The 72,089-nt window shown below is 35.9% G+C and overlaps 1 protein-coding gene across 6 annotated transcripts; it reads left to right on the top strand.

The window, feature by feature from the left end:
• The first annotated feature begins 21,397 nt into the window (after positions 1 to 21,397).
• On the top strand, positions 21,398 to 52,718 carry mldr (mitochondrial ribonuclease P catalytic subunit). Of its 6 annotated transcripts, none has more exons than XM_069823442.1 (7): positions 21,398 to 21,459; positions 25,086 to 25,261; positions 33,228 to 34,281; positions 36,905 to 37,157; positions 42,732 to 42,868; positions 45,882 to 46,077; positions 52,309 to 52,718. In XM_069823442.1, the coding sequence occupies exons 3-7, from the start codon at positions 33,257 to 33,259 to the stop codon at positions 52,510 to 52,512; spliced, it is 1,815 nt and encodes a 604-aa protein (XP_069679543.1). In that variant the 5' UTR covers positions 21,398 to 21,459; positions 25,086 to 25,261; positions 33,228 to 33,256; the 3' UTR covers positions 52,513 to 52,718. The 6 variants fall into 6 exon arrangements, with proteins under 6 accessions (XP_069679543.1, XP_069679548.1, XP_069679542.1 ...); XM_069823447.1 differs by having other exon boundaries at positions 21,429 to 21,565; positions 33,315 to 34,281; XM_069823441.1 differs by having other exon boundaries at positions 21,429 to 21,565.
• The last annotated feature ends 19,371 nt before the right edge of the window (positions 52,719 to 72,089 follow it).

Below are 72,089 nucleotides of genomic sequence, written 5' to 3'. Positions count from 1 at the left end.
CATCTAACTAAGCTAAATCCTCGCTTAAGTCAGTAATGATGAAAATATTCATTGTCTCTGCTCTAATTTGTGTATATAAAGTTTGTGCAAAGTCATAAATTATTGCGAAACGTGATATTAATTTTCGACGTGAATTACATTAGGTGCTGTGTTCATGTTTAAAATGGTGAATTGTTGTGTTCCCCTTTGTAAATCTAGACAAGGAAGTTCACATTCAAAAGGAATAAAATATCATGAAATTCCCTCAGCAAAAGCGCTTAGAGAAAAGTGGCTGGCGTCTATATCCATACAAGGTGCCTGTAAAGGTTGCAGGTGGGTTCCAACCGATTACTCACGTGTGTGTAGTCTCCATTTTAGTTCAGAAGACTATAGAGAGAACTGCAAGAAAAAAATTTTAAAGCCTGGTGTTATACCAAGCATTTTCCGAGCTTACCCTAGTTATCTGCAATCTCGGAAGATTACACCTCGTAAGGAAAGAACCACTTCAGTAAAAAAGGAAAGTGAAGTAGAACTTTGCGGGAATTCTGGTAAGTACTTAATTAAGAACAAATTTTTAATATCTGCTTGAATTTTTTATCTTAGTATTGTTGCTAGAAGAAAGTTTTTTTCTTTTTCAGATGGATCAAATAAATTCCACACAGAAATTTGTGATGAAATTGAATACAAGTGTGAGATAGGAGTTAAAGTTAATCTCAAAGATGATAAGAGTTCTGCATGCTCAAGAAGGGAAATTAATAGGCTCCGATCTAAAATTTATAGACTAGAGAAAAATATGGCAGCTATGAAAATTGAATTGAAAAAAATGCAGGAAAAATTAATTAATCATCCGGAATTATATCAACTAACGGTTATAAAAGAATTGGCTGAAGAAAAAAATTAAAAAGCTGTATATTTACTTGACCAAATAAATAATTTTGGCAAGAAAAGGCCTGAATGGTCAGAATTAATTATCCGTTACTGTCTAGCATGGAGACTAGTGTCACCCAAGGGTTATGACCATGCGCGAGTGTCCAAATTAATATCAGCCCCTTCCCGAAGCACATTGGACAGATACATAGGGAATGTTGATTGTGATGTTGGGATTTCTCCATTGGTAAAGAGCAGACTCCAAATAGAATGTGAAAACCTGGAACCCATGGAAAAGATTGTTTCAATTATCGCCGACGAAATGGCAATAAAGGAACGCCTTCTTTACGATAGAACGTGCGACAAGTTGTTCGGAATAGTTAATACAGAGGATATATATAATAAATGCGTAGGAAAATATCCAACATTGGCAAACAAATTACTTTGTTTTGTTGTGAATGGCCTCTCAAAAAGATTCACATTACCAGCAGCTTATCATCTTGTTAAAGGTTTACAGGGTCAAGAGTTGTATCAATTGTTTAATCAAGTAATCAAAGCAGTAGAAGACTGTGGATTCTATGTACTGAGAATTGTGACAGACAACCATAAAACAAACGTCTCAATGTTTCGACAGTTTGGAAATGGAGATCTGAAATTTAGTGTTTCACACCCTTGTGATCCTCAACGTCTACTGTTTCTAAGTTTTGATTACTGTCATTTGATTAAGAACATTAGGTCTCAATTCCTAGACAGGGATATGGCTGACGGTGATGGACTAATAAGTTCCAAATATTTGAAGGAAATATATCGTCTGCAAGCGAAGTTGACAGTGAAGCTCGTTCGATACTTAACCAAAAAACACATTGAACCTACAAACTTCGAACAAATGAATGTATTAACGGCTGTACAAGTTTCCTCTCCTGCAGTCACTGCCACAGTTGAATTCATGAAGAATAACAATGCCCGTATCAATACCAATGTAGATTTCTCAGAAACTGGCCCATCTGTACATTTTATGAAGTGTATATATAAATTTTTCACTGTGCATGACGTAAGTGACAGAACACAGCTTATGAGGCAATGCAATATATGTAGGTCTAGCTCCAAAGGAACTGGGAAGTTTGCTATACTGTCTCCGTGATTCCGTTGCCAGATTTTCGTTAGCTGACGACATTTTCACGTGAGGTCCAATGAAAAGCTCCGTTCTCCTTCTCCCCTCCACCCCGCCATACTCAACGTGTCATCGCTGCACAAGCTACCCCTCTAACCCGCACTTTCCTCTCGCCCAGCCAACTATTTCCTATATATTATTTTTTTAATGTACCGAAGTACATATGATATTTCCATGCAGATATTCTGCGTCATCATACGATGAAAGAGTGATGGAACGGAGAAAAATTCTCTCCGGCGCCGGGATTTGAACCCGGGTTTTCAGCTCTACGTGCTGATGCTTTATCCACTAAGCCACACCGGATACAACTCCGACGCCGGTTAGAATCGTCTCAGATTAAGCTCCAACTCTTGGGTTCCCTCTAGTGGCCGCCCTCTGCACTACGTCATAGATGTCTATGAACGCAGGACCGAAGTCCACACATGTGCTGAGGTGCACTCGATATGAGTGACTAGTTGGCCGGGATCCGACGGAATAAGCGCCGTCTTAAATCACGAAGTGATTTACGCATATCATATATATTATTTTTTTCATGTACCGAAGTACATATGATATTTCCATGCAGATATTCTGCGTCATCATACGATGAAAGAGTAATGGAACGGAGAAAAATTCTCTCCGGCGCCGGAGTTGTATCCGGTGTGGCTTAGTGGATAAAGCATCAGCACGTAGAGCTGAAAACCCGGGTTCAAATCCCGGCGCCGGAGAGAATTTTTCTCCGTTCCATTACTCTTTCATCGTTTGATGACGCAGAATATCTGCATGGAAATATCATATGTACTTCGGTACATGAAAAAAATAATATATATGATATGCGTAAATCACTTCGTGATTTAAGACGGCGCTTATTCCGTCGGATCCCGGCCAACTAGTCACTCATATCGAGTGCACCTCAGCACATGTGTGGACTTCGGTCCTGCGTTCATAGACATCTATGACGTAGTGCAGAGGGCGGCCACTAGAGGGAACCCAAGAGTTGGAGCTTAATCTGAGACGATTCTAACCGGCGTCGGAGTTGTATCCGGTGTGGCTTAGTGGATAAAGCAACAACACGTAGAGCTGAAAACCCGGGTTCAAATCCCGGCGCCGGAGAGAATTTTTCTCCGTTCCATTACTCTTTCATCAACTATTTCCTGTTTAGTCGGTTCATAACCTGGCTTATAGTATAATGTTGCGTATGATGGTGTTGTATGACCTGCCATCTAGCGGAGATTTTTCAGCAGACTGTATACGCAAGATGGACGCCATAGAGCAGGCAGTATATTACAATCCAGACGGCGGTGTTTAAAGGCAAGTGTGTTCTCTCGCGAAAAAAAAAATCGGTCCAAGAGTTGAAGCAACCTCAATCTACAAACACAACTGTTAAGGTACGGTCACACGTCGCTACTTTTGCAGCCCTACTTTTGTACTGCAGTTGCAAAAGTTGCGTGTCGTGTTCACATGTAAGCCAAAAGTAGCGCGCTGCACGCTACTTTTCGTGCTGCGCAACCCGAGTGCTGCAAAAGTTGCAACTGGAGGTTGTGAGTCTGTTCACACGCAAGGCGCTACTTTTGCAGCCGCAGTCATGCTGCAGGTTTCCATCTCCGTATTGACTTCTCAATATACATTTCGTGGTTATGTTCGCATTAAGAAACTCATGCGAAAGCTTCCTTATCTATTATTTGCTTTTCTGTCGTATCTAGTATTCAGAAATTGACATTATTTTTACTATAAAGCTTTTAAAAACGCCTATATACGTAAATGATAACCAACAATATATTCACGTATTCAATGTTGGCAACCTTCCTGTTTGGAACTACGCTACGGAAAATTTAAAAAATGAATTATATCGTCACCAATTATACTCAGACTGTGTTGTGCATTTAATAACTGTTACAAATAATTTATTTTCATCACATTTAACATTAAAATATATCCAAGCAATAAAAGTATCATTGGCACATTTGGGTGGTAACACTGGTTGCAACCACAGCAAAAGTTTAAACAAAACCGATATCAAAAATGCTGCGGCTGCAACCCTGAGAACCCTGTTCACACGTCGCTACTTTTAAGTTGCGCGCAGCATGGAAAAGTAGCGGCCAGCAGGTTCGGCAGCCGCTACTTTTCGGGTTGCACCGTTGTTCACACGTCGCAGTACAAGAGTTGCGCAGTTTTTTGTACTGCATCGCTGCAAAAGTAGCGACGTGTGATCGTACCTTTAGGAAGTGAAAACATAGCGGTAATACAGCCCTAGAACCCAAAACAGACGGCACGTGGTAGCAGGTATGCTACCACCATCTTGGAAAGAACAATCGCACTCGCAATCGAAGACAGCCCTCGACCATAGGACGTCAAAAACACACACGGTCACGACACCGGAAGCAACGTTATCAGACTCCACAGAGAATAACATAACAGAACAGGAAGAACCAACAAGACCTCCGAAGAAAATGGTCAGAACACAGAAATCACAAAGACTACAAACAAGCATGGCAACCGGAAACGACACACCAAAAGCAGCCAACTGCCCCAAATGTGACAAAAGTGTCGAAAACGACAACGGCGCCGTGGGATGCGAAGGAAATTGCAAATCATGGCTCCACAATGACTGCACGTCACTTTCAACAACTGAATACAACGCTATAAATTAAAAAGGAAGCACTCTGTTATGGATGTGTAATAAATGTCACATGCTGCTAGAAAACTATGGAATTAACACAGTCCCACCAGAAATGCAAGAAGCAATAAAAGAAAATAAGAAGTCATGCAGTGAACTCAAAACACAGATCGAGGAGATGAGTGCCGCCCTGATGCAGAAAATGGCACTTCTACTTGAGGCCCAGCTACAACAAACCGATTTGCTTATAAGAAAAGACAATTCAGAGAGAAAAGAACCAATGAAAAATGAGACAACCCCACCAGAAGGAACTACAGTATAATGAATACATCAACGAACGCACCGGCGTACAACAAAAACACAAACAACACACCACCCAATCATACAGACTCAAATCGACCACAAAGTACGACGGAGACAGGTCTAGGAAACAGAAGGAAACGAAAACAACGGAAAAACTTTACATGCATCCGCAATAAGAGGTACAGCCACACAGAGTAACAATTATCTGCAAGCAGCATCAAGGAGAGAATGGATTTTCGTTGGGAATGTTGACCCGCAAGCCAACGAGGGAAACGTAAGAGAACACTGCAGGTCACTAGGAATAAAGGACCCGATCTGTGAAACAATAACGACCCGTTTCGCGAAAGCCTCCAAAATTGAAATAGCCCCGAATGAACTTGAACTTGTGAAGAATCCGGAAGCTTGGCCAACCGATATTGTGATCAAACCCTTTCGTTTTCGAAACCAAAGACCAAGATAAAGACGCGAAAGACTCCCCCAATACGAGGAACGGAGGGACTTCAGAGATTACAGCCCTTACATGGAACGTGGAGGGTATTAAGGGAGCATTAACCCTCGCCCCAACAGACATGCTTTCAATATACGACTTCGCAATTCTCACGGAAACATTCTTATTGGAAACATGGAACCACCCTCTTTTTTACAGTGCACATGTTCTAGCAACAAAAGGTGAGGCTGGCAGACCCATAGGGGGGATTACAATACTTGTCAAACCCAGGCTACAGGAATTGAAGATAAAGCATAAGTCGGACAACGTAATAGCAGTAAAAACCAAGTATATATATATATACATAATTGCAGCCTATTTCCAATCACATTTTCAAGCCATAGACATTATCGACGAACCTTAAACACGCCAGATGCCACATTACCGACAATCATTGCCGGCGACCTGAATTGCCGCGTCGACAAATCAGACAACAAAGCACTGACAGTACTTAACTATCTCTGCGAAGAAGGATTTTCGCTAGGAAATTACCCAACAAAGCCAACATACATAGCCACAAACAGAAAGAGCTCCATATACTTAATCTTCACAAGAGGAGCGCTCGGAAACAACACAGCCCCAATCTGGACATCGAGCATAACTCCCAAAAGGAAGCATCTCCCTATTCGAGCATACATAACGTTACCAAATTATACACCTAAAGAAGAAAAAACAGAGAAGATATCCCGAAACATCGACACCGAGAAATTCCTAGAACAACAAACAAACATCGAGAAAATAATGGAAGCAATACAGAAAGAAGAAATAAACGAAGCACTGAAACAACTAGAATCTACAATCCAAGGCGCAACCCGGGAAAACAGACCTCACACCAAGATAGCAGAAAAATGGTTCGACACCGAGTGCTACCGGGAGAGAAGAGAAGTGATCACTGCCCTACACCGTATCAAAACAAATAAAAACAACAGCACTGAAGACCTGAAGAGATACGCTGAAGCAAGGCGAAATTACAAAGCACTGCTAAGGAAAAAGAAAACAACATTCTGGGAGGAAGAAGGAAAACAAATGGTTTAGGACGCAATTCAAAACCCCTACATAGCACTCCGGAAGAAGAAAAATCACGCCACATATTACATACCTATGGAAGAATGGGAAAACCACTTCAGAAACATATTAAACAGAAAAGGAAAAGAAGAAGCGTTCGCAGAGATAAAGGAAACCCCCGATCCATGGATCCCCTTCTCAACCCAAGAAGTAGAAGAGTGCTTAAACGCACTCAAAAACAAGAAAGCTGCTGGCCCCGACCAAGCCCCTACAGTCTCGGCTGCGCGAAACGAGGAAACCGGGGCAAATTGAACGCTGCGCTTGCCGCCATATTGTTGGAGAGCAGACAAATAATGGCAGTGCGTAAATCACGCAATTTAACGCTGTGATGATCTAAAATTGACATATTATGGCCATTTTCGACGTTTAACGTAAAATTAGGACGAAATAAACATATTCAAAGTTTCATTGATATGTGTTAGAACATTAAAGAAAAGAAAATACGTATGCAGCAATTTATAGAAAACATACTGATACATCCATAAATAGGCCTACACAATACACATTATAGATTGTATAATTTTACGATAATCAGCAAATTGTTAGATTTCAGAGAATCTAAAATTATATTAACATATTAACTCTTAGATCACAAGACATAAATATATGCACCTTGATTACACAAGTTCTTGTTATAATCAAATTCCTAAGTGAAATAAATATGCTATAATCAGTATAGACTTGTTGTTAAGTTTTAGAGAATCAAAAATAAATTATATTACCGGTAAAATATAATATGCGAAGGTAGCCAAATTACATTGAATTCATTCTTCAATTAATAAAGGGAATGCTATCAATTATAAAAAGTAATCTTTCCTAATACATTGCAAACAATAGGTAACATGAAGACCTAAAAAGTAAACAATCACTTTATGCAAGATAAAAAAAACCACATACTTTTTATGTGTGGATTTTTTACATATTGTATTTTTATTTTAAATAAATAAAACAGATATATTATCATTGCTTGCGGAGTGATGGTACATAATTTTTATGCACATATGCAATATCAACAAGATGCCATTCCTTGCTTTTGTTAATAAAATATATCCGGCAAAATGTAAAAGAGTTATTTATAGGTGAACTCTGAATCATAAATTCACAAAGCGAGGCTTAGCTATTATAGCTATTTATGTATTTATTATCTGTATATTTATTTATCCATATATGGATCTTGAATGAAAGTTTATTATCTTGCAGATAAATTCATTTACATAATAAAAACAAAAAGTTATCTTTCCACTAATGTTTTAACATCTGATGTGTAAGTCTAAATAATTCACTCAGTGGGATTTCTCTACAGTCTGATATACCTCTACTAACAATTAAGTATTCTTTATTGTCGTAAACTACTGATTGATTTTTAATGATATTGATATTGTAACAACAGAAATAATATTATATCGTACCTTTTGCAAATAGCTTGGAAAATTAAACAGGGATGGTATTATCGCCGCGCTCTCATGGTTAACATTCGGCAGGTCTTTGAGCGGCCTCATGCGTTCGGCAGGTCTTTGAAATTTAATTGTATTATTGTTTTCAATTTCTTGTGTCGCCGCTCCAATCACTAGCCTTAATTTCAATAATGTAACCAATAAGCTGCTTCAATTATTATTAAATGACACTTACTTGTCTAATCCACGTAGACTAAACCCGAGGTTGCAATGTCTTGTGCTGAGGACGAACATTAAGGTATGTGATTAAAAATTATTATTAAAGAGTTATTATTAAGAGTTAAGAAAGCCAACGTACTCGTATATGAAATAATAATAATAATAATAATAATAATAATAATAATAATAATAATAGCCATTTAACAATATAACAAACTAGTGCTTATTCTTATCGAGAAAGTAGACGTGACAACGTGACGCTTAGAGTGAAACCTACAGAGCAACAATCGGTCGGCAAAATTATTTTTTTAAACCACACCGCACGTTATTGTATGATGCCGACATGTTAAGCATGAGTCCGCGGCGATAATATATCATCTTTCAAAATTATATTGCCATTACTTTCACACTATTCACTAAAAACACCCGAGACAAAACAAAGGACAAGTATGACAATCGTGTTTACCGCTCTATTTCTACCAGTAGCATGGCGGCGTAAACATGCGCAGACTGGTTTCAATTTTGGACAGCACACCAGCGCTCTGTGTGAGTCTTGTATACTATTATAACGTCTTTGGCCCCGACCACCTATTCAACGAACACCTTAAACAATCTTGTCATTTATTAAATGCTACATGGACACAGTTGTTCAACAAATGCATAGAAATAGGTGATATCCCATAAAAAAATGGAAAGAATCCACAATAAAAGTAATTTACAAAGGCAAAGGAGAACCAACCAACACCAGTAACCATAGAGGCATCGCGCTGGAATGTAAACCCTTCAAGGCCTTCTCAAAGCTAGTCTACAACAGGATACGGGACGAAATAGAAAAAAATATATCGGACGAGCAATTTGGCATCAGAGCTGGGAGATTCACATTGATCCCAGTGGACCTCCTGTTGAGGGAAATAAATGACGCACTAAAGCAAAGAAAAGGAAAGTTGTTTGTCGCTTTCCTGGTCTTCACGAAAACCTTCGACATCCTCGACAGAAGCTGGCTAAAAGAGAAACTTCGACTCACCCTCGGGAACAACAGTGTCTGGTACAGATTCCTAAACAACATATTGAGATACAACAACGTCACGATATCGGACAATTTAAATCACTCCCACCCAGTGAGGCAAACGAACGGAGTCCTCCAGGGAGACCCCATGAGTCCCCTGCTATTCAACTTAGCAGCAGGAGACCTCATTAAAGAAGCGAAAGAAAACGAAGACATATCAATCTTCGCGTATGCAGATGACATCGCAGTTGCAGCACATGACATCAAGACACTGCAACAAACCCTTGACAAAATGGCAATATGGTGCGAAAGACATGGATTTCAAATTAACCCTAACAAATCAGAGCTCATGGTATTCAAAAAGGGTAGCAGAATTTCAAACGACCTGGACATCAAGATTAACAACGAAAGTATAAGAACACCTCGGGAAGTGAAGTACCTAGGAGTCATACTCCAACCGACGGGGAAAAGTTTCACAAGACACGTCACAGAAAGAGCAGCGCTGGCAACAAGAGGAATAAACGAAATATTGCACATCAGACTGCTCTCACTAGAAACGGCAATAAAGCTTTTTCACGCAAAAATAGTGCCCATGCTGTGTTACGGAATCGAAATCATATTGCCCAGCCTTAATGTAGCAAACCTGGCCACGCTGGAAAAAGTGAAGGCAAGATTTCTAAAGAAGGCACTAGGAGTGGCAACGACAACACCATCCCGACTCACGTATGAATTAACAAGAGGACCATTCCTCATTGAAGAACTGAGGACCAACTTCTTCCTGCCATCCACTGCTGAGACTGAGAAACTAACGAATCTGCTATACGCAAAGAAGTCAGAAATCTGGAGAGACTTTTACTGCAGCGAAGCCATGACAAACCGAGAATGGACAGGACCAAACAGGAAGGAATGGCACATAATAACGAGACTAGCGGTACACGGCTTCCGCCATACCTTGTGCAGAACAAAAAAATTCCACGACCCAGACGATTCGTGCATATGCGAACTATGCGGTAATAAATGTGAACGATATCATATCGAAAGCTGAAAAAGAAGAACTAAATCTATCTCGCAGTACGCGGGCGCAGAATAAGATAGCCAGAGATCAAACGAGAGACTTCCTCCATGCACATATTGTTGGTGACTGGTAAATCCGGCCCTGTAACGAATTTCACCCACTCCACTTCTAACAGTCCGCACGCTGTCAACAAACACGTGACAAACAGAGGTAGAGGGTAGAGAAGGGACTGCCCTGCTACTGCTACTATTGATAAAGAAAACATATTACTCACCGGTGAATCATAATGGTGTTGCTTCAATTATATTAGCCTCAGAAACAGTTTTAGCTGTATTTGATAACAGACATCCCATTAACTGAACACATTAACCTATTCAAATATTTTATTTACTATTACATATTACTTGCTTATTTTCTGTTACCAAAAAGGGCGCTGTTTAAAAAAAAAAAACAGCACTATATGGACGGTTGCATACACTTAGATAAATCACACGAGAAATGCCGAAATTCAAACATTAACCAAAATGACATATTGCAAGAAAGGGACGAATTCACATTGCATATTTCTGACAACAAAATCAGAAGGAAAATAAGATTGAAAAGACTTCTAAGACCCTGGTAAATTACTACGTACATTAGTTCGCAGAAATTAACTATTTCATCAAACATTTGTGACGAATGGTAATTAAAACATTATTGGAAACTTGGACTGCAGTATCCTAAATGTAATATATCAAATAGCAAATATACATTAAAGCCATCTGAGGGTATTCTGAAAATGACTATAACTATGGCTAAATAGTAAATAGTAGTTCGCTATTATGTAGTTTAATTAGTAACGGGAAAACGTGATGCCAATCCAGTCGCAGTCCTTTCGACAGCTGTAAATGAATTAACATACTCCTTTAATAAATTGCGAGTTAATCACACTCTTCAGTAATTTCAAAATTATTTCGATAAGCTAACTGCAAATTAAGAGGAAGTGTCAGCCAGCACTTAGCTGTAAAAATAGAATAAAATAATACTTTTAAGACTTCGCGTTGTGAAAGTAGCTAGCAATATATTTTCACAAGAAAGAAGTGTAGGGTCCGCAGTTACGACGTGTGCTTCTCAACTAGGCAGTCCGTGGTTCCATTCCTGACGTGGGGTGAAATTTATCTCTATGCCACAGGACTCGGTAGGTCTTGCACTTGTCCTGTAACGTCTCCATGATGGTCCTGTATTGTGAGAGATATGTCATCCCCTACATCTCGTTGGCTTGTTGAGTCGGTTAAGGCGGAGATAAAACAAGACAAAGAAAGAAGTTGTGTACGAAGACCTGCCGAAGGATAGCGAGCCACCCTCGAATCATTAAGAAATGGACAAAGGGCTAAAGTAACGAAGAAGTTCATTACGCGTCATCATCAGGCTTGGCATTGAAATCAGATTCCCGCTTTCAAACTAGGCAGAGGGAGTCGGATGTTAACACCGAATGAGTAAGTCCAAGACGACATTTATTATAACTAAAAACTTGAAACAATAATAAAGAAGAACACACTAACTAAACTAAATTGTTATAACAAAAACTAAAGAGCTAGTAATATATTACAGAACGCGAAAGCGAAAGATCCCCAGACCAAATGTTTTCAACACGTACAACACACAAGCAGGCAAGCCTGAGGATCTGACCACCTGACAACCATAAACTGACTGAGAAACTCTCGCTACTGAAGAGTGTGATGGGTGGGGAGCAATTTTCACCCCTAACTTCTCCAAGTTCTAGGGTCGGATTTACCAGTCACTAACAGTACGTGCGCATTTCATTGTTCATCATTATGGCGAACGTGCGCAAGGTACTACCAACGAATTCTAACTCGTTGGGTACTACATATGTGAAACCACGGCCGACTTGATGTGCTCGCTTCGCTTCTCATTTACCAGCCTTGACAATTCATTTTGATCCCTGTGTTAAAGCTGTAATCGAGAAAATGTAAAATTCCCGCCAGATGGCACTGACTCCCAAGGTCCACTGAGGAATGTGTGTATGGTTTCTTGTACGATTATAATTAACATCTTAGCGTCTGAATGAGATGAAGATGATAATGCCGGTGAAGTGAGTCCAAGGTCCAAAATCGAAAGTTACCCAGCATTTGCTCATATTGGGTTGAGGGAAAACCCCGGAAAAAACATCAACCAGGTAACTTGCCCCGACCGGGAATCGAACCCGGGCCACCTGGTTTCGCGGCTAGATGCCCTAATCGTTACTCCACAGGTGTGGACAAAAATTCAAATATCTTGGAGCAACAGTGACAAATATAAATGACACTAGGGAGAAACTTAAACGCAGAATAAATATGGGAATGCCTCTTATTCGGCTGAGAAGCTTTTGCCATCTAGTCTGCTGTCAAAAAATCGGAAAGTTAGAATCTATAAAAACAGTTATATTACCGGTTGTTCTGTATGGTTATGAAACTTAGACTCTCATTTTGAGAGAGGAACAGACATTACGGGTGTTTCAGAATAAGGTTCTTAGAAAAATATTTGGGGCTAAGAGCGATGGAATTAGAGGAGAATGGAGGAAGTTACATAACGCAGAACTGCACGCATTGTATTCTTCACCTGACATAATTAGGAACATTAAATCCAGACGTTTGAGATGGACAGGGCATGTGCCATGTAGTATGTATGGGCGAATTCAGATATCATATAGAGTGTTAGTTGGGAGGCCAGAGGAAATAAGACGTTTGGGGAGGCCGAGACGTAGATGGGAGGATAATATTAAAATGGATTTGAGGGCAGTGGGATATGATGATAGAGACTGGATTAATCTTGCACAGGATAGGGACCAATGGCGGGCTTATGTGAGGGCGGCAATGAACCTCCGTGTTCCTTAAAAGCCATAAGTAAGTAAGGGAAAGATGCGAAAATGGCTTAAAGTGATTTCACGCCGAGTCTGTTCCTAAAGTAACTCCCTATCTTCAGTCGTTTGTAGTTTACATTTCAGTGAAGAAGATTATTCTAATAATGGGAAATTTAGACTATTAAAACCAAATGCTGTGCCAACAATATTCCCTCATTATCCTAGGTATAAGTGACAGATATCAAAAGACCACGACGAACAGTTACTAAAACTGATCTCCCTCCACCCAAGAAACGCAAATCTTTAGTAATATTGGTTTTTCACTATTCGAACAAGATGTTCCGAGTGGCTCAGCATCAGTTAATGACATTCCCTTCTTGCCAGTTGAAAATGACCACAAAACGACGCAAACAGACGTTGTCAACTTTGTGGAGCTAAAAAGAAATAATTAACAGATTGCATGTGAAAATTAAATAACTTAATCAGGTGTTACAAGAGAAGCAAGATGAGAAAACGAAAACAACCGAAAAACTCCAACTAATTGAAAGAGATTCGTTACATAAAGAACAAGAAAATGTATGGAAAGAGGCCGATGAAGGCAGTATTCATGCAAAATTGATTCTAGATCAGCTGCTTAATCATCCAAAGAGAATACCAAACGAGAATATATTAGAAAATTTGTGTTCAGAAATTGAGCCGTTACTGTGTAGATGCCCTCTCTTGCAATGCCAATTTGTGATGAAGACGGCCAAAGCGGACTTGCTAATATCATTACTGTGAAATTTGTTAGGCCGCTTCTAGATAACATTGCAGCAGCTTTAACTGAAAAGCTTGTTCCTTCGAAGAATGTGGCTTATAATCCACTGAGTCGCAAAATCTTGAAACTATGATTCTTGAATCTGCAATATCAAGTGGAATGTATCAGTGCAGTGAGTGAAATTATAAAACTTAGTACAAGTTATGGTAAATAATTACCCAAGTGATTACTTTGAAACATCGCAGTTTAGCCTAGAGGTCCTACTCAACGAATGAACTACAAAATTACGCCTCTGTCATCATGTTACTTAAACTGAACAGGTTACTATGTTGTACCTTCCCTGCTTTTAAACTCACGCTTTTACCATAATTAACAGAACTAAACATAATAATACTTATTATTTTCTTATTTATTATTTATAAGTGTTATTATTACTCTTTAATCATTTATTTTAATTCATATTGAGTATTTCTTCTGTGGACACCACACCTTGGCAGATAGCGCTTCGTGGTGGAATTGAGAAATTATCCAATTTCAAGAAAATATTACCACAGTCTAATAGATACAGTCACGCAACTCATACGTATAAAATATGCCAACATTTGACAGCTGGCGCGACAGTAGCCCTCTAGCGGCAGGCAAGTTAAAAGTGTGCACACGACATATGATAACACATCAGAAAACGGGTTTTTGCGTAATTTATTTTATATTTTTATGCTATACAATAAGTGTATATGGTTCTTACTAATTCTACTTTAGAATCCTGGAAGAATTTCACATGCAGTTAATCTACAACTTTCACAAGTTGGAAATAAACGTAATTCTTTCTGCTCCTTACAACTGACTCATGGCCCTGATCACGTATCATGGTTTGAAATAATATAATTGTTTGTACGTGGACGGTTAATTCAATTCATTCCTAAATATATTTATAAACCATTGGAACTCTATATTTCCTGCGAGAAGAGTCAAAATTGTAGGGCATATCTCGTAGGATACTTCGCGTGGTGAACTCCTCTCCCTATTTCCTGAGAAATTAACTATTTTCCATACCGCAAATTGGGGTAAACTCGGCCGCTGAAGTAAACTTAAAAATAAAAAAGGGGAAGATTTAAACCTTAATTTGACAGACATTGATTTATGAAGTTCATTATTTTTCTTTTTTTTTTTTTTAGTTATTATTTTGAGTCGCTAATAGTGCTGATATTATGGTTAAATTTTTATGGAAAGTTTACCGCATTTTATATTACATTTCCAGTTTTCACACATAAGCTTAATTTTAACTTATCCTACCTATATAATACGTAATTTACATGCACTTACTGTTATTATGACGTAGGTGAGAAATGAATACACAACTTTGTTGAAAACATTGTAACATCAATTAACTCAGAAAATGTAGGCCTAATTTTATTTTCAGAGAAAAAGTGGTGTAAGTCAAAAATGGGTAATGAGGGTTAAAGTAAACATTCTGTAAAATACAGCGCAAAGTAGCAGTTAATATTGAATTTATTTAAACTATTAGTAGTCAGTGAATAGCACGAATGATATATTAATTGCTACTTGCTCTGTATTTTACAGAATTTTTACTTTAAACCTCATTACCTAATTTTGTCTTATACCACTTCTGCTCTGAACGGCTCAAATAATCACTGGTAATGTAAAATCAACACCAATAACAGTCATGCAAATTATTACAGAAAAGATTGCTTTTTATATTAAATTTAAAAAGACTCTTTTATTTCTTGGAAACTTAATACGTCTGCCACATGAATGTACACCAACACATCAGAAATTTATTGACACAGTCTGGATTTATTCAAGAAGTGAATATTTTGCAAAAGGATTACTATACTCCATGAATTCTTGCAAAATTAACACCATGATACCTACTTGAATGCAATATAACGTTCAACTTTTGAAAAATATAAAGAAAAAAACACGAATACCGTACGAAAATTATTGAATTACTTGCATTAAAAACTGTAGATACATTATCCAAAATCGGAATGGTTACACATTTACACATGATCTCTGCAAAACAGTAATATACTGTAACAGGTATTTACTTTGTTTTTATTTAAACTCTCCTTCCTGACATACAAATAGGTAACTGATAACTAATAAATGTTTTATAGAACACAATACGTAGGCTACCTACGGCGTGGATTATAGGTTATGACTGAGTTATGATTTTCTCTTGGTCTTTAGGGAATCTGAAGAACGACAAATTCGGAGATTTAAACTTGTTGTTACTGCAATTTTCGTCATTGCACACATTGCCTTTATTCCGACGCATGATTAAAACGTTATTATAACATCTCGCATATCTTTAAAGCACGTGCTGGCTGTATCAACCCTATGACCAGTGCCTTGCCTGCCGCTTGAGCGCTAGTGTCGTGAATGTTGGCAAAAAAAGTGTTGAAGTTGCGCGACTGTATATATTAGACTGTGATATTACTATTGTCAAGGCCGTATACAAAAAAGGGAAGAGAACATCAAGTCGGCCGTGGTGAAACAAATATAGACTTACTAAATAACCGCTAGACCGCTCACTGGCGCTAGTGTTATGTTCCCAAATTGAACAGTCGACGAGCGGCCATTTGTTTGGTAGAGCTGAATAAGTATGGTTCTTTCGTGTGCTGCTTTTAATTGTAGTAATGCACACGGATGTAACGATAAAGGAAGGAATCTTATATTACACTGGTTAGATAATCCTTAATTTTTACGACGATTTTGTCTCCATATTATGATACAGAAGACAAACTATTGTACTTGCCACGTGACTCTTTATACTGTACTTCAAGTTTCCTCTGAGTAAAGATTCCCTTAACCGAAAGTGGATAGGTGCAATCCGCAGAGAGAATTTCTACCCTACATTGAATCATTCAGTGTGTTCAACTCATTTCGAAGATAGTGATTACCTTTCAAACTACGTTATTATACACTGTTATTGTCCTTCCCTCCACTCTATATCATTCATTTTCTTCAGACAGCTGTTGTTCCAGTGCAAGCATGATTAATAAAATTATTCACCGAACTTAAACATACAGAAACTGCATAAATTATAAAAATATATGTTTTTATATAACTGATTGAAAGTAATTCTTGTCTTAGTTACGGATTAATGAAACAATTTCTTATGCTATTGCTGCTGCTACTGCTATTATTACTACTACTATTCCTGCTGCTGCTGCTGCTACTACTACTTTTTTGACTTCATGCTGCAGTTTAACCTAGAGATTGAATTTGGTAGTGATAGATTTATTGATATTAGTTGACAAAAGTACAAAACTTAATAATTTAACAAAAAGATCAATATACAAAAGTAGTTACACCTAATAAATATACAATTTCCTATACTAATTTATTTATCGCAAATCTCAATAATTTATTGGTTCATACTTGCACTTACGTCTGGTTACAGATTGAATTAAAAAGTTGACATATTAATTCTTTTATTAACCGTGGTTATGAATGCTCACATTCAGAGTCCCTATGAAAATGATGCAAGTCTGAACACAGTACCTATGTTTGACAGCCAGGGTTGTCGGGTATCCCAGTTTAGGCGGAATTCTCCCAATTTCCTGGTCGAGTCCCGATTAAAGGGAGTCGGAATTGACAAAAATCCCGATTTTACAGATATTAGCCTTGAACATATTTAATAAAATTAGTCTGTATTTCCCATTATCCGATATTTTATTTATATATTGACTCAAATGGTATCATTGTAAACATAGAGATAATCCGCGGATATTTAGGAAGTCTATGAGGTAGCCCAGCTGATTGCCGTAAGGCAACTAAACTCGCAAAATAATACTTCTTCTAGTTCTACCGCATTGTTGATTATTCCGTTACGGTCCCTAGTCGCTGTTCTCGCAATTAGTAAACATTGTGTATTTTAAGTGCGTTCACTGGTAAGAAAGATAGCGTTTTGATATCGTACTTTACACTAATAACAGAAACATACAATTGCTGCGTTTTTTAATTTAGTGAACTATGTTTAAACATGGATTCATCGTCAGTTAGTGAAACTGTTGCACTACCGGTTCCAAAATTAATTTATTAGCAAATTGTTAAAACATAGGCTATTCGCGGTCAGTAAAAGAAAAAATTATTGTAGTGTTCACTGTACTGTGTGTCCTTCGTATTTTAGTGTTTCTCACGGAGGTGAATAGGCCTATTATATTAAAAAGCACGTGAACACTATGCAGAAAACTGCTATAAAACTTATGATAGGCTAAATTGTTGACAAGTCTAACGTCTTAGGTTAGCTTCTGATATCCCGACTTCCCTCGCAGAAAACCTAGCAACCCTGCTGACAGTAGAAACACGGTATTAAAGGTATCGAAAAGGAAGTATTGTTCCTTTAAACAAAAACATTTCGCTTTCGGATACGCAATACAACACGTATTCAAATAGCGGTTTCGAAATCCCGCGCGTTTTCTACCTAATAAATGGCGGCTTTCTGCTGTTTCAATTTGGGAACATATTTCTCAGTTCTCCGCTACGGCGTGGTAGGGGCTCGGAAACAAACTTACTAAATGCTTAATTTGTTTCACATAGTACAGTTTCCCTAGAAAAGGATGAGACGATTGAATATTCCTAAGTTTCAGATGTAAGACACTGCGCATGATCAGAGACCAGAGCACGGATACACAAGATAACGAATATTGAGTTACTTAAATTCAGGCTATTTGGTTTCTTACTTGCATCGTTCCGAAATTCACTTCAAAAACTGCAAAAATAGGATAATATTACGTAAATAAAAGATAAATATATACATAAATCGTGTAGTTAAATCGACAATAGACCTTCATGACTAGATCGACACTCCGCACAGAAAGGAAAGCTTTCGTGTCGTTTCCATAGCTCAGACTCTAAGATTTCTGCGTCTCTTGTAGAAGAGTGCGAGTTCGATTCCTAGTCTACATAACGATTTTTTTTTTTTGTTTAAATAACTTTGAAATAGAGTTTTACAAGTTTTAAGTGTTAATGATCACAGACAATACAAAATTACAAGTTATAATATTGTAAACGTTAATCTAATGAATGCATTTATACATACACACATACAATGTAAATGCATATATATTAAAAACTAACAATTAAAATGAAATTAAAAAATATTCCTAAGCCACACAGACAAACTTTTACAAAGGTTTAGAGTCCTTAGGCTATGTCATTTGTTGAGTAGTTATTACAATATTTTATTAGTAGCTTTCCCATATGTGTAAGAAATGCACTCGCACAGAACAATTTTTGTTAAAAGCGTGGCTTTGGATTATTTCATTCTCACCCCTTCAGTTGATTTTAACTATTTTATCTACGTGTTTCCAATAGTGTTTAATTTAATGTTCATTCAATTTTATTCATGTTATGATTGAATGAAAAAGCACTGTTGCAGTTATTGACTAATTACATATATTAATACTAATTATTAAATGCATCTGTTAAATAACCAATTGCGGTATCTTTTGCAAAATCTTGAATGTTTAAGTTGTCAATAATATTTCTGTACTATATTCTATAAAACATTAAAAGAATTTGCAAAAGACTTGGGGTCCTCTAGTTTATAATCACTGGTTTTAATGAAAAAATATTTTCTTTCTTAGAATATCTACAAGTTTAACTTCAATAATATTCTGAATAGCTTTAATTGCATTATCTGAATGTTGTACTTTTCTATTCGAATGTATTGTATTTCCCTCTTTCATAATTTTTGATAAATTACACCGTACTTCTTGTAGTATTTAAGAACATGAGGATCATTACATTGCAACTCATTACATATAGATTCTTCTTTTTAATACATGAGATTTTTAAGTCCCTGCGTTATCTACATGTTATTACTTTTGAATTTTTTCACAATATTGAGTGGAGAACATCCACTAAAGTGATTCTGAAATTAAAGTGAAAAACACAATAGATTTACTCTTAAAATCAGTAGTACCAGTATCATATACGTTTTTCCAAGATTCATTTTGTAGACATAAATTTGAATAGTCACTAGATACAGCATTTACGACCCTTTTTTAGTTTTTAAATTAATATTTTGAAATTGTTCAGTGACATTGGAAACACTTAGGATTAATTTATCATGTTCAGACAAGCCATTGATTATAGGTTCTGTCGAATAGGAATCCAGTCTAATTCTGTGTACAAAACTTTTATCAATGGCTGTGCTACTTCAGCTTGTATGCTGGTGGGAAAATGGCTCCAGTTTCAAGGAGAGATAATCTATGTTTATGTCACTACAGATCACAAATTCCATATGAGATTTCCAAAGTCTTTTCTTTACAAATTCAATGTTGGCTATAAATATTAATAAATAATATAAGGAATATGAATGATTGTAGTTAGTAGTCTGATTTACATTATAAAAAGCAAGAAGTTACATTCCGCGGCAACATTCGAACTTTCGATGTTTGGTTTTGTCGTCCAGCGCATAAGCACGGACCTATTCAATGCTTATGTTAATAACACAGAATTTAGCTGTAGCAATGTGGTGTCATAACTTGGGATTTGTTTACTTAACGTAATTAGATTTAATTTGATTAGTTTCGCAACAATAATTGGACTTCCTGTTATATCCTGTTATTTAAATATTTAATTTAGGGTTGATTTATTAACTCTTAATGTGCAAGATGCCCCTTATTTCAATAATTCTATATCACGCTAAATAGTCATTGTCTACACTAATGTATTATCGTCATGCCTCATTTCTCCATATTTTTCGACAAATTATACAGTCGAGGAACTCTGAACAAATTAATTACACCTCAATAAAGAAAAGAGTTTTACCTGGGATCGAACACGAAACATTTCGGCTATACGGTGGAACCAACACGCTGCTATATGAGCTACCGAGACAAGACAGTGACAGCAGCAGTCTAGAATGTAGGGCCTAGATCCGATAGCAGGCATTTGTCATTCGGTACAGAGAAGCAATGATATTTTGTTACCCGAGCTATGTTGTGAAATCGTGGCCTTAAATGGCTGCCTTCTTCGTGATCCTTAAACTGATCCTTGTCCTTGTTGTGGTCCTTGTAACAATTCTTGTTCTATTTGTGATGGTACTTATCGTTATACGTCGATATCGAGTGAACCGCGCTGTAGAACTTTAACTTCCGACGACCAAGAATCGTCTCATTCTTTTTAAGGGTAACTGTACCTTGCGCACGTTCGCCATAATAATACATCGGTCGTTGCAGAGTCTTCTTTAGTAACTAAAGAAGGCTCTGGTCGTTGTGATTATACCTCAAAAAGCTTAATTATTCATCATAATTGACAAACTATTTGTGAAAGGAGAAAAGTGCATATACAGAACAGAATTAAGAATGTTGTTCACGTTACGAAGCTATGAACTTAAAATAGGATTTTCGATTATTCAGGTTTTCTTTTGAAATTAGCCTAGTAATGATTAAATTTAAATTCTGAAGCAACCTTTATTATTGTTGTTGTTGTTATTATTATTATTATTATTATTATTATTATTATTATTATTATTATTATTATTATTATTATGCCTATTGCCAATTTCTGAATGTAGTCGGAACGGACCAACATGGTCCAAATCCTTGAAGCTGATGATGATGATGTTAATTATAATTATTATTATTGATTGATGGATTGATTGGAAAGAAATTATGGTACAAGAAGGGAAATATTAGGTATGAGGTATATATTTTCAAAAAGTGTACATATTGGCTACACTGATTCATCACAATGGCGGTGCTAGTGTTATGGGTGTTGTGAGAGGTTAAGTTATTTACAATCGTAGAGTTTCAAGTTTGTACTACTTAAAGATTGACTGTGCTTATTATTGTGTCATATGCAATTATGAAAATGCACCGAAATATATATTGTACGTAGCGAGATCGACGATTCTATAATTAAGTCCAAAATGAATTTTTGCTGTTTTTTTTTTTATACTTTTCCATAACATAGATTACTATAATGCCGTGTGCTCTTAGATGTCTTCTGTCTTTATGAAGAATTACATCTGAATGAAATTATGATTATTAGTTAACATATAATATTTGTTCTGTATGCAGATTTTGTAAAACTGGTCAACACTCAGTCATTCAATAACAATTTCCCAAGGCTGTCCTTAAAAAGTACTTCAGAAAGTAACGCTGAAAATAAGTTATTAACATGGTACAGTATATTCAGAATTGATGTGGTACCGCTTACAATTTATCACAAAATATAGATACCGGTATGAAGTAACTTAGGCGTACTTAGCTAAGATTTTATAATTTTGCTTTTCTTGTCATGTTTAGAAAGCTTAGGAGCAGTAGCTGTTCGTTCTTAAAGAGTAATTGATGCTTATCAATTTTAAGTATAGGCCGTAGGTCTAATTTTGTAACAATGACTGAGCGACATTGAGTATAGGCTACTCATAAACATAAAGTAGTATAGTAGGCCTAGTCCTAAATAAATTTATCTTAATGATGCTTAAATGAAATCGATTGCACATTTAATTTTGGCGGAATTGAGCTAGTTATTAGGTGTAATTTAGGTTTGTTGTGTGTTGTGTTATGCTAAATATGTGAGTGCCGAATGCATATTGGGAGTGAGCCCCCGGCGAGGGGGTAGACAGTAGATAGAGAGAGCAGCTGCCATGTGGGGAGCATGCGGCGAGGACGAGGATAACTTCCCATACTGGCGATCTGTTCTTTCAGATTTAGCCTGAAATTCTTTCTCTCTTCGTTTACCTAACCTAACAGGAGGGTACGAGACTAGGGTATAGTGGGATAACATACATAGAATAGATTCGGGCACTTAATGTTTATGTAACAAATCTGAAAAAGTACAAGTCTCCAGGTATCGATCAAATTCCAGCAGAATTAATACAAGAGGGTGGAAGTGCATTATATAGCGAAATTTATAAACTTGTACTTGCTATTTGGGAAAAGGAAATTGTACCACAACAATGGAAGGAGTCCATAATTGTACCTATTTTTAAGAAGGGGGACAAAACCAACTGTGGTAACTTTCGAGGAATATCACTTTTGTTGACGTCGTACAAAATTTTGTCCAATATTCTTTTGAGAAGATTAACTCCGTACGTAGATGAAACTATTGGGGATCATCAGTGCGGTTTTAGGCGTAATAGATCGACTATTGATCAGTTTTTTTGTATTCAACAGATAATGGAGAAAAAATGGGAGTATAAGGGTACAGTACATCAGTTATTCATAGATTTCAAAAAGGCATATGACTCGGTTAAGAGGGAAGTATTATATGATATTCTTATTGAATTTGGCATTCCCAAGAAACTAGTTCGATTAATTAAAATGTGTCTCAGTGAAACATACAGCAGAGTCCGTATAGGTCAGTTTCTATCTGATGCTTTTCCAATGCACTGCGGGCTAAAGCAGGGATATGCACTATCACCTTTACTTTTTAACTTCGCTTTAGAATATGCCATTAGGAAAGTTCAGGATAACAGGCAGGGTTTGGAATTGAACAGGTTACATCAGCTTCTTGTCTATGCGGATGACGTGAATATGTTAGGAGAAAATCCACAAACGATTAGGGAAAACACGGAAATTTTACTTGAAGCAAGTAAAGAGATAGGTTTGGAAGTAAATCCCGAAAAGACAAAGTATATGATTATGTCTCGTGACCAGAATATTGTACGAAATGAAAATATAAAAATTGGAGATCTATCCTTCGAAGGGGTGGAAAAATTCAAATATCTTGGAGCAACAGTAACAAATATAAATGACACTTGAGAGGAAATTAAACGCAGAATAAATATGGGAAATGCCTGTTATTATTCGGTTGAGAAGCTTTTATCATCTAGTCTGCTGTCAAAAAATCTGAAAGTTAGAATTTATAAAACATTTATATTACTGGTTGTTCTGTATGGTTGTGAAACTTGGACTCTCACTCTGAGAGAGGAACATAGGTTAAGGGTGTTTGAGAATAAGGTACTTAGGAAAATATTTGTGGCTAAGCAGGATGAAGTTACATGAGAATGGAGAAAGTTACACAACGCAGAACTGCACGCATTGTATTCTTCACCTGACGTAATTAGGAGCGTTAAATCCAGACGTTTGAGATGGGCAGGGCATGTAGCACGTATGGGCAAATCCAGAAATGCATATAGAGTGTTAGTTGGGAGACCGGAGGGAAAAAGACCTTTGGGGAGGCCGAGACGTAGATGAGAGGATAATATTAAAATGGATTTGAGGGAGGTGGGATATGATGATAGAGACTGGATTAATGTTGCACAGGATAGGGACTGATGGCGGGCTTATGTGAGGGCGGCAATGAACCTTCGGGTTCCTTAAAAGCCATTTGTAAGTAAGTAAGTAATGTTTATGTAACTAATGTCATCAAATTTAATAAACCTACATAATATAATAGTACATATTTGGTATTTCTGTACAAGAGCGCTACCAAAGATAGATATGATTTATTTACCTATTTGGCTTCTAGTTGAGTTACACGCACCGACAACGAAAGAAAAAATGAGGGGCGATCGAAAATCCACTAGGACTACTTCGTCTTCAATCTCCTTGCTCTCACAACCTCATATGGTATTCTGAGCTCACCATGTTTGCAACAGAATGACTCTGTAAATACTACATTTCCTCCATTTGTACGTTGCAGCATTGCTAAAATACGAATTCATTCTATGGTCCTTAAAAGAATTCATCTGGATCTTAAATACATTTATACTAATAGCAGTGCATTCAAATTAATCGTTGTACAGAATTATCGTATAGTTTTCCTTCAGAGTTAGATTAAATGAAATTTATTCCAATCTAGGTATTATAACAACAGTATTCTTTAATTTCGATTTTGATAATCACTTGAACTGGAAAACAGTCATAGAATATATCACTGCTGCATCTCCAAAATCCGCTATGTGCATTTAAACAAAGTTTTCAGGAGAATAAAAAAAAACATTATCACTCTTAATTCTCTTGGTTTTTAATGCTACTTTCGGTTTAATTTCAATCATTACATAACAATCTTGTATTTCCCTTTCTTCTGAAAAATCTGTTTAAATGCAAATAAGTTAACAGTTTTTGAAGCCGCAGTTACGATATTAAGTTTTCCTAACTTGAGCATTTCCTGTTATGCATCAGGATCATTATCTTCTATTGCTGGTGTGAACACCTTAAATTAGCATACTTTCATTCTGTAATTAGTGCAGTTGGTTACATTAGTAAAATATAACGAAGAATTTCTTATGTGTGATGGCTTCTTTTACATTTACTGCCATTCAGAAGTTGAGAATACTGTGTCGGTTAAGTGTTTACTAGTATTATCATAAGATATTTTCTTTTCATTTCTTTGTATGTTCATTTCGTTTACCTACTTCATGTTTATAAGTTTATTTGATTATTTGTTGTTTTCTGTTACAGAAATTATTCACTGCCAATAAAAGCGGGATGTTGCCAAGTCAGTAAATAGAAAGAAACTTTGAAAGAAGTGTTCCTGACCTCTCAGAAGATACAGAAGATATGTATTGTTCAGTTTTTTTTTTTTTATAATGAAGGCAACAAAAATGTAAAAATAGAAAAAGTAAAAGACGAATAAGGTACTTATTATATTTTTTCAGCAGTATTCCATTAAGAGAACCTCAGTTGCTAAACTTGCAGACATGATACCAGAACCAAACTTAAATGTATCATTTACACAAACAAATAAACAGGATGTTACCAAAATATCTATAAGAAAATAACGGATTCGATTCCCGGGCTCAGCTTTTGGGGAATATTCCTTGAAGAAGAAAGGTATTCTTCGTGTCTTGAGTCTGGAAATTTATATGTTTGTAAATGTTATTGTGAGTGTGGTGGGTTATTAATTAATCAGTCTTCAAAATACAAATTACATTATATCATCGCAGCACATCCAAAATCCGTTATTTGCATTTAAACAGATTTCAGGAGAAATAAAATGGCATTATCACTTTTAGTGCCCTTGATTTTCAAAGCTACTTTCGGTAGAATTTCATTCACTACATGAAACATGATAAAATTCTACCGAAAGTAACTTTCAAAATTAAAGAAATTAAAAGTTATAATGTTTCTTTCTTTCTCCTGAAAAATCTGCTTAAATGTACATAGCATATTTTGAAGGTGTAGTGACGATATCAGGTCTATCTCTATTCTAGTTTTCACCTTATGAAGCAATAAACGATCAATGATTCGATTGACAAGTTAAATTGTGACCTAGCCACTGTCTCCACTTGGGCGGCCAATTTCGGACTTGCACTTAACCCAAGTAAGACTCAAGCTATAATTATTGGACATAAGCATTTACTTAACTCCCTTAATAACAGTAATCTTTCAGTTGTTACCCATAACAACACGCTAATCCCTTATTCATCTGTCGTAAAAAATCTTGGCTTCTTTTTTGATAATAATCTAAGTTGGAATTTTCAAGTTAAAGAAACGATAAAAAAAATCTGTTCCTCCATTCACTGTTTGAGTCGCTTGAGAAACTTCTTGCCCCAGCAACTAAAACTTACCCTAGTACAAACCCTAGTAATGCCGCACTTCGATTATTGTGATGTTTTGTTAAGTGACCTAAGTTCTGAATTGTCAGGCAAGTTACAGCGAGCTCAGAATATGTGCGTCAGATACGTGTGCATCATCCGACGATATTTAGATTTAGATAGATTTTATTTAATAATAACATATACATAAAAACGTTACATTAAAATACCCCTAAAGAGCAAAGCTCGTGTTCGGGGACAGTTTGTTACATAGATACACATACTTTGTAGACAAAATACTTAAGAAAAAAGCTCACATAAAGATGATAATAAAATTAGTAAATAATAATACTAATAATAACTGAGTGAAAAAAGAGACGATGTTTAGATTGATGGATTAATATTAAATTATTATTAGTAGTATAATTAGTGCAGGTCATGTTGATATAGTAACCAAGATAAAATAGAAAAATACACTTAGGATAGAAATAAACTTGTTTTACAATACATGGTACATAATATATATACAGGGAAGTCTGTCATAAATTTTTTAATTCTGGATCTGAAGATTTCATTGCTTAAAGTAGTCAATTCTGGATGAAATTTTATTATCGAATTATATAGACGTGGACCATAATTTGTACTGTGTAGCAAAGCAGCAGATGTGAAACATTTAGGTTCAACTAATTTAAGAATTTCATTTCGTCTTGTATTATGAGCATGTGGTTGAGCTACAAATTTCATTCTATTTTTATGATAGAATTTCATTAAAGAGTATTTATAAATTTGGTCAATTCTAAAAACATTCAATTCGGAATGGATCAAATTTGTTGGATAATCCAGTCGCCTTTTCAAACAAATTTTGATTATACGTTTTTGCAACATAATTAGAGGAAAAAGAGCAATTTTTATAATGCCTCCCCATCCAATTATATCATATTGGATAACAGATTCAACTATAGCCAAATAAACCAAATGTAATACATGAGTAGGCAAGTAATGGCGAAGGTTTACAAATTTGTAAATTGTTTTACGTATCCTGTTACATAAAAAGGTGATTTGTATATCCCATTTCAAGTGCTGATCAACAATAATTCCCAGGTATTTCACATCTACAGATTCTTTCAGGCAAGGGCATTTACAGGTTGTAGAGAGTTTACAAAATGAGTTGTGGATTATTAATTTTAAATGAGAAAGTGATTTCAATTTGTTCAATCCAGAGACTGTTAAAGAAAATGGCACCAAAGTAGTTTTAGTTATATTTAGAGATAGCAAATTTGCATCAAGCCAGTTTTTGATCAAATGTATACCTACATTGGCATATATTGGATATGATCACATATCACCATCCTTCGCAAGTCTTTCATGGCTCCAATTTAAAGAACGCAGAACTTTACACTCTTTGTCTTTACTCTATCGAATTCTGCACACCTCATCACCAAATTACCTTTCGTCTCGTTGTCCTAATCTATACTCTAACCACGACGTAAATACCAGATCACTTATCTGTGGCACGCTAAGTATACCTCTTCATAGAACATCTTGTTATTCATCATCTTTTACAGTATCCACCTCGCGTCAATGGAATTCCTTGCCACAAAGTATTAGGGGCTGCAAGACAATAAACACCTTTAAAAACAGCTTAAAAGATAACCTTATTAACATTTCACTCCAATCTTACTGATTTAAACTATCACTGACTACATTGTTACTTCATTCTTTAGACATCATCCTGATAGTGCTGTATTTTCAAAATTGTCTCATAATAATCTCTTTCTACTATCTAATATTATTTGAAATACGTGGTACAGTCATTAAGTTCTGACACTGACGCCTGAAGGGTAGGCACCCACAAGAATCTGGATGTCTCAGAAGATGCCGCGTGATACGGCGTACACTTAAACAGATCGACATCCTCCCTCAATATAGTCGCCGTTGGCCGCTATGCACGTCTGCCAACGTTGGTGTAGCTGCTGGAAGCACCGCTGAAAGATGTTGGCAGGAAGATGCTGTACGGCTTCTCTTGTGGCAGTCATGACCTTTTCGGCCGCATAAAAATTACGCCCTCCTAGGATTGATTTCATGAGGGGAAAGAGAAAAAAAATCGCATGGTGCGAGATCAGGTGAGTACGGAGGGTGTGGCAAAACAGCGACCTGTTGCCTTGCATGTTCCTCTTGGACAAGGATGGAGCGATGTGCAGGGGCGTTGTCGTGTAGCAACAGCCAATTCTTCCTATGTCAAAGCTCAGGACGCTTACGACGAACTGAATTGCTTAAACGGCCAAGAATCTCTTTGTAGAGGATCTTGTCTACAGTTGCACCTTGTGGGATGAATTCTATGGGAACAATTCCATTTGAATAAAAAAACTGTTAAAGCATCACCTTGCCTTTTGACCTGTCTTGTTGCGGATTTTTCTGTCGTGGAAATAATGGCGTTTTCCAGGTGGCAGATTGTTGCTTCAGTTGCGGATCGTAAAGGAAACACCATGTTTCGTCTCCAGTTATGATCGGTTATAGCAGTTTTGCCTAATTTCTGATAGAACGTGACGTTTGCCCGTTGCTCAAACTGCAACATACTCGAGTTCTGACGCGCGCATTCAAATCACCGTCACAACAAAGACCGTAGTTCTGCTTACAGTGCATGCACTCAACTGTCTCTTGTTGGGTCGAGAGACTAACTGACAAGGTATCATACCATGGCGCCACCTATGCGCTATAGTGCACCACAACGCCACTATGCGCTCAGTATTAGAACTTAATGACTGTACCACGTATATTTACATTCTATGTATTTTAGCTTAATTCTGCTACACAGTTTATTTCAGTGTTTAATTAATAGTTCATAATATTTTGTTGTTTAATTCGTATATAACTCTTGTATACATGTAACTCTCACTTAATCAAATTGTTGAATTCTTTGTAAGTTCATGCATATGTATATACACTTTTTGCTGGTTGAGTGGAAGAGAAGGCCTTACGGCCTTAACTCTGCCAGCTAAAATAAATTATTATTATTATTATTATTATTATTATTATTATTATTATTATTATTATTATTATTATTATTATTATTATTATTAAACAGAAAGTGACATTATGTTACTGTCTGTAGAGGCTTGTTTGCTACATAGGTAATTTCTATTTCTGTCTTATATTCTTCGCTTTCTTTTCATGTTGATTCCATGCTTTTTTTTTTTAATCACGGTGTTAGTAACACTGAACAAGAGAATATCGTACTATTCTCAGTTGATATTGCATTGCCAATTTGTTTCTAGTAGACGAATGTTTCTATTGTAAACTTCAGTGAAAAGTTACGTTCTCATTCAATGTGACAATGCTGTACCAGCTACTTCCCTAGTCTGCACTCACTCCTCACCTATAGAATTACTTCCTGTTTCGTCACTTTAAAACATGGAAACTAGTATAGGCAGAAACCTGAACACAAGTTTCAACATCACATTGTTGACTTGTAACTCCATCAGTTAGCACAACCAGAAACCATTAATAGATGCTAGAGAGTAACAGTGATTAAAAAATGAAGAGTTTAAATTTATAAAAGTTTTAATAATTCATATAATTTTGAACAAAGACTATTTATATGTAGTATGATATGTGTATAAATTTTCAAAGATGTAGGTTACATGGTTAAGATAAATCAAATTTCACCTTAGTATATTCTGAAAACATTAGCAGCAATATTTCACTGTCTATGGGAAATGATGACATTTCACCGTGTGCATGCAGATGTGTACACCTGACTTGAATAATGTGTTCTTCAAGATGTTGTCAGAACTACATCTTTGTGAGCTCCTGCCATGTGAGTGCCAGCATGCTGTAAGCCATAAAATTATGTTGATTAATCTGCATGAGAACTCCTTTTATCTCTACAACTTGCCACATATTTAGGACAATTTGATAACACAATCTCAAGGGAAAAAATGGAACTCTCTGCATCATAATCTACAGTTAATTCCCGATTTACCACGAAAAACGTCTGTAGCTGCATTTAGATTGGCAACAGGCCATGATTGTTTGGCCAAACACCTGCATAGAATTGGAATATATCAGTCCCCTAACTGCCCACTGTGCAATTCAAATCAAGAAATGGATTCGGAACACCTCAAAGTCTGTGCTTCATTGGCTGACCTTGATAATATCTTTGAAAAATATTGGAGTGCAAGAGGTCAAATGACTTTATTGTCAAATGCCTGGCATTAGAAAACAACAACATATTTAGGGAATGCATTCAATTGATTTTTACCCACAGGAGCTGTTTTTTCCACTGGCTGCTGTAACAAATCACTATTATTGTGGTATTTCTGCCATCAGTCCACTTTGTAGATGAACATTGCTTTCAGTAGAAAAAGACTTCGTCAAGAACATTTTCAATTCCAATGAGAAAGTTATCTGTAAGTTCACCCGTAACAAAGAATATAGAATGAACTTCTTTTTTCAAGTAGGATTATGTGTTTTTGAAGAAGATATTCAATATATGTACAATATCTTTTTTATTTTAGTTGTTCATGTTACTTTAATAACAATTAATTCTGTACATAGTTATGTTTTATTCGTAATTTCATGGTAGAAAGAAACCTCCTACTCTGCATGTTTCGTTGCTTACTGTAATAATTACTGTAAGTCTATTGTATTGAATTAATCTGGCTGGACGAAAGAGAAGGCTCTGCCATATTAAATAAATTGAGCCCTGGGTGCAATAACAGCTTAACTCTACTTAAGCCGTTATTCCGGCAGTGGCATTTTCATAATCTTCCATGTCTTCTCTATCGACTGTAAAAGTTGTATTTCATTTCATTGGCTCTAAATGGCAGGAGAGTTCATTATGTGAAGTGCTGTGGTCAGTCGAAAGGTTCAAAATTCGCAATACAAACATATGTTGCACTCATGTTTTATACATCAGGGTCTTTGGCAGTATCATATACTTACAATACCGTTTTCTAGCCATTCAGTTTTTCAGTAGGACATAATATACCACCAAAGGTGGAACTTAATCTAAAAAATTCCCCTCGTCCTTGCTTAAAATTATTAAAGAAGAATGATATTATTTCATTATTGAAATTCTTAAAACAAGAAAATGCATGCTGTCTTACAAATATTTTGGATTCTGAACCAGTGCTGGATGAAAATCATCCTCAAAGTGAACTCTAGTGATCATGAATAAGAATATTTGACACTATAGTAGAGGAGTTTCCATCTGTAACATAGTTTCAGAATTGATTTTCTTAATACATCTTCTGTTTTTAATCAGAAATTTAAAACAAACGTTATTTTATTTGTACAATGTATTTCCATAAAAAATGTAAGGACTTACCACCTAAAATTTCTATTGTGTATTATTTTGATAAGCTGATGCCTTAATGTACTATTATTTCTTATTATTCATTCCATAAAGTTCGTGTATGTTAGAGAAATAACACTTCTTTTCTACTGGTGTTAATGCCTAAGTACTCTAATTTAAGAGGTCTCAGACTTTCTATGCAACAACGACAGAAGTTTTCCATAATTTATTGACAAATATCTAAAAATGGGTTGTGTTTAAATTATAACTGATATTGGGTTTAAATAATTTATACAGTCTAAAATATTGTACAAAAGAAATGATGCGAGTATTTAATGTACTATTAACATTTGTACAAGAAGATTGAAATTATTATTATTATTATTATTATTATTATTATTATTATTATTATTACTATTATTATTATTAATTTGTGTCAGTTTTAAAAAATCTGTGTTGCATGGTTTGAAGGCCATTTTCAGAATGTTGTTGTTTTCTAATGCCAGGCATTTGATAATAAAGTCATTTGACCTCTTGCACTCCAATATTTTTCAAAGATATTGTCATGGTCAGCCACTGAAGCAGAGATTTTGAGGTGTTCTGAATCCATTTCTTGGTTTGAGTTTCACAATGGACAGTGTTGTTGTTGTTGTTGTTGTTTTCTAATGCCAGGCGTTTGACAATAAAGTCATTTGACTTCTTGCACTCCAATATTTTTCAAAGATATTACCATGACCAGCCACTGAAGCATAGATTTTGAGGTGTTCCGAATCCATTTCTTGGTTTGAGTTGCACAATGAGCAGTTAAGGGACTGATATATTCCAATTCTATGCAGGTGTTTGGCCAAACAATCATGGCCTGTTGCCAATCTAAATGCAGCTACAGACGATTTTCGTGGCAAATGGGGAATTAACTGTGGATTTTGATGCAGAGAGTTCCATTTTTTCTCTTGGGATTGAGTTATCAAATTTTGTTTGTTGAAGTCTAAGTATGTAGATTTAATAAATCTCTTCACAGAGTAATACGTAGATTTAGTAACAGGTCTGTAAGTAGCAGTGCTGCCCTTCTTCGCTAAAGCATCCGCATTCTCGTTTCCCAGGATTCCACAATGGGATGGTATCCATTGGAATACAATTATTTTATTGAGTGATATTAATTGAGAGAGCATTTTAGTTATTTCTGCTGTTTGAGATGAAGGTGTGTGTTTAGAGATGATTGATAGAATAGCTACTTTGGAGTCTGACAATATAACTGCATTCCTAAATTTATTGATGTGGCATAGAAGATTCCTGAGACATTCACTTTTTGCAATGATTTCACCATCAAAACTTGTTGTTCCATATCCAAGAGATCTATAAAGTGAGAAGAGACAGCACGTAACACCTGCACCAGCACCTTGTTCTCTGGAGATCAAGGATCCGTCGGTGTATAAATGAAGCCAGTTTTGTGGAGGGTACCTAATATTAATTGTCTCTAAAGACAATTGTTTCATTATTTCAGTGTTTACTTCTGATTTCAGCATTTCTTCTGTTAAATTTAGATTATATTCTATATTTAATAGAGTTAAAGGGTTTGGTTTAATTTGTAAGTTTTCTTTTAAATTCGGGATATTGATTTTACACAATGGACAGTGTTAAAATATATAAAGTTAACTGCAACTACCTATACATTATACCATGAACTGCTACTGAATATTATGTAATACAACAAAGTAATCCCGAATTTCCTCACTTACAAAGTTAAATTTAATTGGATTTCTCTTGTTTCAGAAAAATAAACGACAGTTGTTGAAGTCATCATGTCTGCTCGTCTGAATTACATGCTTTCATTACAACGATGTTTACGAACTTTTGCAGCAGTGAAGGGTGTGATTTATACTGGAAGTGTCAGTGCAGTGCGGACCAGAGAGTATTCCAGTACTCTACTTCCAGGGGTGAGGACTACATTCGTGCTCCACTGTCAGGCAAGTTCATTCTCAAGCAAAGTCCCAAAGAGCAAAGTAGCTGCTGTTCCCCCTTCAGATGACGAGGAACTGAACAGTGATAAAGACGAAGACAGTGATGTGGAAACAGAAGATATTCTTGTTTCTGTTATAAAGAAAGGGAAACCACTCTCACCACCAGAATGGGATGATGTAAAGAACAAAGTTTTTACTACAAATAGGTCAGTGAAAGAATACAACATTGACGCTATAATTATGGGACTTTGCACTAAGTTCACACAACGAAATGTGGGTTTATCATACATGAATTACTTATCATCTTCTAACAAGAAGCTTAATATAGCAACAATAAAACATTTCATGAAGATGTGCTATCACTGTCGAGCAAGTGGTGTGGATGAACAGCTTGTGCTCTCCATGTATGAAGATCTCCGGTCCAGATGCTCTGTTCTGGATGCCTACACTGCAGAAGGTGCAATACTTGGACTGTGTCTCACAAAGCGTTGGAAAGAGGGTCTTGAACTTCTTGATATGGTGAAGTTGACTTGTTCTCCTGGTGGTCTTGAGTACAATGCACTAATCAAAGCAGCATTTGATAATAATGAACCGAGTTTAAGTTTTGAACTGCTGGATGAGATGTTGCAGCTGGGGCGCAGAGTCAAGCCTGATGTTTACCATGCGTGGCTGGATTACTGCGACAGAACTTCCAAAAGCAACCCACTAAAGAGATGGGCGATGGTTCAGGAACAACTTCTCATGGCTCTGGTTGAGAATGACTTGATTCCAACTTTAGATGTTGTTGACCGGATACGAAACTGGTATATGGATACAGAAAATTCTAACTCCAAATTACATGCAGAATATACCACACTGGCAACAAGGTACAAGCATAATGTACAATGATATATGATTAGGGATCCTGAAAAGCAGGAGTGTAGTCATAAATAAAATAGTACCAGTGCGCTTCGTGAAAAGTTTATTATTATTATTATTATTATTATTATTATTATTATTATTATTATTATTATTACTATTATTACTATTACTATTATTATTATTATTATTATTATTATTATTATTATTATTATTATTATTGCATGTATTATTAGTTATTCTGCTGTTATTATACATATTACAGTAGAATCCCTCTTATCCAGCACCAAAGGGACCAGGCTAGTTCCGGATAAAAGATTTTGCCGGATAATTGAATATATACCAGTATATACAAGAAAGAAAGTTCGTATTTCATGGTGCCAAAAGTTGAAACTCCAGCCATGTGAAGTTTATTTCTCTATCGCTTGTTCGTAACTGAATAAACATAAAAACTGTGTGGATTTTCCTCATTAAAACACATCACACAACACAAATAATACATTAATTTTAGATTCGAATATTCACCGAAAACAAAAGTTTGTGCAAACTTCCTAATGTGGCAACATTGATGGCCTGAACATAATTAAATAAACATAAAAACTGTGTAGTTTTACTTTATTAAAACACATCACACAACACAAATAATACATTAATTTTAGATTCGAATATTCACTGAAAACAAAAGTTTTTGCAAACTTCCTAATGTGGCAACACTGATGGCCTGAACATAATTAAATAAACATAAAAACTGTGTGGTTTTTCTTTATTAAAACACATCACACAACACAAATAATACATTCATTTTAGATTCGAATATTCACTGAAAACAAAAGTTCGTGCCAACTTCCTAATGTGGCAACATTGATGGTCTGAACATAATTAAATAAACATAAAAGCTGTGTGGTTTTTCTTTATTAAAACACATCACACAACACAAATAATACATTAATTTTAGATTCGAGTATTCACTGAAAACTAAAGTTCGTGCAAACTTCCTAATGTGGCAACACTGATGGCCTGAACATAATTAAATAAACATAAAAACTGTGTGGTTTTTCTTTATTAAAACACATCACACAACACAAATAATACATTCATTTTAGATTCGAATATTCACTGAAAACAAAAGTTCGTGCCAACTTCCTAATGTGGCAACATTGATGGTCTGAACATAATTAAATAAACATAAAAGCTGTGTGGTTTTTCTTTATTAAAACACATCACACAACACAAATAATACATTAATTTTAGATTCGAGTATTCACTGAAAACTAAAGTTCGTGCAAACTTCCTAATGTGGCAACACTGATGGCCTGAACATAATTAAATAAACATAAAAACTGTGTGGTTTTACTTTATTAAAACACATCACACAACATAAATAATACATTAATTTTAGATTCGAATATTCACTGAAAACAAAAGTTCGTGCCAACTTCCTAATGTGGCAACACTGATGGCCTGAACATAATTAAATAAACATAAAAACTGTGTGGTTTTTCTTTATTAAAACACATCACACAGCACAAATAATACACTCATTTTAGGTTCAAAAATTCACTGAAAATGAAAGTTCGTACAAACTTCCTAATGTGCCAAAACTCACTGCCCAGACTGTGACAATGTGGCAGATTTAAACTTTTTTTTTGGCATAGCCAAAAGTGCCATTGTTTTGGTATTGCCGGTTATGAGAATTTTACTGTACTAATCTATTCTTATAAAATATAAAGTTGAGTAAGACGCAAGTAAAACAATTATTATTTTAAAAAGTAAAAATAAAGAATCAGGGCACTCTCTGGTTCCAGAAGGTATGACTACACCTCTGCTGAAAAAATAATGCATAATTCATGAACAAGTGGTGTAAAAATATAGATATGGCAGGTTATAAATCATGTCTTCTACTGTCGAATGAAGACATTATTTTTAGGCAGCTATTCCTAGAAATAGATGTTGTAATACTAATGCAAAAATTGTTAAAAATTGATTATGGTAAGGTAGTATGTGAAAAGTGTCTTTAGCTCCATTTTCTTTTGGAACTACAGTCGACTTTCGATAATTCGTGTGAGGTTAATTCACTCTGCGGGTAATTTACGATCCTTTTGAGGGGAAGGGGACAAAGTAATTCGAGTTATGATCTCTTTGTTCCCACTCCAACATCTTTCGACCAGCATTGCCAACTGTATGCACGTCTTGTAGCATGTAGCATAATGCTAAAATGTACCTTAATTTCATTGCAAAATGTTCAATGTGCTAGAGCCTGTAACATAGGAAATTTCGTCGATGTTTGAAAATGTTTTACACTGTTTCACTTTTTGCACTTTTTTCTGAAGTGTATTTTATTAAGTAAACCTGCCAGAGTAACTTTTACTGGACTGTAAATAATAATACAAAAATTTGCGGATAATTCGCGATTTTGGATATTTTGTGGAAATTCGTGCATTAATTACCCCGAATTATCGGGAGTGGACTGTATTTGCAATGTCACTTCTGTAGGTGTTGGTACGACTTAAATCTTGGGCATAACATAAAAGAAAAAGAAAGTAATTTTACACATGTACATTGTTTGTCATAGTACATACATTATTTCTTAGATTCTTGAGAGTGTATTCTTTATGTAGCTTTATTTTTTAGGGGTATCTGCAAGTCATGCCGTAGAACATTGAATCCCTTCAAGATAACAAACAGTGAATTTGGAAGACTGCAGTCTGCTTTCTTGGACAAGGTTGTGGTTGGTACTGATATATTCAAGAAGTCTACACCTGCAGAATTAAAAGAATTCCAGAATTTTGTAAAAATGAGTGCTCCCTACGATATGGTCATTGATGGATTAAATATTGCATTTGCAGCAGGAAACAAGGCATCACCACAGTTTTATGCGAAGATAGTATGTATGTTCTTTTATTCAGTGTTTTTGATATAACTAATATATTGATATTTAACCTAAAATGTTACAATACCAAGAAATAATATTCCTGGTGAATCCCATATACGTCAAGTATTAGATCAGCAGTTGGCAAATTTAGTGCATTTGGAATATGCAGGATCCAACTTTTCAATTCTCGCCCTCTAGTTCACTTGTATCTGCACGGTTTGTGGACATGCTTCAGTGTACTCACTTGTGTTGTTACGAGCACAGCAGTGACTTAAGTTTAATAAGGAAGAATATCTCTTTCAAAGGAAGTAAGTGAACTGATGACATAAAGTCATTTGTAGCACAATTATTGCATTTAGTGGTGGAACAGTAAGTGAATCTTTATGAAATTTGTCTGTTAACGCTAACATTAGTGGAAGGACAAGTGTATTGGAATTGTTTCTTTGGTTTGTTATTTAACGATTGTTATCAATCAATCAATCAATCTTCTTAATGTATCCAGCTGTTTGCTGACAACATAAAATCCATTATAGTCCACTGTAGTTTATTCAGTTATTGTTTTTCGCGAGAAATGAGGGATATTTTGATCGGTGTTCATTATAGATGCCTGTTGCTAGTAGCCAGAGTTGGGGTGTAGTCATTATACGAGGCGCATCCAGAAAGTAAGTTTCCCCAGTTTTTTCCCCTTGAAAGTAAACGTAATTAGCCGTGTCAATTGTGCATGCGTAACAGATCTATGACGTATCAATCATATGCCAGCTGGACAGGTCCCGCCTGGTGCCAGTAGCGTGGCAGCAGTGGTTCGAAATGGAAGCTCTTATTCCTTCTTCCGCCGCCTGCGAGGTTTGGTCGGTGATAAAGTTCTTTAATGCACAAAGCATTGCGCCAATTGAAATTCATCGGCAGCTCTGTCAGGTCTATGGGCCGAACATCATGAGTAAGCAGAAGGTGCGTTGCTGGTGTAGGCAGTTTTCCAAAGGTCGTCCCTCATCAATGATGATCGTGTTGAGCTGGTGCGGCAATGCATCATGGAGAACCGTTGCTTCACGATTACGGAGCTGAGCAGCCATTTTCCGCAGATATCGCGATCCTTGTTGCATGAGATTGTCACTAAGCACCTGCTGTTCAAAAAAGTGTGTGCCAGGTGGGTGCCGAAAAACCTGACACCCGAACACAAAATGCAACGTTTAGGAGCAACTCTGACATTTCTGCAATGGTATCATGATGACGGCGACGAGTTCCTCGACAGGATCATCACGGGCAATGAGACTTGGATTTCTCACTTCACCCCGGAAACCAAGCAGCAGTCAATGCATTGGCGGCATAGTGGATCTCCGGTCAGGACGAAATTCAAACAGACGCTGTCGGTACGGAAAGTGATGTGCACGGTGTTCTGGGACAGGAAGGGCATTCTGCTCATTGACTTCCTTCCAAGAGGTGAAACAGTGAACGCTGACCGTTACTGTGAAACACTGCGAAAATTGCGATGTGCCATTCAAAACAAGAGGCGTGGAATGCTTACTGCAGGTGTTGTGCTCCTCCATGACAATGCTCGTCCACATACAGCTTGGCGCACAGCAGCTGTTTTTGGCTGGGAGTTGTTTGATCATTCACCCTACAGTCCTGATCTTGCTCCTAGCGATTTTCACGTTTTCTTGCACCTCAAGAAATTCCTGTCCTCCGGTGAGCGTTTTGGCAACGACGAAGAGCTGAAGACGTCTGTCATACGCTGGTTCCATTCACAGGCGGCAGAGTTATATGACAGAGGGATACAAAAGTTGATCCCACGATATGACAAGTGTCTCAATTCTGATGGTGGCTAAGTTGAAAAATAGCTGAAACATTGCTGTACCTGTTGCCAATAAATGTTTTCCTGAAAGTGTGTGTTCTTTTTTTAAAAAATAGGGAAACTTACTTTCTGGATGCGCCTCGTATACTGCAGGGCTGTGTAACGACGCTGTATCAACTACTACATTATTTAAACCTAGATGGAATTGGTGATAGCGAGATGGTATTTGGCGAAACAAGGCCGATAATTCGCCATAGATTACCTGACATTCGCCTTATGGTTGGGGATAATCTCGTAAAAATCCAACCAGGCAATCAGCCCAAGTGGGAATCGAACCCACGCCCGAATGTCACTCCGAGTTGACAGGCAAGCACCTTAGCAACTGACCTATGCTACTGTTTATTGGAAATTTTAATTACAAAATTTTCACAGGAGGCATTTCGTGATATCAATATTTGGGAGTGAACCTTTAGGCTATTATTTGCCAATCCATGTTGATGTCTCTAAGGTAGTATTACACTTGCAGTTGGAAGTTATTCATCTTCAGGACGATATCTTCACAAGAAGCAAACATTTGAACATTGTTGGGTTGGACCTATATAAGTAGTGTCATTAATTTTAAAGATATTTGAAACAAAAAAGTTTAATAGTTCATTTTTGCTTCCTGTTTTATATGAAATATTTCATGACGTGTTTTAAGAAAGTCATTGATTTAGTTCATAATATTATCAATCAGTTTAAGAAAGCAGTGTATTGTGATAAATAATTGAAAGAATTTTAGTTTTGTCCTTCGAAATTGCAGAAATTTAATCCAAACAAATATGAGGGAAAGTGCAGAGAAGGCATTAAGAAATCTACATAAAGGGATGGGAAAGGGAATATGTAAATAAGAGAAGTGATTAGGAGCTTGGAAAAGATAGAAAGGAGGGTAACAAATCCAGAGGGGCTCGGAGTAAGGAGTGTAAGTAGTGACGATGAGTTGTTAATGTGTAGTCACTAAAATAATTGATAGTAAGCAAGGAAGAAGAGTGCTAAAAAGTGAGTGGAAGAAAAACAGGAGTGACAAAATGATAGAACAAGAATAGAGAAGGAAATGTCAAGTGTCAGAAGAAAGTGTAATGAGTGTAGTTAGACATACATAGAAACAATAAATTATAGTAATGAATATCAGAATCAAATCAGAAGTAAAAAGGAGAGAAATTAATAGCGAAATTAAGTGAATTGGAAGTTGGGAGTAGCAGCAGGGGTATTGAAAGTGTAGTAGATAGTAGTATTGTAGATTCAGATATACGGAAAGAAGCAATAAAAGGGAGAATTAGGGAGTAGAAACGAAAAGAAAGGGATAGTATGTAAAAAAATATAGAAGTGAGTAGTAAAAACAATGGCTACCACAAGCTACAGACCACAGCAGTCTATACTTGAAATACTACCATTGTAAGCATTCCAGGGATTAACTTATCAAATAGGTCTGTCTAAATACACACTGAATATAGTTCCAGAAGAAAGTGGTTTAGATTTACGAAGCAAACAGATAGTACTCTTTGCTGTGAAGAAATACATAAACAAATTTTTACGATCATATTTTTTGAGTGACAGTTTGTCGTTTTTCACGAACAGTATGTTTTCTGGCCATAGAAACCAGCAGCGGTATTCCATACCGATGCATACCATTTCACTTCCCTCACTGATTCAATTTAATTAATAATACATGATGGATATTATTTTTAGACTTAGTTTTCTTAGGTTGGAGTAAATTGTTCTCTACTAACAAAGATAAGTGAACAGTGTTCCTCTGTGCATTGATATCTCATGAAGGTCATCCAACTAAGAAAATTATGTGGCATGTCATATTTTTTTATGTAAAAGAAGTGTCCTTTTCTTAACGTTAAAAAGAGGTGTAAAAAATTTATCAAATTTTACTTATACATACATACATACATACATACATACATACATACATACATACATACATACATACATACATACATACATACATACATACATACATACATACATACATACACTTTGTGATGAGGGTACTAAGAAAAGGTTCTGATAAATCCAAAGAGATTGCATATAAATCACTAGTACGTCCAGTAATGGAATATGGTGCTGCATGTTGGGATCCTTACAGATTAGAACATATTAAGACACTGGAAAAGATTCAAAAACAGGCTCTTAAGTGTTGTCGGAAAAATTCACCATTAAAATGGGACACACTCACGGACAGGAGAACGCGAATTCGATTATGCACACTGTTCAAAACATACAGAGGTGAGCCTGCCTGGAAAGAAATAAAAAATAGATTGCAGCCGCCAAATTACTCTTCAAGGAACGACCACTCATATAAATTGAGGGAAAGAAGGCAGAGGACGGACACTGGAAAGTTTTCTTTTCTCAATCGTACTATCAGGGACTGGAATGCTTTACCTGCAGACTTACTAAAGGCTTTACCAACAACCAAAAATGTATTTAAAAATAGGCTTAAGGACCTTACTAATAGACGGTAATTATACACAGTACTTAAAGGGTGTAAACGATATGTTGTTATTGAAGTGTTGTATCAGTGAAGAATTATGTTGTGTCAGTGAAGTGTGTTGTATCAGTGAAGAAGTATGTCGTGTCAGTGAAATGTGCTGTGTAAGTGAAACGTGTTCCTGTCAGTGAAGCTGTATAGGTTATAGTGGCAGTGCAAAGTATTTGAACAGTGAAATGTTTTTGAAGTGTTAGTGAAATCAGGATAGAATCAGTGAAATGTGTCGTAGTTCCAGTGCAGTGAGTGAGTTGACAGCGAAATGAGTGTAATGTTGAAAGGTACTTGTGCAGATATGAACATATACTCGTGGATTTTAGTTCGATCTTAGTTTTAAGATACAAACTAGAATATTTCAAATGTTATTTTAAGTGATCGTTTCATTTAATTTAGTATATTCCCTATTGTTGTTATTATTATTATTATTATTATTATTATTATTATTATTAGTATTAATTATTAGTATTATCATTATTGTATTTTTAATTAATAAGTTTATTATTGTCATTATTGAGTGTAATTAGTTACCACTGCCACCGGGTATATACCCAGTGCAGTGTGAATAAATACATACATACATAAATGTTCTGCCCATGGGCAAACCCAGCTTTCTCCAATCTTTCTTATTTTCTGCCTTCCTCTTTGTCTCCTCATATGATCCATATATGTTAATGTCATGTATCATCTGATATCTATTTCTGTCTCGAACTCTTCTCCTGTTCACCATTCATTTCAATACATCCTTCAGTAGGCAGTTTCTTATCAGCCAGTGACCCAACCAATTCCTTTTTCTCTTTCTGATCAGTTTCAGGATCATTCTTTCTTCACCCACTTTTTCCAACACAGCTTCATTTCTTATTCTGTCTGTCCATTTCACACCCTCCATTCTTATCCATATCCACATTTCAAATGCTTCTATTCGTTTCGCTTCACTTCGTCATAATGTCCATGCTTCTGCTCTATACAATGCCACACTCCACACAAAGCACTCCACTAGTATCTTTCTTATTTCTTTTTCCAGAGGTCCGCAGAAGATGCTCCTTTTTCTATTAAAAGCTTTCTTTGCCATTGATATCCTCCTTTTGACTTCCTGGCTACAGCTCATGTTACTGCTTATAGTATACCCAAAGCATTTGAAGCTGTTCACTTGCTCTACTGCCTCATTTAGTACTCGGAAGTTTACCTTCTTTATTTTTCTTCCTTTTACTTATATTAATCTTTAATTTCTTCTGAAATTGACAATTAAATATTTGCTACTTTGCAGTTACACCACGTTGTGAAACATTTTGTGACAAAGTCAAAGAAAGTTCTGGTTTTGGGAAGGAAGCATATGCAGACATGGCCAGCACGTTACATGGATTACATATACAAGAATGCACATATATTTCTTGCCCAAAATTTGTAAGTACAATTTATTACTATAATTTAGATATAACTCTTTTGTGATAGTGAGTATCCATTACTCTATGAAAGATGGAAGTATAATTCTTGCTCAAGATTTTTAAGAACACTTCATTACTATAAATTATAGAATATAATGTAGGAACACTTTTACAGTACCTAGTCAGTATTACTGTATGAAAAATTGAAATATATAAAAAAAAAGTACACAATAATTGTGGTTGTCGTAATCAGCGTCAACATCATCAGCATCATCATATGTTTTCCAATTAGATATGGGTAGGGATACTCGATTTTCGCGAATGATTTGTTTCACGAATTTCTGATAATTGAGTCGAGAGTTAAAATTATTATAGGTATGAAAGAGACTTAGAGAAATTCGTGAAAAAAAAAAAAAATCGTAAAAAATCGATTGTCTCTAGTTATGGATTATTTCAGAACATAGCCTCCCGCACAAATTTCTGTTTCCTCTTCATAGATTCTTTCTCAATTATAACCCCTCTTTGCAGTCCTATTTCACTTGGTCCAATCACGTGGTCCTAGATCTTTCAAAGGTTCTTCTGCCTTTCACTGTCATTTTCATGGCTCTTCTGAGCATTCTTCATCCATCATTCTCTTCACATGTCCGAACCATTTTAACCTCATTTTCTCCATTAGTCCTTTAGTTTTTGAACTCCTGATGCCTGCCCAACAACTTCATTTCTGATTTTACCCATTCTCTACTTCTTAAAACTTAATTTCTCCTGCTTGAAGTCTACTTATGTCTTCTTCAACCATGGTCCACTTATACAACATAATTTTGATTTCTTTAATATATCCCAATTCCAAAAAATATTGCAATATTTAGCACCCATCCCATGTCTATTAGTGCATTCTTCTTGAATTTTTCCTGTGCATGTAATTCTGCTTCATAAATAATCTATTTCCTCGACGTCTTTTAAAATGTAATCCTTAATTTTAATGACAACAATATCTATCTCTCCTCGTCCAATATTCATTTCTAGACATTTCTCTGGGTTTAAATGTAGCCTAATTCATGTTCTTCGCACTGCCATTTTTCTAACGTCTTTTGCACGTCATATGCACAACAAATTTCTTCTCTTACTAACTGCTAGTGATAAAACATCGAGTTATTTCTGAAGAGATGGTGACCACATGAGCTTTTCAAAGTTCTTACTTACTCTTGCATTTGAGACTTTGAAGTATTTAAAGAATTTAGCATATTAACTAATGTGTAGTCATTATACAGTTGTTTTCAATTATGTTGTTGTTCTTTTCTAATGCCAGGCGTTTGACAATAAAGTCATTTGACCTCTTGTACTCCAATATTTTTCAGAGATATTACCATGACCAGCCACTGAAGCACAGATTTTGAGGTGTTCCGAATCCATTTCTTGGTTTGAGTTGCACAGTGGGCAGTTAGGGGACTGATATATTCCAATTCTATGCAGGTGTTTGGCCAAACAATCATGGCCTGTTGCCAATCTAAATGCAACTACAGACGATTTTCGTGGTAAATCGAGAATTAACTGTAGATTATGATGCAGAGAGTTCCATTTTTTCCCTTGGGATTGAGTTATCAAATTTTGTTTGTTGAAGTCTAAGTATGTAGATTTAATAAATCTCTTCACAGAGTAATACGTAGATTTAGTAACAGGTCTGTAAGTAGCAGTGCTGCCCTTCGTTGCTAAAGCATCCACATTCTTGTTTCCCAGGATTCCACAATGGGATGGTATCCATTGGAATACAATTATTTTATTGAGTGATATTAATTGAGAGAGCATTTTAGTTATTTCTGCTGTTTGAGATGAAGGTGTGTGTTTAGAGACGATTGATAGAATAGCTGCTTTGGAGTCTGACAATATAACTGCATTCCTAAATTTATTGATGTGGCATAGAAGATTCCTGAGACATTCACTTATTGCAATGATTTCACCATCAAAACTTGTTGTTCCATATCCAAGAGATCTATAAAGTGAGAAGAGACAGCACGTAACACCTGCACCGGCATCTTGTTCTCTGGAGATCAAGGATCTGTCAGTGTATAAATGAAGCCAGTTTTGTGGAGGGTAACTAATATTAATTTTCAATTATAACATAGTAATACCGTACTTAAAGTTAGAAGTTGTTGTGCATTTGTTGAGTAATAATAATGGCAGGTACCTTGTTGGGTCCTTTATGTCTGAGCCAGTTGTTTGGCCGAGCCAAACATATTGGACTCATTTAAAGTAATCATTCTTGAAAAAAAAAAAAATTGGCGACATTTTAGTTATTCTTTCAAGCTTGTAACATTTCTTGTATTGAAGTGATATATTTGAGAAGGGTGTGATACTCTCTGATTCAGAAGCAGCTATTCTTGCTATAGTATTGGATGTAACAGTAAGAAACCTCAGTATTTTAGATTGTTGTAGAATTTTAAGACAACTGGTCAAATTAAAATAAACGATTGTGTACTTCATTGGATCTCTGCACATTGTGGATTCGGTAATGAGGCAACTGATTTCTTGACTAAGAAAGGCAGCAAATTGAGTCCGAAGTCATTCTTATGTGTGTGTCAGAATATAATAAATTAATAATAATAATAAAAAATTAAGCAAATGGAAAAAATACAGTACATCTAATTTACATACAGTACGTCTAATTTAATAATTGAACTTCCACAAAAATCTTCTGTGGCAACGTTTAGGTTACTTACAGAATTGGTATTAATATTGGTATTGCAGAATCTCATAATGCTCTTTCTGTAATATTAATGGAGATGTGGATGAAGATGATCTTCTTCATTATCCAATTTTTACTCAATTTTCCTGTCTTCCTGCTAAATATTGGAGTACAAAAAGACGAATGACATCACTGTCAACTACTCAACGTTAGATACTAACCAACCAACCAACAGTATCATTCTTGAAAATAATTTTGTAATTTATAGAATTTGTATGGAGTAAACAAACTCTGCCTACAGAGTTCGTCTTACTTTTCTTTCAGTTTTTAAATACTCATTAAATGCTTACAGGTCACATGATGATCCACTTCTTCTGTATGCAACACTTTACAGTGGTCTGGGCACAAACTTTCTCTCCCGAGATCTCATGAGGGGTCATGCTTACATCCTAAAGGATAAGGCTCTCCGGACCACATTCAGACAGTGGCAACTGCAGCATCAGTGTCAGCTGAAGTATGTTACTGAACAGGGGAAGGTACACCTCAAGGTAATGGAATGATTATCAATATAATTTTTTGGCAAAAACGTAACACGGCGAACGCCAGTAGGGGAAGTTATCCCTACCCGCGCCGCTCGGCACCTCACTCGCATGTTCTCTCTCTCAACTATCTGTCCCGCTTCAATGGATCACTCGCATGTATTTCATAACACGTACTAACAAAATTGCGGCATTAGACAACAGCACAACACAACACAGCCCACCACATGTACTAACACAACACAATACAATGTAATGTGGTTTTTTCATTAAACAACACACACCTGTTAACTTCACACTGCCCCACTGTCCAATGCACACCATTAGCAGCATCGCTTTTCAGCGCTAACTTCATATTTTTCCTCACAGTACCCTACCGTATCCGCCTTCAAATTCTCCCTGCACAATTTGAGGAAGAAGTACACGTCTTCGGTACGGCTCGTCACTACACGTGGTTACATCTGTACACGAAGCTGGACACGGACACAATGAAGCTCCAACAGCGCACGTTAACACTTATGCCACCCCCGCAGTCAACCCCTACCAAGCTACATTCACAAGCCCGCCACTTTCTACCCTCGGTCATTTCCCCCGCGCCATTCTTCTGCAATACATTATGACAGTTCCCTTAAACATACATAGATTCATTTTCCCTTCTACCCCCAACTCACCTCAGTAGCCGAGAGGTCTAAACCGTGCGTTTAGCATTTAGTTACGAACTTACTTGGATCGAATCTTACCCACTGCGAAGTCATAAGAAAAAAAAAAGAGAGAGACATGAAGCAAGGAACAGAAAAGGAGAGGCTGGAGAGAGAGAGAGGGAGGGGGGAGTAAGGAGGAGGGGGAGAGGGAGAGAGGGGGGAGAGAGAGAAGAGAGAGAGAGAGAGTGTGTGTGTGTGTGTTTTTTTTGTGATATATATATATATATATATATATATATTTATTTATTTATTTATTTATTGTGTGTGTTCCTCTTTTGGTTCATAGATGTCGCATTTATTCTTTTTGTTCCACTTTCCCACACTAAATGTCACCCCACTCTAACCCCTATTTCCACTCTTTCCCGCTAGAGTGTGTGGTGAGCTGGTAGGGGAAAAGTGGAAAGGAGTCGTGGGCAGAGCTTAGCGTTCGCCGTATTACGTTTTTCCCAATTTTAATTTTTTACTTTATAACAGAAAATCAATAAATGCTTCAGGCTACTTGCACAGCTCAAGTATGTAAGAAGCTCATCTTCTGAACCAAGGTTATACTTGGATGTGGGGTCGAATCCTTTTTGGGCTGATTATTTACTTAGGTTTTAGTCCGAGGTTTTCTCAACCTATAAGACAGAGTCATGTAAAGCATGACGAATTCTTACATAATGGTGGACAGTAATGTGGAACATGAAAGAATTTTAATTCCTGTGGAAGTAATTCTTTTTTAGTGGAAAATACAATCTCGTGAATATACTCGAAAATTTAAACTTTATCTCGCCTGATTAAAATACATATAGAATGCAATGGACATCACATGCACTATTAATTAACATGTTGTCAAGGACAATTTTACACTACACACCAAATTGGGAGGAGACATTTGGGAAAACCGTTGCAAAATGTGCTGATCAATAAATTATTGGTAAAAGTTTGGAGTCAGAATGGCTCCAGATGGAACTGATCCTTGATGGTGGTGGTGGTGGTGGTGATGATGATGATGATGTTCATAATCATGATGTTGATGATGATGCGTGGGCAGCTGATTATGGAGGGATGGTTTGTTTATCCTTCACCCCATGATGAACCTATTTCATGCGCTATCAAAGAGATTAGGGTAACCTGTGTTGCTACCACTTGCTTGGTTGCATCAGTGGTGGTTGTCTTTTAAACATGACTTAATACTGAGTTTAACATATTACTACATAACTAATTATCTATTTCTATTGTTAGTAAGAAACATTGTACAAACGTGTGGAAACGTCCAAAACATCACTTTAACATCAGTCACTCTTCATTTGTAATGTCAGGCTGTCAATTTACAAAATTTAATATTGAATCATTTTTCCATAGATTAATTTGAAAGTTTAATATAATAATAATGATGTATAAATAAACATTTTACTAATGCATAGGCTTAACCAGTTTGCAACAGTTTTGCAACACAATTAATTTACACTGTTACTCTGTGCGGATGATCCCGAAGACTTCTGACACCTCTTCCTCTGAACTAGTGTATTGATATCTGGTTTTAAACCCGATGAACACAATTGCAAAACTGAAACTAGCTCGAACTGCACACTGAACCTTTTGCTGAATGGAAGCTTTGGTCTTAGGTTTATTTGTACCTTTTAGTTGTGTTAGGAGTTGGAGACATGCAGTTCCTATTTAAATAAAGAATGAATTGAGGTTACAAAATAATAAATGTGGGTGTCAATAAGACAATAATGTAAAGGAAAATTAAACGATAATTACCTGAAATGGCATATGTACCATACTTTTCTGCGTGATGGGAAGTGAAATGCCTCTTTACATTGAAATGAGAAATATAATTACTACTTCTTCCACAAATTAAAGAATTAGTCTTTCCCTCATGAGGTGCATCCATTCCTGATGGTAGTAATTTCCAGACGAAGAAGCCATTTTTACGGCAAAAATTACAGAGGTATTATTTGGAGTTACCAGTCATCCGACTTTCAGCAAACAGATGAATAACAAGCAATGTTCACTTTTGAACTCTACTTCCCCTACCGAGCAGACTGGTGTGTCGAAAAGTCGCGAAACTAGTTCCCTTTACAGAAGAATTACCCGTTTCCCTGCTCCTGTTGTCGAAAATTCGCGAAACCAGGCTCATTGGATCCATTGACACCCATGGAGCTTGTTCTCGCTGTCGAAAAGTCGCGAAGCAAGGCTCGTTTGATCCATAGATTGCGAGAACTAACCTCGAAGCCAGTTCTATTTCTCTCTCGTTTTAGTACCCCCACATCGTATGCTTCGGGCAAGCCTAACTCTTCTACTTAAGCACTCCTGTTACCCCTGTCTCCTTTACACACAAATTCTACCTCATTATAGTAACTCTTCACTCATTGACGTCTCAAGACGAATTTCTAAATTACCCATTTCTACCGTGACTCTGCAGTTTCCCCTACCTCAGAACCAGGGAAAAACATTTAATACTTTTCTTGTTATTTTTCAATAAACAAATATTTTTCTTCATTATAACAATACATCTTTCTCCTTTAAGTTCGGCCTTCTTGTCCTGTCAGTCTCATTTCCCATCTCTCCACCTTGATGACATGCCAGAGAGACGTCAGTGGAGACTGGTGCACGACAAAGTTCAGATGATATATTTATTTGCACTTTACAATTTTTACTCTTCTGAATGTTATCTTTGAACCTAAGAGATTTTTACAAGCTTTAGGAATGTTTAAATGATATTAACAGTCAGTATAGTTATGCCTTTTATTTTGGTATCAGTAGTAACATCCATAAATGATTTAAAGTCAGCCACATCTTCTGTTCTGCGACTATTCAGTCACTTAGACCTGTTTCAGAATACTTCCTATACCATCAGGTGCTCCCTTGTCTTGACGAATTTCGTTGTAATTGCATTTACAGTATATTAAAGAAAAATGCAAGAACACTCATAGATGTAATATGAACATTGTTTTACTGTGATATTAATTGCAAGGACTTCAAGATAAAAAATGGAGTGTATATAACTGCGTAAATTTTTAATAAAAAGGTGGAAAGGGCAGTAATAGCCACAGTTTTTAGAAAATTTTGTTTACAGAAAAGATAGTGTTAAAATGTATAAATTTCTATCAAAAAATGCAGAAGAAAACAAATTTAAAAAAGAACCAATTAAATTTAAGAACAACGTCCTTGTAGAGTGAAAAGGCCCAAGGATTTATAACATACAAGAAAAACCTGTCCTTCAAGGAGAAAAACTCCGAGCAGAATTCAATAGCTTTTTGTCTAATGTAAAAATATGTAGATAGTGTAAGGAATTTATATAAATGTGCTAGGTGCACGTGCATTTGTTCCACCTTCCACACGTAATCCATATCATGCTCCATCCCACACTTCTTAATGCTCAAAACAGTGTTTTATATAAAATTGAGTGTCTTTATATCAGTTATTTCTGTGATTTCTACACTTTCAATGTTAGTCATACTGAAAGGTCATAGAAAAGTTTATATAGAATTATAAATGTATACTTCAGATAGGGTGACCAGACGTCCTCTTTTGTCTGGATATGTCCTCCTTTTTAGACCTTTGTCCGGGATGTGGGCAGGTTTTTTAAAAATCAAGAAATGTCCTCCTTTTCGTAACTTGTATGCCTATGCCTGATATTTTTAAATTATCTGATTTGACGCCTTCCTCAAGTAATTTGCCTGTATAGGTCTCGCAAGTACGGATTACTGACTGAAGGAATGCGAATCAAACACTGCGATAAGGAAGAGTGGGCGAGAGAAAAGGTCACGAGATAACTTGAATGATTTGTACAGTCAGAAGAGAAATGACATCGATAGAATCAGTCTTGCGTTGTGATAGTTACATTACGACTTTAGTTTGTTCCACTGCATGTGAATGCTTGTCTTGTATCACACGGTATTATTATTTAATTCATAAACATATGTTGCGTGTTTAATTAGCTTCGAATTTTTCTCTTGCTAAGTTCTTTATTTCCACAACAATGTCCTCATCTGTTCATCTTCTTGGAAGAGACAGTACTTCTATCGGCTCACACCTTTCCCCCCTTGGCGTGCCTACATACACACGTCAAAACAGACAGCAACACCACCATTGGTTTTCGGTAATCGTTTCTTGCACGAGCTATAGGTGGTAGCAGCAACTATGGAATATACTCTTTGCCAACGATCATAACTCTCTTTGCTCCTATTTCTTATTGTTATTGCTTTCATACATGTAAAATGATTTTATATATTAAGTTTTGGCATAAGTAGACCTATGCTGTAATAATATATATTGACATAAGTTTAAGTATAATATAGGCCTAAGCCTAAATCTATATAGATATTATCTGTTCTCTTTAATAATAAATTGAATCGGTTATTTCGAAAACGTAACATGTACAAACTACTTCAGTAGCATTTATTACATTAACCAAACTAAAAGTCCATTTCTTATCCATTTCTATAAACTAAAAGGACTCCAAAAGGAAATAACATTTCAATGGATACCTAGTCATTGTGGTATACCTGGAAACGAGAAAGTCGATAATATTGCAAAACGGGCAACATATTTGCAACCAAGACCTCTTCAAGTGATATCTCTGTCCTGTGCTTTTGTTTCATTGAAGTCTCATTTTACAAATCTATGGATCAACAATTGGCTCTCTTCTGACAAAGGAAAAATTTTACAGTCTGTACAAAAGAAACCAAATGACGTGAAAATGTACAAATCTTGCCCAGACATGTTCAAACATTTTTAACAAGAGCCTGAACAGGTCACATTGTCACTCAATTGTACCTACACCGATTTCACAATTCTGATAATCCTACTTGTCTGTGGTGTAATAATCATGATAAAGATCTGGAACTCCTCTTCTATACTGTCCATCCATAAAGCACAAAAGAAGTAAATTAAACTCATCAATACCGGTTGCAGAAGATACTGCCCTGCAGTATATATTGACTACACCCCAACTCTGGCTACTAGCAACAGGCATCTATAATGAACACTGTTCAAAATACCCCTCATTTCTCATGAAAAACAAAAATTGAATAGACTACAGTGGACTGTAGTGGACTTTATGTTGTCAGCAAACAGCTGAATACATTAAGAAGATTGATTGATCCATTTCTATTAATGAAATATGTGACATTTTATGATTTTTAACAATAATATGTTCTAGGAAAGAGTAAAGAGCACTCTGGTTAAAAAAGTAAAATACGCGAAAATGTCACATGTTACGTTTTCGAAATAATCGATTCAATTATAGTTCCCTTGATTTTGATATGTAGCTAACCATAAAATCATTATTATTAAGATTTTGTAATAATATAGATATTAATATACTTTTAAGTAGTATGATATAACCCTAAATCTATACTGTAAATATTTTGTAATAAAAAAGACATTGATGGAATTTAAATTGCATGTATAATAACCCTAATCCTAAATACATATTTTCTGTCCTCTTTTTTCGAACAATGTCCTCCTTTTTTTAATCTTTGTGTCTTCTTTTTTATCGGTGTGAATCTGGTCACCCTAACTTCAGGTGTTATTTCTATTTTTTCAGTTTCCTCTGCCGTTCAACCCAATGCCTCAAGTAAGTGCTGATGGAACATGGCACATTCCTTATGATATGGAATTCGTCCAGCATCCACCACAGACGTTCGAAGCTCCAATCACATGGCTTTGTCTTACATCGAATATACAAGACACTAAACTTAAACCTCCCTCAGGTCAGGTGAGACGTAAGAATTTTACACAGTTGCACTGATACTTAGTTATCTGTGATGGAAGTAAACATTTGTTTTTATATATCAGTGCCAGCAAATATGACTTGTACGTTGCATATTTTTGTAAATAATTATAGTATTCTGAACTAATCATTTGTAGAAACGTGAGACTTAAGTCTTGTTCGGCAATGTTCCTGATGTATTGAATAATTAAATGAATAAATGAACATTTTAGAATGTTTTTTTTTACAAAAGTAAAAGTCTTTTACTCCAAATGCATATTTCAGGATGAATTAACTTTTGGAAATTGTCTTCATTTCGTTTTACGACTTCATTCATCTTCAAGAGATTACACAAACAACACAGATAAATATCATTCAATCATTCATTCATTCATTCATTCATTCATTCATTCATTCATTCATTCATTCATTCATTCATTCATTCATTCATTCGATCTCAGTGCTGAATTTTCCATTCACTTCTTGACAGATCAAGGATCTCTTCCCATGTGGACAGTAAAGAAGCATTATTTTTGATATTGTATGTGGATGGATACATCATACATAATTAATAAGAGCAAAAGAAAAATAAACCAATATATTCACGAATCTATGCGATGGTAGAGCTGAACATTCCGAAGAAGCTGGTGAGACTAGTTAAAGCATGTATGGATGACAGTCAGTGTCAAATAAAGATCCAATCTGAACTGTCAGACTTATTTCAAACAACTAAGGATCTATGACAGGGCGACTCACTAGCTTGTCTTTTATTTAATATTGCCCTTGAAAAAGTGATAAGAGATGCAGATATACAAACTAGAAGTACAATACTCTATAAATCATCCCAAATATTGGCTTATGCTGATGATATAGATATCATTGATCGATCTGAGGAGAATGTTAAGAGAACATTTACTGCTTTAGAAACAGCAGCCCAAAAAATGGGGCTGAAAATTAACGAACAGAAGACCAAGTACATGATTGTTGGATGCAAAAAACAAAAAAGAGACGTGATAACAACAACCCATCTAAAAATTAATCAATATAAATTTCAGAGGGTCTCTAGTTTTGTATATCTGGGCTCACTAATCAATGACACCAATGATATTAGCGAAGAAATTGATAGAAGAATTCAAAGTGCTAATAAAGCATATTTTGGATTATTGAGGCACTTTAAGTCAAGACTCCATACAAGGGAAACAAAATGCAATATTTATAATGTTCTGGTAAAACCTGTATTAACATATGGCAGTGAAACGTGGACCCTTTCAAAGACTAATATGTCAAGATTGAGATCCTTTGAAACTAAAATTTTAAGGAAGATATAATCTTGAAACTAAAATTTTAAGGAAGATATATGGCCCAATATGTGATAATGGAGAATGGCGAATAAGATACAACTTTGAACTTTACCAACTATATAAGTCCCCTGATGTGGTTACAGTTATTAAAATAGCAAGATTGTGATGGGCAGGACATGTGCAAAGGATGACAGATCATGAGATACCCAAGAAAGTTATGGGGAATAAATTTGAAGGAAAAAGGAGTGTAGGACGATCAAGACTGCGATGGATGGATGGAGTGTTGGAGGATTTAAAGAAAGTGGGAATTAAAGGATGGTGGTTGGTTGCCAGGGACAGAGATACAAGGAAGAGAGTTCTAAGGGAGGCCGAGGTTCAAATTGGGCTGTAGCGCCGATGATGATGGTGATTCACGAATCTAACCTAAGTATATGCATTGTTAGCGGCGCAGCAACAAATGACAGGCTCGTGTTATATTTCAATACTCAGTTTGTTGAAAGTTGACATGTACCGGCGTGTTGACTGTAAGTTGCGAACTCTACTTTGTATGTCTGTTTTTTTTTCCATTATGATGACCTATTTACATTCTTTATTTTTCCGGTTTTCATTTTCAAACTTTTCGTTTTTTGTGGTCCCCCTAGGACCTTGCGGGATCTGTGGGGCCCTCAGTTATGCCACTGGATTTATCCTAACAGATATAGTGTGTCAGTTTTCTGCACTTCAAACTTGGGTCAAAATTGTGGAAAGTTCAATTCAAATTTGCAGTGAACAGAGATGATGTTTAGGTTAGGCTTTTTCTGTTACTTCCGTTTTCTCTACAGATATTACACCATTTCTCCATTACTCCTGATGTAACATAATCCATTTTCCACAGAGCACATAGGCAGTGTCTGTGATGGCGAAGTGATCTATTATTCCAATGCATTATTGCTATAGAGTGATGTTTGAGCTTTTGATAAGAACCAAAATACCTGCTGTAGAAGGAAAGGTGTTATATACTACCACTGTACATTCATTTATTTTGTGCGCCTGGATGTGTAACTTTTTTCATTAAATGCAAATGTTTAGTTACAAATCTTATGTGAATATTATGTTTTCATCAAGTACTGTTATTCTTTTGTGTATTGAGAAAGCATTTTGCTATTTGACGGAGTATGAAATAGACTACAGCAGATTTATGGGTATTACATAGAATAGATTTTTTTAACAATTTCTGAGATAGATATCGATATAATATGAGAAAACTAGTTTTAACATTTCCGTTAGTTTGTTGTTCACTTGTATTGTTTTAATACATTTTAACCCTTAATCCAAAAGATGCAATGGAACCTCGATTTAAGATTTACCCGCATTTTGCAGTCCCACCAGAAGTCCCATTTACACAATGTTTCTTTTTTTTTTTTTTACCCCAATTTAATGTTTCTCGATTTAGTGTTTTACCTGCATTTAAGAAACAAATTTTTTGTCCTAACAAGGCAGACTAGCTTCGATTGTGTGTTGTTCCAGCCTTAAATGCTTATATCCTTGTTCAAGATCGTTTCAGTAACAGTTCTCATCCCTCTCATCTGCCACATGTACCCACGCAAGATACCTTGCACCGCACATGGGCACTCTCTCTCTTTATCTAATCGTCTAAACTTGTTAGATGGAAAACAAGACAATTAAATAATAAACTAATCCTGCCATGAATCGTTATGATCAGGATGGTAATCTGGGTGTCGAGGTATTCAAGTCATAACACACACTCACTATAAAACACAACTATTTATTAGAACATGCAAAATAAATTTGTAGCACATAACATATCCTGTTAACAGTGTGGCGTAGACCAAATCCAGCTAATTACCTTACATAGGTAGTTGTTTGCCCACGCTGGCATCCATCTTGTCAAACAGCCATGACATAACCATCACTCAAGCCACACATACCCGTTACATACAGATTGGTCACCCCTCAAACGTCATACAACAATGGGTGCCTTCGTCGTGGATTCCATACTGTTTAAATTCGTTCTACTGCAAAAACTTGATTAAACATAAGCCAAAACCAACTCACTGAACTGATGATATATAGAGGCAGGCTTTTAGGTATATCACAACTAGAGAAAAACGATCCGCCAAAAATACAAATACCGACCAGTATTTCATCAGAGTTGACTGAACGCTAATCAGTCAGGAAAATGATAGCAGCTCAAACTAATAAGTACATACCAAAACTCGCCGCTAGATTCCACCCGAATACCTTCTACAATTCACCCGCTGGTTCCCACACTCCGAGTACTATACAGCTTCTGGTAGACTTATCGATCCCCGGTCTACGTAGCAACTCGTACTCTTCACCACACTCTCACTTCCCGGCACACCTCAAACCTTAGCGAGTCCTTCCACTGGACTAATATCTTCTGCGATACTTCACAGGATCCCACAACATGGTGTACAATACAACTCTTGGTAAACTTATCGAACCCGATTCGATCCCGGCCTACGTAGGAGCTTGTACCCTGTTACACGTCTGACCTACATGAGCCCAACCACTAGACTAACGCTACTATTGAGATGAAACTCGCTTCACAGACCAAATATAAATCACGCCATCGTCTCGACCAATCAGCAAGCACTATTATAAAATAATAAATTCTCCCCTGATCAAATAATTACTGGCCCCCCGGGCTCAACTCATCATCGGTTATAGGAACAGAAACAGAACATAAAAAAAAGAAAGTCGAGAGAAAAGCCATCTACGAGAAGTAAGAAGAACTAGATCAGAAAGAAAAAACTACGAGCCATCTATGAAGAGTTAGAATAATTAAAACTAACAGAGAAAAAATATGAAGATAGAAAAATCTAAAAGAAATAGAAAGGAAAAGAAAGATGTGCCGAAATATAAACGGCACAACCTGATGCCACACGCTAGTCAGAAAACATGCGTTAATCATGTACCACAGAGCGTGAGAATCAGTTCACAACAAAACATCGCATTAAGATTGAAAGTGAACAATTTAAGGCTTCTAATGGATGGTTACTTCGCTTTAAGCTGTGACATGACATCACATACAATATGTGTCGTGAAAGTGCAAGTGTTACAGATAAGTCGGTGGATCATTGGAAAGCTGAGGTGCTTCCATGTCTCATTGATGGCTATGATGACAAGGATATCTTTAATGCTGACGAGATGGGGCTCTTCTATTCCCTGATGCCAGATGGGAGCCCATACATGAAAGGAGAGACCTGCCATGGTGGGAAATCAATCTTCTTAATGTATCAAGCTGTTTGCTGACAACATAAACCCCACTATAGTCCACCGTAGTCTATTCAGTTGTTGTTTTTCACGAGAAATGAGGGGTGGGAAGAAAAGTAAGGAGAGGCTTACTGTTCTTCTCTGTACAAATGCAGATGGTTCTGAGAAGTTGAAACCCTTGGTAATTGGCAAAACCAAGGTGTTTTAAAAATGTTCACACACTGCCATGCAGTTACAAGAACAAGACTGCCTAGATTGCAAAGCAGACATCCATTCTTGATTTGTTCAAGAAGTGACAGATAAACTTAATGCAACCAAGCAGTGAACTTAATGTCGTTGAAGCTCTTAAAGTATTTTTGTTCTTTTAGTTGAGATTAAGCCATAAAAATTAGTTTTTAAATATGTTCGTGTGTGTGTGTGTGTTTTTTTTTTAACAAAACCCCCATTTTGGGTTTTTCTCGATTCTGGGTATAATTCGTCCGGTCCCTTGAAAAACCCAGAATCGAGGTTTCACTGTATATGAAAATGACACTTACAGAAAGATCGGTCTAGGAGAGGCATATTTCATTATTGTTCCCATGAGCAATTTAGACACTTTTAATTCATGATAATATATTTTTATCAGTAAACACATATTTTACAATAAATATAATTTAAAATATTTAATTCAAGACAATTTATTTTTATCAATTAAGCAGAAGCAGGTTACAGATGTCTACAGGAGCAGCTGCACTTCCAAAGTCTTTAGCGGATGTGGTAATACCAGGTAGACCCCGAATAATATTGTGTGAAGGCATTTTTATGGTTTTTCGTTGGGGTTGGCTGTACCATACAAACTTGTCTTCTTCAAGATATACGTCATTTGTTGGAGAAGTATTAGGAGAACGAGATGGGGCTGCTTCATCTCTATTCTCATCTGGCAACTTCATTAGGAATTTGTTGTTGTTTTCTAATGCCAGGCGTTTGTCAATAAAGTCATTTGATCTCTTTCACTCCAATATTTTTCAAAGGTATTGTAATGATCAGCCACTGAAGCACAGATTTTGAGGTGTTCCGAATCCATTTCTTGATTTCAGTTGCACAATGGGCAGTTAGGGGACTGATATATTCCAATTCTGTGCAGGTGCTTGGCCAAACAGTCATGGCCTGTTGCCAATCTAAATGCAGCTACAGACGATTTTCGTGGTAAATCGGGAATTAACTGTGGATTATGATGCAGAGAGTTCCATTTTTTCCCTTGAGATTGTGTTATCAAATTTTGTTTCTTGAAGTCGAAGTATGTAGATGTAATAAATCTTTCCACAGAGGAATAGGTAGATTTAGTAACAGGTCTGTAAGTAGCAGTGCTGCCTTTCTCTGCTAAAGCATCCGCATTCTCGTTTCCCAGGATTCCACAATGGGATGGTATCCATTGAAATACAATTCTTTTATTGAGTGTTATTACTTGAGAGAGCATTTTAGTTATTTCTGCTGTTTGAGATGAAGGTGTGTGTCTAGAGACTATTGATAGAATAGCTGCTTTGAAGTCTAACAATATAACTGCATTTCTAAATTTATTGATGTGTCATAGAAGATTCCTGAGACTTTCACTTATTGCAATGATTTCTCCATCAAAACTTGTTGTTTCATATCCAAGAGATCTATAAAGTGAGAAGAGACAGCACATAACACCTGCACCTGCACCTTGTTCCCTGGAGATCAAGGATCCGTCAGTGTATAAATGAAGCCAGTATTTTGGAGGGTACCTAATATTAATTGTCCCTAAAGATAATTGTGTCATTATTTCAGTGTTTGCTTCAGTTTTCACTATTTCTTCTGTTAGATTTAGATTATACTCTATTTTAATAGAATTAAAGGATTTGGTTTAATTTGTAAGTTTTCTTTTAAATTTGGGATGTTGATTTTCTGTTTTAATTCTTCAACTATGGATATGAAACTTTATTAGGAATTTGTATGTCTCTTTCTAACAACTCCTCTGACTCTGAATCCGATATTTCAATCTGATTAGCACTAGAAATGATAAAATCAGGGTTTGGACAAAATCTTCGAAATGTAGACATTCACCTACTTAATTTTCATCACCAGCTTCATCTTCATCTTCTATCCATTGCTGTATTATTTTCCATTTTGCCATTTTCCGAAAATTAGGATCAGTGGGCATAACTGAGATGGTGGGATACATTTGCAATAACTATGGGACATAATAAAAACTAATTAACCGAAAAGAAATTAAACACAAAACATACTTAGAACAATATTGAAATTGATTAACTATTACATAATACGATATACCGGTCTGTGAAACTGGCAAATATAGCAGACAATAATTGAATTGACTTCTACAAAAAGAACACATGTAACATTTTTGTATAAATTAATTTTACTGTGGAAACTGGAAATCCTTGGATATAGTCATCGATTTCTGCAAAAAGGGTATTTGTTCCATGTTTTATTTCATTAGTAATTGGCAGGCAAAGATGTGGTTATCTGCAAAAATGGAACTTATGCTGTAAAACTATCCTCCTTGTTGATAATGAACAGAGTGTTGACTGCCAAATGAACTGTTAAGATATAATATCTGATATTATACGGTCTAATATTATGCAGCTATTTAATAATATGAATATAAAAGATGAACAGGGTCTATATTTGAGAGCCTTATAAGTAGCAGAAATGTTGTTCGTAGTAGAAATGCTGCAGCAACTACAGTAACGAGTTATCTCATAATGTAAAAAAAAAAAAAAAATCATCATACAGAGCATACAGAACAAATAACACTCTACAAAAACAACACAAACAAACAAATACAACCACACAGGCGTATACAAACTCAAATGTAACACCTGCAACAACTTCTACATAGGACAGACAGGCAGATCGTTTCAAACACGTTACAAAGAACACATCACAGCCATAACAAAATTACAAAACACCTGCACATATGCAGAACATATCACAAATGCTAACCACACCCACAGAGACATCAACACAGACATGGAAATACTATACATCCAACCAAAAAGCCAGAAACTAAACACACTAGAACAATATGAAATATACTTACTTACTTACTTACGTACTTACTGGCTTTTAAGGAACCCGGAGGTTCATTGCCGCCCTCACATAAGCCCGCCATTGGTCCCTATCCTGAGCAAAATTAATCCATTCTCTATCATCATATCCCACCTCCCTCAAATCCATTTTAATATTATCTTCCCATCTACGTCTCGGCCTTCCTAAAGGTCTTTTTCCCTCCGGCCTCCCAATTAATACACTATGTGCATTTCTGGATTCGCGCATATGTGCTACATGCCCTGCCCATCTCAAACGTCGGGATTTAATGTTCCTAATTATGTCAGGTGAAGAATACAATGCTTGCAGTTCTGTGTTGTGTAACTTTCTCCATTCTCTTGTAACTTCATCCCTCTTAGCCCCAAATATTTTCCTAAGCACCTTATTCTGAAACACCCTTAATCTCTTTTCCTCTCTCAAAGTGAGAGTCCAAGTTTCACAACCATACAGAACAACCGGTAATATAACTTTTTTATAAATTCTAACTTTCAGATTTTTCGACAGCAGACTGGATGATAAAAGTTTCTCAACCAAATAATAACACGCATTTCCCATATTTATTCTGTGTTTAATTTCCTCCCGAGTATCATTTATATTTGTTACTGTTGCTCCCAGATATTTTAACTTCTCCACCTCTTCAAAAGATAAATTTCCAATTTTTATATGAAATATACAGACACACAAAAACATACCCCAACGAAATTCTGAACACACAACTCAACTTCAAAAAACACACTCTTTGACTCTGCACTATACCACAGGCACACACCTTCACAGGAAACAGAACAAGTGGCGCCAAGACCAACAACGACCAGTTCTTAAGATGACCCATAAATAGGTCGAAACATGTAAATGAGGTACGTTGAAATTTAACACAGGAAAGTCTTACCATACATATTCCGAAAAAAAAAACATCCTTTTTAGCGACATATGTGCAAGGCAGAACCGTAACCATACCATGAATTTGGTTAATAATGGACGACTGAAGAAAATCAGTCATATCTTTCCTATCAGAGGGCACTCATTTTTGCTTTGTCATAAGGATTTTAGGACTGTTGAGAGGTTTATAAGAAGAGGAGATAGAATCTACACTCCAGAGCAGTGTGTAGAACTAATTCATTCATTCAATTGCCAAGAGGAGATTTTCTGTAAAATGATTACTTCAACTGACATATTGTCTTTCAAGACATGGTGACCAACAAGTTATAAGAAAACAAACATTTCCAAGGAGTCAGCACACAAACCACGAGCAGAGAGGATGACATTCCAGATTTTCAAATTTAGGCAGTTCGAATATGAAGATGCAATGTAGTTGCAAGAGAGTTTTTTAATGGACTAGTACAGCATACTTTCTCAGTCATCCGAATTAGTCTGGTGTAACAATCCAAACAGAGTCTTATTACGGAACCTGTTTGTAGTTCCGAAATGTTGGAAATATTAAGTTCCCAGGACACAGTGGATTATCCAAAAGCCTAATTCCAATCATAGTCACCATGAAAGCCAAAACATACTTTCTGACTTGGTCTTCGTACATCTCTCCCATAACCTCAGAAATAGGGTTTCCAACTGTCCGGAATTTTTCTGGATTGTGGGGAAATCAGTCCTCTATACAGGAAGAAAATTAAATTGATTTCAGGACGCTTAATGTCCGGAATTTTGTCACTGCAATATTATATTCTGAAATGTCATATTAATATTTCATTATTAGAGATTCGACGTAGTTTGCAATGGCTACCAAAGACATTTTATAATTATACGATATACTTTTTGATGAATAGAAGCAAAGAGTTCGTGAGTATTATAAGCTCTTTGAATAGAACACAGAAGCGAGTTCATGGTGCTCATTGGTGATATAGCTTGGTAGTAAATCAGCATTTGAATAACTTGAGTGATTCCGATGTGCATCTCTTTAAGAAGGAAGAACTGAATGTATATCAGAGGGCCATTGACTATTTGCAAAAATGATTTGATTACTATTCTTCACTTCTTAAGAAAATCACTTTTCTAAGCTGTAATAATACTTTTACATTCAGTGTCCTTATTGAAATTGTGAATATATTGCATGTTAATATAAAACTTAACATTAAAAATGGTGATGCATTGTACCAAGAGTATTGCCTATTGAAAGAGATGATGCCAATACTGAAAGATCTACCAACTCGTCAAGAATGCTGGGACACTGTTCTGAAGACATGTAGTGTGCCAAACTTAAAGAAAATTGCTGATTACATACAATGCTCTTCCAATTATCAATGCTCATGTGGAGCGAGTTTTAAAAAAAATGAATTTCTGAACTGACGAGAGGAACTGGATGAGTCCAGAACTTGTAAAATCAGAACTCTTACTAAAGACGAACTTTAATGTGTCATGTAGAGAATTTGTTGATTATGTATTTCAACAAATAAAGAGCTAATAAACAAAAACAAAGAAAGCAACAAGTATTCTTCCAAACAATGTTAATGTAGTGAGTGTAGAGACATATACACTTATCAAACACTGTGCTTTTCAATGTGTACAGACTTATGGCATGTTCTTTAATGTAGGATTACACCGCTACAACCAAATAATAACACGAAGGCAATTCTAATTGATTAATTGAGCGTCGAAATAGAAGCCTATTTACATTGAAATTCATTATACATTTATGTGCATTTTATTTTATTTTTTTATGTGTCCTGAATTTCAGTCCTCTAGAGATGGCAACCCTACTCAGAAGTGTGCATATCGTCTGCTAAAACTTCCCATAAACCAAAAGAAACTTGAAGATACAGCAAAACTAAAACGTTATGTTTCAGGGAATTCATTTTATGACATATTTTCCAATGGCCTTCCACACTCATTGAGGACTATGCGTCTGATATTGGTGAATGGCCTGCTTTACATTGTATAGTGACGAAACTTTTGACTATGTTAGCATTACCGGTACATTAATGTTAAACATATTGAAAAACACACTATTACATTATTCACAGAAAATTACTTTACAATTTTTAATCTTTCTGTAAGATAATCCATATTCTACTTAGACAGTTCGAATATGATGATGCAATGTAGTTGCAAGAGAATTCTTTAATGGACTAGTACAACATACTTTCTCAGTCGTCCGAATTAGTCTGGCGTAATGAGCCAAACAGAGTTTTATTACGGAACCTGTTTGTAGTTCCGAAATGTTGGAAATATTCAGTTCCAGGACACAGTGGATTATCCAAAAGCCTAATTCCAATCACAGTCACCGTGAAAGCCAAAACATACTTTCTGACTTGGTCTTCGTACTTATCTATCATAACCTCAGAGGTAGGGTTTCCAACTGTCTGGAATTTTTCTGGATTGTCAGGAAATCAGTCCTCTATACAGGAAGAAAATTAAATTGATTTCAGGACGCTTAATGTCCGGAATTTTGTTCACCGCAATATTATATTCTGAAATTTCATATTAAGACGAGATATTTTCTCTAAACCACAAATAAAATGGCAATGCAGTCATAATTACGTACTTAGCATTTTGGCGAACATTAACCAGAAATTTAGTTTCCTACATTTGAATGATATTCCCTGAAACACACCAGTTTCCACCTTTATAACCTACTTTAAGATCTTACTACATCTGCATTTTCTTTTGGTGCATTCAAAACACTGCCGTTATTCTGCATAAACCTTACACTTGACTAATGGAGTGAATTATATAAGAATATAGTCGTGAATTTTACTACCACCATTTCGATTGTCTTTTGTTTGACATGGCTCAGTATGGCCAGTGAGACTATCGAAGTTGGTCTACTGTGCTTATTATCCAGTTGTTCCTCACCCCGAATTCCAGGAGATTACTTCTAGAAAAAATCATTCAGTTTTGACAGAAGACTGAAATGTCAACATGGATTTATTCAAAAAGCCTCAGAATTCAAAGCAGAGTCCTTACTTCATCAACAGAACTCAATGCTTGAAAGTAACATTGATTACCCCTTAGATCTGGCAGAAATGGTACCTAAGAAAGAAACAGCTGTTGATGAACTAAGAACCTTAACCCTAGAAATAATTCACAATAAATATCCAGAAGAAGATTGGTTCGAAAATGGTAGATTCTGTAAATGTTGGTGCAGGACTATAATAACATCTTTGCATTCTATGCTCCAGTGGGAACATATAGAACTGCTTATGATGGAGAAATCGAAGGTATCAGATTTTCCCTAAAGCAGTAATCTTGTCTGATTCTAAAGCAGCTATAAATACTACAAATCCTTCATCTGTACAAATTGAAGGGTTGACAACAAAAACCAGACAAGTCCAAAATAATAATTTTTCAGAAAACGAAAAAAACTGTCTTTTCACGTTTCTCATACAATATAATAATCTGACAAATTTTATACAGGTATCTCATAAATCTACAAACTTTGGTGAAAAGTTTCACTGTTCTCTTTTATATGGTTTCTTGGGGGGGGGGACATTTCAATATGTCCACTTTTTGCAGAAAATCTTATATGTACGCACATTAATTGAGAAAAAGTATATGAAATTATGTTTCATTGATATTGTCAACTGCATCTATATACAAATAAAAATACTTTACAAGTGTTTTATTAAATTAAAAACTTATTGTTGGAATAATTTCCCGAACAAGAAAAACAATATTATGTTTATATTTTTCTCTTTCTGAATTTGTGTTCTTCAGCCTTTGAATTCTTGACACGTCAGATATATTAAGTATCGAAATATAATTATTCTAATAACATAATGAACTATGCTCAATAAAAAAAATATTATTATAGCTGTTTTCACACATCATGGAATCAATTTCCCAACATGATTTATATGTTCTTCACCTTCTTTGGCATTTCTTATTTTGTCTTCCTTCTTTTCTTTCCTCTTCTTTGGCCATTGCACATTTGGATTTGTATATATTATTTTAATGTACTGAAGTACATATGATATTTCCATGCAGATATTCTGCGTCATCATACGATGAAAGAGTAATGGAACGGAGAAAAATTCTCTCCGGCGCCGGGACTTGAACCCGGGTTTTCAGCTCTACGTGCTGATGCTTTATCCACTAAGCCACACCGGATACAACTCCGACGCCGGTTAGAATCGTCTCAGATTAAGCTCCAACTCTTGGGTTCCCTCTAGTGGCCGCCCTCTGCACTACGTCATAGATGTCTATGAACGCAGGACCGAAGTCCACACATGTGCTGAGGTGCACTCGATATGAGTGACTAGTTGGCCGGGATCCGACGGAATAAGCGCCGTCTTCAAGTCCCGGCGCCGGAAAGAATTTTTCTCCGTTCCATTACTCTTTCATCGTATGATGACGCAGAATATCTGCATGGAAATATCATATGTACTTCAGTACATTAAAATAATATATATAACATGCGTAAATCACTTCGTGATTTAAGACGGCGCTTATTCCGTCGGATCCCGGCCAACTAGTCACTCATATCGAGTGCACCTCAGCACATGTGTGGACTTCGGTCCTGCGTTCATAGACATCTATGACGTAGTGCAGAGGGCGGCCACTAGAGGGAACCCAAGAGTTGGAGCTTAATCTGAGACGATTCTAACCGGCGTCGGAGTTGTATCCGGTGTGGCTTAGTGGATAAAGCATCAGCACGTAGAGCTGAAAACCCGGGTTCAAGTCCCGGCGCCGGAGAGAATTTTTCTCCGTTCCATTACTCCTTCATCATTTGGATTTGGTTCATTTTTAAAACGAAATATCTAACCCACTGCCTGCTGGATCACCTCTTATGGCTGCTTACACTGCCTGCTCAATCAGCATTTATGTGCTAGTAATGAAAAAAGTTATTTTGCCGCTAGGTTGCACACAGTGCCCAGTGACATTATTAGTATATGCAAAGTACACTAAAATAAATATTATTACAACATCGTTAAGTACCAGAAGAGGCAAGGGCTTAGGAAGAAGATGGCCCAGGCTGTCCAGATCCTTCCACAGTGCTTAATTATAATAATATTAATACTGAACTTAAAACTTAATTTTTTTCTAAGGGATACTACATTCAAACACAAGTTATAATTAATGGGTTTGTATCATATGTTGTAAATACAATATTATACAAGTAGGCCTAAGCTTGCTTTAGGCGTTTACTAAAATTATTATTAAAATCAATTAACATAATAAAAGTAATGTCTGAAGCTGTTATAGTATAATATTTCAACAAGTTTAAATATATTTATGAAGAAATGTATACAGTACTTCCTGTAACCGAGCTAAGAGATTACTGGAAATCACGGTTCGAATTAACGACAATATGGTGGTAACTTCCTGCTTGTAAAATAGCAGGTCTTTCAATCCATGGAAATGTTATAAGGACACTAGGACTGTTTTATTAAGTTCAGTATTGCCAGAAAGTAACTTCCCCATATATAACAAGGTCCATTCGAAGTGTGATAAATTTTGCGCTCATTTAAAAAAAATCTCCCATCTCCGAAAAGAAATGCTGAGTAAAATACTGCAAACATAATCTTAAGTTATAATTCAGTGTGTTTTATGAAATATAGTGTTCTGATCCTTTCCATTTCATGTTGCTGTAATACTATGGATGACAAATAAGTTACACTTCAAATTACAAGAAATTAGCTTAATTGAGATTTTAATAGGAAAAACTTACAACATTGAAAATATAATTAATATTGTACATCTTGATTAGACAACTTTTAACACTATATCACTTCGGAATATGTATTATACAATATTATACAATATAATACATATTCCGAAATTAATATTGTTATGTTTAGGAAACCAAGTTTTATACCTCCTACAAAAAATCTTGTTTAGAAAGCAACAATAAATTAAACATATTTTAACTAGAGTGTTTTTACTTCCAATATACAATTACTTCTAAGATTTCAAATTATAAAAATTATAATTCACTCTGCACACTTAGCAAAGCCAAACCAATGACAGTTACTTGCTGTGCTCTAGCATCGAAACTGTATAAACTACAATAATTCTCCACGCGAAACTCAATGCTAAGAAAGAGGAATGAGCAGGCAGTTAATATTTGTTAACTTTCATTTCATTAGTTTCATACCAAAATCAGTGAGAAATTATTGCAAATTTGTGATATAATTTTCAACACAAAACACCACCATTTAAAAAAAATTAGTATGAACTTCTTAAACAATTATGACCATAAACTCCTGCCTCTGATTATCATCAACACAAACTTGAAAACAATAACATAAATCTAAAATATATGAGTGTATTTCTTAATGTTTGGTAGTAACAATATCATACAACTTGATGTTCTGCAATGATGGCAATAATTATTTATTTATTTAGTTATTTATTTACTATTATTTATTGTGCTGTACAACAGCCAGAGGCCAATAACAGTTCAGCACAAAGCATAATTACAATATGACAAAATTAATAATGACAGAATTACAGTAAAAGTGCATAAAAATAATCATCACACATAAAAACAGTTACCGGTACAATATTAAATTACAATGAATGGACGGAATAAAATGGATGACTTCAAAATATATAATCAAGAATAATTAAAAAACAATAGTAACATTAATAATACATGAATAATAAATTAATATTCAGAAATTTAATAAAATCGATTCTAAACAAGACAAATTAGAAATATGAATAACAAAATGACATACAGCTAAATAAGATAAATACTAAACATTGAATGGATCCAATTATATAATAATAATATAATAATAATACTAATAATAATAATAATAATAATAATAAATACATACATACATACTTACTGGCTTTTAAGGAACCCGGAGGTTCATTGCCGCCCTCATATAAGCCCGCCATAGGTCCCTATTCTGAGCAATATTAATCCAGTCTCTATCATCACATCCCACCTCCCTCAAATCCATTTTAATATTATCCTCCCATCTACGTCTCGGCCTCCCCAAAGGTCTTTTTTCCTCCGGCCTCCCAACTAACACTCGATATGCATTTCTAGATTCGCCCATACGTGCTACATGCCCTGCCCATCTCAAACGTCTAGATTTAATGTTCCTAATTATGTCAGGTGAAGAATACAATGCGTGCAGTTCTGTGTTGTGTAACTTTCTCCATTTTCCTGTAACTTCATCCCTCTTAGCCCCAAATATTTTCCTAAGCACCTTATTCTCAAACACCCTTAACCTATGTTCCTCTTTCAAAGTGAGAGTCCAAGTTTCACAACCATACAGAACAACCGGTAATATAACTGTTTTATAAATTCTAACTTTCAGATTTTTTTGACAGCTGACTGGATGATAAAAGTTTCTCAACCGAATAATAACACGCATTTCCCATATTTTTTCTGTGTTTAATTTCCTCCCGAGTATCATTTATATTTGTCACTGTTGCTCCCAGATATTTGAATTTTTCCATCTCTTCAAAGGATAAATTTCCAATTTTTATATTTCTATTTCGTACAATATTCTCGTCACGAGACATAATCATATACTTTGTCTTTTCGGGATTTACTTCCAAACCTATCTCTTACTTGCTTCAAGTAAAATTCCCGTGTTTTCCCTAATCGTTTGTGAATTTTCTCGTAACATATTCCCGTCATTCGCATAGACAAGAAGCTGATGTAACCCGTTCAATTCCAAACCCTCTCTGTTATCCTGGACTTCCCTAATGGCATACTCTAGAGCAAAGTTAAAAAGTAAAGGTGATAGTGCATCTCCTTGCTTTAGCCCACAGTGAATTGGAAACGCATCTGACAGAAACTGACCTATACGGACTCTGCTGTACGTTTCACTGAGACACATTTTAATTAATCGAACTAGTTTCTTGGGAATACCAAATTCAATAAGAATATCATATAAAATTTCTCTCTTAACCGAGTCATAAGAAGAAGGGGGACAAGACTAACTGTAGTAACTTTCGAGGAATATCACTTTGTTGACGTCATACAAAATTTTGTCCAATATCCTTTTGAGAAGATTAACTCCATATGTAGATTAAATTATTGGGGATCATCAGTGTGGTTTTAGGCGTAATAGATCAACTATTAATCAGATATTTTGTATTCGAGAGATAATGGAGAAAAATGGGAATATATGTGTACAGCGCATCAGTTATTCATACATTTCCAAAAGGCAATAATAATAATAATAATAATAATAATAATAATAATAATAATAATAATAATAATAATAATAATAAATCTTTAAAACTTCAATTCTAATAATGGAGTAAGGATATAAAATGATTAAAAATGTAAGCATGAATTTCGCGTTCCAATCATAATGGGATTGCCTCAAATGCACAACCATTACAATTTACCCAGTTCGAATCCCGTTATTCACAGGCTTATTCTGAAGGGGGAGAAAGAACATAAATTAATTTATGGTCCCTAACCCTCGAACAGGGACGATATTTTCCAAGTCGCTTATATCATGGTGGATGTATTTATTGCATAACGACCATTTCACTGGAAGTCGCACGCCAGCCGCCATGTTGTGAGGGTGTATTTTACAGTTTCAATGGGGGCGTTGACAAGCTGTAAATCAGACGACACACGTGGTGCAGTCCGCTCAGGGCTGCGATAGATCTACGTGCAATGCTTTTACTTTCTCATTATACGCCATAAAAGGCGTTGTGGTACGTATCAGCGCCGTAGATTCGAAGGAATTACGTCTTGTATTTGTAACATCTGGCAACAAAAACTTCGTTCTTTGAAAAACGATTTAAGTAAGACTGAAAATGTCGGTCCTAATCTTGTGTTGGTACTTCATACTTTTATTGATGAAACCAAGCTATTTTTTTCATTGAATTTTTATAGTAATAAAGTGCATCATTTTAATAAAATGGAAAGTGGGGAAATCACTTGAACTCATGTTTCATATGAGACTTCTGTTACAGTAATGAAATATATTCTGATAATTATTATTATGAATGCATTTATTATGAAAACAGTATTCCTATATATATATATATATATATATATATATATATATATATATATATATATATGTGTGTGTGTGTGTGTGTATAATACACGCACGCACACACGTTAACTTAACAACATCGTAAGGCTGCAACTTACAACCTTAATCAACTACATCCAACAAAATACAGTTTTAAGTGTCCTACCTCTAAATTCCAAGCTAAAATGATTTTGTACTATTATTATTTAATCGTCGACGAAATTTATTGTAAATGCATAACTCTTAATACTTAATTTCTTCCAGTTTTTAGGACAAGTTTTAATATAATACAGCGTGTCCCTGCAAACTTTTCCGGTGTTTCTGTCGGCCAACCGGCAGCAGGTCCTGGTTGCTACCGCAGCTGTTGCATCCGCAAACTCACGGCGCTTTGCTGGATTACAACTTATATGCTATGTTATATTAACAACATTCGGTATTCACCCTCCTCACAGTAGCTGCTGGAAGTGTTGCTCATCTAATTCATATAACAACATTCACAGAACCTATTTCATCAACTCCATTAATTTAGTATTGTTTTTCTACACGTAACTGGACGGCCAGGGAATTTACGCCTGAAGTTTTTCTTTGTTTTGTCATATTATTTATTTTCCGGTTTACGTTTCAAAATATATAGGCTACACGTTCACCCACTGAATATATAACCATTACAAAACACAACGTAATAATTGCATTTACTTTTAGCTGAATCATTGCGTGTCAGCTGTCAAAGACAAACTACAGACTGGCACGGCTAATTTCGGGGGACACAGATTCACCAACCATGCAGCTTTCATGTGGTGGTCTTTATCTCTCTTCCGCTCTTTCCCCGTCTCTTGGCCCATATACAAAAAATGTTGATGCCTGAAGGATAACATAAACACTAGTCAGGAGTGATGAAATAAGCTAAGCATTCATCAGCCGTGTAAATGAAAGGAGATGAACTCGTGGGAGTAGTCGAATCGGCATCTTCAGTGGTTAGTCATAAAACATGGATGTTCAATTCTGAAATATTTTGAGGATGAATACCGAATGTTATTAATATAACATATGAACGTAAATTTTAATCCGGTGACGCGCCGTGAGTTTACTGGTGTTAGCAGCGGAGGGGGGGGGGATCTGCACTGATCTGTCGACAGAAACACCGGTAACGTTCTCTGAGGCTCACTGTATAAGGTCTATAGAATAACAGAGTAACACACTACATCCTTGTGTCATTCATTTGGTTGTTGGAATTGGTTGTAAGATATGGTTTTCAAGACGAACAAAATAATATATTATAGTCATAATTATAGTTATTTAATTACTGTCTTATACTAACTTAAGATTTGTGTTACACACACACACATACTGGGTGTTCATTTCAAAGTGTGTCATGACGTCACTGCTGATGAGTCAGCGATTTGAAGCGAGTTTCACCTTTTTTGTCAGAGAAGATGCCTATTAATCAAGGCGTTCAATCTGAACTTGAGAACGTGTACAGTATAACTTGAACGTCGTAGCAACAGATGGCGGTCTGTACCTTCTGTGTGCTACCATAACCTCTTTCGAACTGTGCTTTGCGCGGGCAAGTCATACGCAGGGTATTTGTTATCATCGGTTTCGTACGGAAACATTCCACAACACAAATAAAATGCTCCATGTTGACCGTCGAAATTAATGTCAACAAATACGTAAGTAATCGTCTTAACTCTCTCCATATATCCCGACAGTAAGAAAAAAACTCACCTCAGTACGTGTTTCAAAATAGTTCACATTCCTGCCACTACTGGCGTTACCGTACGTATCAGTAAGTACTCTTCAGAATGAACGCCGTACTTGCTAGGCAACTTCTCTGGCACATAAGTAATACACCTCTGCGGAAGTGTAGGAAGATTGAATTCTCTAGGCTCATCGACTAGCGACATGACGGCATACAGCGAGCCAGGACACACTTTGAGCTGAACCCCCAGTGTATATATATATATATATATATATATATATATATATATTACGATATCGCTTATAAACTCAAACACGAGTGTTAGTTGTTAAAGAATTTCATCGAAAAACTGTCGTAATACAAAAAATGCGTACAACATACGCTAAGTGATGG

This window comes from Periplaneta americana, chromosome 4, assembly GCF_040183065.1.
Source record: "Periplaneta americana isolate PAMFEO1 chromosome 4, P.americana_PAMFEO1_priV1, whole genome shotgun sequence".
Lineage (NCBI taxonomy): Eukaryota > Metazoa > Arthropoda > Insecta > Blattodea > Blattidae > Periplaneta > Periplaneta americana.
This window is presented reverse-complemented; position numbering and strand designations above follow the sequence as displayed.

Excerpts from the sequence above, each read along its gene's own strand:
- mldr (XM_069823442.1), top strand. The coding sequence starts at position 33,257 with ATGTCTGCTCGTCTGAATTACATGCTTTCATTACAACGATGTTTACGA. Across the intron at positions 34,282-36,904 it reads TATACCACACTGGCAACAAG|GGGTATCTGCAAGTCATGCC; the intron begins GTACAAGCATAA and ends TTTATTTTTTAG. Across the intron at positions 37,158-42,731 it reads CACAGTTTTATGCGAAGATA|TTACACCACGTTGTGAAACA; the intron begins GTATGTATGTTC and ends GCTACTTTGCAG.